This window comes from Schistocerca americana, chromosome 11, assembly GCF_021461395.2.
Source record: "Schistocerca americana isolate TAMUIC-IGC-003095 chromosome 11, iqSchAmer2.1, whole genome shotgun sequence".
NCBI classification, from domain to species: Eukaryota; Metazoa; Arthropoda; class Insecta; order Orthoptera; family Acrididae; genus Schistocerca; species Schistocerca americana.
Window position 1 is genome coordinate 99,094,254 of NC_060129.1, and position 72,089 is coordinate 99,166,342.

The window sequence follows — 72,089 nt, forward strand, 5'->3', positions numbered from 1 at the left end:
CGTTTTGGCGGGTCGAGTAGCTAGGATTCTCAAAGTTACGCCTTTGAGCCCTCCACCAACAATGAAGGGTGAAACGTTGATTATCCCAGCCACTTGTGCTGGCAAACAAACGTCGGATGAAGAACCAAAGGCAGAAGCCAAAGGCAGTTTGTTGGACTGTTAGATCCCGTTCAAAGCCAGATCACGACAGAATTTTCAGTCACCTAGCGCCGAGTTTTTTTATGAAACAAAAAAAAAATTCCGATATTTTGCATTTCTCAATACCAGACGTATTTAGGAATGTTCATAGATTACAAAATCCTAATCGAGCACCGCACTCGTGGTTTGAGCCTCTCATATCTCGCAGTAAACACTCCAGATAAATGATAAACCTACACGCGCCACCTCCATACTGTCACACGTGAGACAAGTGCATGACGCGGTGACGTCACGTGGCCGCAGCGGCCGCCGTCAGGCATATAAGCCGCAGACCACGAGGGGCGGGCACGCTGTCCCTGCCTACACGGAAAGAGTCCAGCGGCTGTCGGGCAGCTTACCGTGCTGAGCTCACTTCGTGACGTCACTCCTCCCTGGCTCTGCGGTGAGTAGAGGCTCTGCACGAGCTGCTCCTCTTGTTTGCGTTCACAGTTTCTCCATGTAGCGAGGCTGTACTCTTCTGTCAGTCGATAATTCCTCTCTCTGATTTGCTCTGTATGGGGCAGCCCTGAAAGGCAGTAATGTAGACAATAGCTTCCGTCAGATTGCTGCCTGCGACAGATTCACAGTCTCAGTGTCCAAGTTTTGCCGATGCCTTATGCTTTCTTGCTTAGCACGCATAGTTCAAAAAATGACTCTGAGCACTATGGGACCCAACATCTGAGGTCATCAGTCCCCTAGAACTACTTAAAGCTAGCTAACCTAAGGACATCACACACATCCATGCCCGAGGCAGGACTCGAACCTGTGACAGTAGCGGTCGCGCGGTTCCAGACTGAAGCGCTAACGCACATAGTATTTCAGCCACTGGTTTACGCTCCCAGAATTGGAAAATATATGTTTTGGCTTGAAGTAGAACACAAGAAAGTAAAGGGTAGTAAATTATAGTAGTCCAGTTTGCAATCTTGTAGCCTGGGCACCTCCTGCGGACCTCCTGTCCCATTTACATACACTGAGTGATCAAAAGTATCCAGACACACCCAAAACATACATTTTTCATATTAAGTGCGTTGTGCTGCCACCTACTGCCACGTATCGCATATCAGTGACCTCAATAGTCATCAGACTTCATGAGAGAGCAGAATGGGACACTGTGCGGAACTTGCGGGCTTCGAACGTGGTCAGGTGATTGGGTGTCACTTGTGTCATACGTCTGTAGCGAGATTTCCACACTCCTACATATCCCTATCCCCACTGCCTCCATTGTGATAGTGAAGCAGAAACGTGAAGGGATACGAACAGCACAAAAGCGTACAGGCTGACATCGTCTGTTGACCAACAGAGACCGACTACAGTTGAAGAGGGTCGTAATGTGTAATAGGCAAAACATCTATCCAAACCATCACACAGGAATTCGAAACTGCATCAGGATCTGATTAAACAGTGGAAAAATGTTGTGTGGAGTGACGAATCACGGTACACAATGTGGCAGGGTATGGGTATGGCGAATACCCAGTGAACGTCATCTGCCTGCGTGTTTAGTGCCAACAGCAAAATTTGGAGGCGGTGGTGTTACGGTGTGGTCGTCTTTTTCATGGAGGGGGCTTGCAAGCCTTGTTGTTTTGCATGGCACTATCACAACACAGGCCTTCATTGATGTTTTAAGCACTTTCGGGCTTCCCACTGTTGAAGAGCAATTCGGGCATGGCGATTCCATCTTTCAGCACGATCGAGCACCTGTTCATAATGCACGGCCTGTAGCGGAGTGTTTACACGGCAAAAACATCCCTGTAATGTACTGGACTGCGCAGAATCCTGACCTGAATCCTATAGAACACATTTGGGATGTTTTGTAACGCCGACTTTGTACCAGGCCTCACCGACCGACATCGATACCTCTCCTCAGTGCAGCACTCCGTGAAGAATGGGCTGCCATACCCCAAGAAACCTCCCAGAACCTGCGAGAGTGGAAGCTGTCAAGAAGGCTAAGGGTGGGCCAACACCATATTGAATTCCAACATTACGGATGGAGGGCGCCACAAACTTGTAAGTTATTTTCAGCCAGCTGTCCCGTTGCTTTTAATCACATAGTGTAGTAACGAACAACTAGCTACTATTTTATGTTCTGCAGCTTACACGCATATTCCAAATGGACTGAATCCAGCAGTACTCACTCCACAAGCCAGCAAAAAGAAATGAAAAGGAACTGCTGAATTATAACAGTACTCAGTATGTCAGTGTATGTACAAACAGACTTGACAGAATTGCAGGTATAGAGGTAGCATCTCATATTATAAACATAATCGTATGTGAAAAATACCTCGTAGATGCATTGAGACAAAATAGGAACATCTTAAAACAAGTCAGTAAAGTGCCTTCAACCCCATTAAGAAAGTGGTATTTCATTCACTTCAAAGCTGAAAATCGGCTTACCAGTTGCTATTCACGGCTCAGAAATTCAGTAGTTCACCTGGAACGTGTGTGTGGCGGAACCCTCTGTAAATACGTGTAGCACTGCATTAAAGGGATAACGGTCTCACGCTAACATAGATGTGTTTTTATCATTTGTGAAGTTATCCACTGACTGAGACATCAGAACAAAGAACTGCTTACTGCAGTACTGGAATTTGTCTCGCAATGAGGTATCACACTGCAGTGGACTATGTGTGAGATAATGAAGGAGAAACTTCTTGACAGGTGGAAGAGCCATTACCTGTGTTTAAGTACCGATGATCTGGCACTAAGATAGGTAAAAGTTTATTGCCTTATCATTTTCACATTTAGCAATCTGGAAATTGTCTGACAAAAACTTTAAAAGAAGAAAGTAATGTTTATTTAGTACAAATAAAGAATATATCTATTTCTGTTGACTTTTTTGATACACATCAGCATTATACTCATGTGGATCGGACGATTTTGTTTTTAACAGGCATATATGAGGGAGCCCCCAATATGAATTTTTAGGATTGGTGATATTGAGATTTCTGGAGGCAACGATACTCTTTCACAGCAGTATAAATTAATTGCGCTTTCTAATTTCTTCATATAATAGAATAAAAATATATTTTACAATAAGTGGTTAAGATAATGTGTATAAAAGGTAGTATTGGTTGTGAAAGGTAAAATTCACGCCTTTACAGAAATCATAGTAGCTGATAATACTAAGAAGGCCAGTAAGAATGAGAATATTAAGCCGAAAAATAGTGTGCCCCACGAAAAACAACACTGCAGCTGCCAGAAACAGTCAGATCACGAATGCTGATGTGAGATTTGAGAAACTTTGAAATGACAATGTATGACACATACACTTAGTAATGAGAGCTGCTACAGGTAAAATGTCACAATGTCAATTACGTAGTTTCCCATTTGCAATAAATTTTTTGTCTTCCTCTTCTTCTTCTTCTTCTTCTTCTTCTTCTTCTTCTTCTCTTTCCTCTTTAGTCCCCACAACGAGCAGCACATCTTCAGTTCTTAACTCTTTCCTCAATGAAGACATCTTCTATAATTTGACCCATGTACTGTAGACATGGTCTTTCTGGCATTCTCCTTCCACAGCACATTATTTTTAGGTGCACATGATTTTTCAACACATAAATAATAATCGTACTATCATTTTTACAGTCGTGTTCCATAAACTTGTCTTCTCTCGCGCTCTTTGAGGTGATCATTATTTGTGACTTTATCAGTCTGTTTGATTTTCAGTATGCACCTGTATGACCACACCTTACACTAATTCAGTGTTGTGATATCCCCAGCCTCTCGAGTCAGGTCTCACAGCCATGCAATGCTGCACCACATACACATGCTATCAGAAACCTTTCTATGATTCTTGGGCACTTAATTCTAGAGGATAATATGTTTTTCTATCTATAGCAGGCTCTTTCGACTTGGAAAATTGTGCTCCCTATTTCTCCTTTGGTTCTTACATGTGTAGTGATCCCACTTCAAAAACAAATCGGTCATCTTGTAGCAGTAGCTTGTCATATACATGTAATCAAACATTTGATTTTCCTCCTTTGTCACAAATACACTCCTGGAAATTGAAATAAGAACACCGTGAATTCATTGTCCCAGGAAGGGGAAACTTTGTTGACACATTCCTGGGGTCAGATACATCACATGATCACACTGACAGAACCACAGGCACATAGACACAGGCAACAGAGCATGCACAATGTCGGCACTAGTACAGTGTATATCCACCTTTCGCAGCAATGCAGGCTGCTATTCTCCCATGGAGACGATCGTAGAGATGCTGGATGTAGTCCTGTGGAACGGCTTGCCATGCCATTTCCACCTGGCGCCTCAGTTGGACCAGCGTTCGTGCTGGACGTGTAGACCGCGTGAGACGACACTTCATCCAGTCCCAAACATGCTCAATGGGGGACAGATCCGGAGATCTTGCTGGCCAGGGTAGTTGACTTACACCTTCTAGAGCACGTTGGGTGGCACGGGATACATGCGGACGTGCATTGTCCTGTTGGAACAGCAAGTTCCCTTGCCGGTCTAGGAATGGTAGAACGATGGGTTCGATGACGGTTTGGATGTACCGTGCACTATTCAGTGTCCCTTCGACGATCACCAGTGGTGTACGGCCAGTGTAGGAGATCGCTCCCCACACCATGATGCCGGGTGTTGGCCCTGTGTTCCTCGGTCGTATGCAGTCCTGATTGTGGCGCTCACCTGCACGGCGCCAAACACGCATACGACCATCATTGGCACCAAGGCAGAAGCGACTCTCATCGCTGAAGACGACACGTCTCCATTCGTCCCTCCATTCACGCCTGTCGCAACACCACTGGAGGCGGGCTGCACGATGTTGGGGCGTGAGCGGAAGACGGCCTAACGGTGTGCGGGACCGTAGCCCAGCTTCATGGAGACGGTTGCGAATGGTCCTCGCCGATACCGCAGGAGCAACAGTGTCCCTAATTTGCTGGGAAGTGGCGGTGCGGTCCCCTACGGCACTGCGTAGGATCCTACGGTCTTGGCGTGCATCCGTGCGTCGCTGCGGTCCGGTCCCAGGTCGACGGGCACGTGCACCTTCCGCCGACCACTGGCGACAACATCGATGTACTGTGGAGACCTCACGCCCCACGTGTTGAGCAATTCGGCGGTACGTCCACCCGGCCTCCCGCATGCCCACTATACGCCCTCGCTCAAAGTCCGTCAACTGCACATACGGTTCACGTCCACGCTGTCGCGGCATGCTACCAGTGTTAGAGACTGCGATGGAGCTCCGTATGCCACGGCAAACTGGCTGACACTGACGGCGGCGGTGCACAAATGCTGCGCAGCTAGCGCCATTCGACGGCCAACACCGCGGTTCCTGGTGTGTCCGCTGTGCCGTGCGTGTGATCATTGCTTGTACAGCCCTCTCGCAGTGTCCGGAGAAAGTATGGTGGGTCTGACACACCGGTGTCAATGTGTTCTTCTTTCCATTTCCAGGAGTGTAGTTAACTTTGATTTACAATCATATATTTAGACGTTATATGCCTTTCCCAATACTTTATCCACTGTATTTAACATGAAATTTCTATCTTGTTTACTTTCAGGTAAGCCGGCCGGGGTGGCCGAGCGGTTCTAGGCGCTTCAGTCTGGAACCGCGCGACCGCTGTGGTCGCAGGTTCGAATCCCGCCTCGGGCGTGGGTGTGTGTGATGTCCTTAGGTTAGTTAGGTTTAAGTAGTTCTTCTAGCGGACTGATGACCTCAGCTGTTAAGTCCCATAGTGCTTAGAGCCATTTGAACCATTTTGAACTTTCAGGTGAAATACCTGTGACCTCAGCATATCTAATCCTTTTCCATGTGTTTCTATACCTATGTCCAGCCGCTCACTAACTGCTGTAAATGCTTCACCTATTTGCAGACTGAGAATAATTTGCTGCGATTTTATATCTACAGTGGCCACACTCCTTTCTGTTATCAGTACCCTGCGTTACACTGTGGCAGTGTGACATCAGTTACAAACATGTAGCACATGTGGTAGCTGAAAGGAAGACAAATTCTCTATGACCCGCTCTGATAAATCACTCTGTGTATAGGTGGCTGTTGTCCTGTTGGAATACGTCAGATGAGTTGAGGAGAAGCTGCGGTCCAACTGCACATACAATCCTGAGGAAATATTTAGCGTCAACGCAGATGGTCGGTCAGCTGTGGGTACTAACTCTAGCAAGGCAATATACTGCAGTAAAGGCTAAGAGCAGGGTAATACAAGTTTCAGTTGTGAAATTGCATGGTTTTCCTAAACGAGGGGAGAAAAGAGAATGGTAACTCGTTGAATAAAATACTACCATAGCTCTTTCTGGCCTTGTTGGTATTTGTAGAAAAAAAATAAAAATAAAAGAGGTCTCTATTTGTGCTTAAACAAAAAAGAACTCTTTAAAGATTGTTGTTCAAAATTTGAAGCTGTTTACCTGCAGCATCAATTTGAGGCAGCAAGGATACCCTATAGTTATAATTCACTTGTGATGGTCAGCATTGACCAACTTTTGCTTGACACATGTCCGTTTATGTCCCGTACAAGTACTGACGGTTCTGTGTAAGGACAATAGGCTGAGCAGCGCACTGTGTTTCAGAATCAGCCACCATGGCAGCCGTGAAGGAAGTTCCAGAGACCACCGCCACGGACCTGGGTGCCCTGCTGGACGCAGGTGACGGCGCTGTGGTGACTTTAGTGGCGGGTCAGACGCGGCTGGCTGCACACAGGGCCGTCCTGGAGAAGAGGAGCACAGTATTCAAGTCAATGTTCGCCAACAACGAGGTAGAGGTCAAGGTGGAAAACATGGAGGGTCCAGTGCTGAGACTACTACTGTCCTACATGCACACACTCCAGGCCCCCCAACATCCCAACATGGCCCCCCAACTGCTGGAAGCTGCCAGTACATACGAGTTGTCAGGTCTGAAGGACACCTGCGAGCAGCAGGTGGTGGCAGAGCTGGCTCTGGAGAACGCGGCAGCTCTGGGTGTGCTCGCACTGAGGCTCTCCTGTCCCAGACTCCTGCAGGCTGTCACTGCGTTTGTAAAGGACCACACCCACCAGGTGGTGCTTACGCAGAGCTGGAAAGATACAAAGCAGAGATACCCACAGGAGCTGCTGGACTTGGTTCCTCTGATTGTAGAGCCACCAGCAGAAAAGAGGTATGCATTAACAAGGCGTTCATCTGTTGTCCAAAATCTGTATATGTATCTCCCTATAAGTGTACAGCGGGTGATCAAAAAGTCGGTATAAATTTGAAAACTGAATGAATCACGGACTAATGTAGATAGAGAAGTCCAAATTGACACACATGTTTGGAATGACATAGGGTTTTATTAGAACCAAAAAAATACAAAAGTTCAAAAAATGTCCGACAGACGGCGCTTCATCTGGTCAGAATAGCAATAATTAGCATAACAAAGTAAGACAAAGCAAAGACGATGTTCTTTACAGAAAGTGCTCAATATGTCCACCATCATTCCTCAACAATAGCTGTAGTCGAGGAATAATGTTGGGAACAGCACTGTAAAGCATGTCCCGAGTTATGGTGAGGCATTGGCATCGGATGTCGTCTTTCACCATCCCTAGAGATGTCGGTCGATCACGATACACTTTGGACTTCAGGTAACCCCAAAGCCAATAATCTGACGGACTGAGGTCTGGGGATCTGGGGGGCCAAGCATGACGAAAGTGGCGGCTGAGCACACGACCATCACAAAACGATGGGCACAAGAGATCTTTCACGCCTAGCAATATGGCGTGGAGCGCCATCCTGCATAAACATCATACGTTCCAGCAGGAGTTTATCAGCCAGGCTGGGGATGAAGCGATTCTGTAACATCGGCGTACCTCACACCCGTCACGGTAGCAGTTACAAAACCAGAATCACGCATTTCCTCGAAGACAAAAGGCCCGATAACGGTAGATGTGGTAAATCCAACCCATACCGTGACTTTCTCGTCGTGCAATGGAGTTTCCACGACAGTTCTAGGATTTTCGGTAGCCCAAATTCTGCTGTTGTGGGCGTTGACAGACCCTCGAAGCGTGAAATGGGCTTCGTCGGTCCACAACACGTTACTCAACCAATCGTCATCTTCCGCCATCTTTTCAGATACCCACACCGCAAATGCCCTCCGCTTCAGTGAATCGCCAGGTAACAGTTCATAATGTTGATGGATTTTGTACGGATAGCATCGGAGGGTACTCCTAAGTGCCAACCGAACAGTAGTGCGACGTGCGACTGCACAAGCGCTGACTTCCCCGTGCATAGACGAACCCGCTACAGTCTCCATTTCATCCTGAACTGTCTCAGCAGCATTACGCCTTGTGCTCGGTCGGCCACTACGGGGTCTATCGTCTAAACAACCTGTGGCTTCGAACTTCGAAATCATTCCCTCTAGAGCTGCATTTGTCAACGGAACTTTACCCGTTCGAATCCCCTTCCTATGGCTGTAGGATCGTAACGCTGAACTAGCACATTCCCCATTCTGATAATTCAGTTTCACTAAAAGCGCCTTTTCAGGTAACGTCAACATGCTGCGACTGCTGGCGCATCTGATTCTCTCTCTCATTACAGTTCCTTTTATACACGATTGTCATGCGCAGTCACTGACGTTTTGCTGTCCAGCGCCATCTGTCGGCCATTTTGTGAACTTTTTTTTTTTTTGTTCTAATAAAACCCCACGTCATTCCAAGCATGTGTGTCAATTTTTACCTCTCTATCTACATTATTCCGTGGTTTATTAAGTTTTCAAATTTATACTGACTTTTTGATCACCCGGTATTGTGATATCCCATCCAAGAGAGTTTCCCCAATGATCTCTATACTCTGAAACTTTCCTTTACTGACAGCTACACGCGCCACGTGCAGGTATCCCTCAGCTGTTTCTTCACCATCTTGAAACAGGTTCATCGAATCTCTAAAGTGATCCACATTTATAAGCAGCTAAGTTAATAAACAAAATCATGTAGGGAAAAATCTTTTTGCAGCTACATAATCTTGTTTTGGCACCTTAGCGATGCATGCTTATTTGCAGATATAATTTCTGGTAAATGCATGTGTAGCTCTCAATAAAGGTCTGATTGACTGTAAACATAGCATGAGTTATTTTCACTGTTAACGCAAAGATGTGCTGCTCGTTGCAGAAAGAGACAGAGCGATGTTTACGATGCATCAAGGGCTGCTGAGTTCTTGCTTCTCATTCTGCACACTGTATTGATCACTGAAAACCTGCATAGAAAAGAATGGCATTTAAAGTTGTTTGGCTTCTCAGCTTCTGCCACGGTGCATAAATAGAAGTTAAAGATGAGGAGGGAGAGTGTCATCCCTTGCCAGTGCCAGGTACATTGGATTGCAAGGACAGCAGCAACGTATTCATAGCTTTGCCTTTCTGGTACTGCAGTGCTACAACTATCGACCACTGTACGCCTACGTTGTAGTAAAGCTTACGATCAAAGTAACAGCTATTCACAAATTGGTACTAGAACTATGTGTGTTGAACACCACTCTTTCACTTTTTTAGTACATATGAGCAATACAACTGCAATGCCAGTATCAAGCTTGGTTTCTTGTTCCAGAACAGTACCAGGGGAATTACTTAAAACTTTTAAGAAGTGTACTAGGTTGTGCAAGCAGTGAAGGAAACAAAAGAAAAATTCGGAGTAAGAATTAAAATTCATGGAGAAAAAATAAATACTTTGAGGTTTGCTGATGACATTGTAATTCTGTCAGAGACAGCAAGGTACCTGGAAGAGCAGTTGGACAGAATGGATAGTGTCTTGAAAGGAAGATATAAGAGGAACGTCAAAAACAAAACGAGGGTAATGTAATGTAGTCGCATTAAATGAGGCGATGCTAAGGGAATTAGATTAAGAAATGAGACACTTAAAGTAAGAGATGAGTTTTGCTATTTGGGGAGCAAAATAACTGATGATGGTCGAAGTAGAGAAGATATGAAATGTAGAGTGGAAATGGCAGGGAAAGCATTTCTGAAGAAGAGAAATTTATTATCATCGAGTATATATTTAAGTGTCAGGTAGTCCTTTCTGAAAGTATTTGTATGGAGTGTAGCCATGTATGGAAGTGCAACGTGGACGAAAAATAGTTTAGACAAGATGATAATAGGAGCTTTCGAAATGTGATGCTACAGAAGAATCCTGAAAATAAGATGGATAGATCACATAACTAATGAGGAGGTACTGAATAGAATTTGAGGAGAAGAGGAATTTGTGGCACGACTAGAAGAAGGGATCAGTTGGTAGGACACGTTCTGAGGCATCAAGAGATTACCAATTTAGTATTGGAGGGCAGTGTGGAGGGTAAAAATGGTCGAGGCAGAACAAGTGATGAATACACTAAGCAGATTCAGAAGGATGTAGGTTGCAGTAGTTACTCAGGGATGAAGAACCTTGCACAGGATGAGGTGGCATGGAGAGCTGCAGTAAACCAGTCTCTGGACTGAAGACCATAACAACAACAACACTAGGTTCCTAGCAGAAGAGCATAGTTCTTATTCAGAGCATATACGGAAAGCATCCAGGAAACAATGTGACTCAAGCACAACATGTGCAGCACTGTACTGCTGCTTACGTCTCACACAATCTCTGGTCACCCGAAAAGAGAACAAACTAGTTCTTGCAACTGCTCCAGACATTTCCAAACAGTCTTGAGCCTTTCCCTCAGTTTTCTCTCTCCTTTCTCGTCAGGTGTGCTGTAGTTCGATACAATCCGTTCTACGCCACACAGAGAGTTGGTTCAGTTAGTCAAAACGCTGTATTATCTTCTTGCAGTACCATGGTCAAACCTCTGCCCATCCAGTTTGCTTGAAGTTATCTGTGGCTTACTAAAGGCTGTCCAATGTATGCTGCGCTATTTCCTTCTATTACGACACACCCTATGATCTTCCCTACGCAGACTATCATAGTTATTGGTCCACTGCTAATAAGATGACCATTGACCGCCACCTTTCTGTGCCATTTCATTCTCTGAAATGTTTAGTGTCTCTGCCTCTTATAGCTAGACCCTGACAAATGAGCTACTAGCTCTTCAGACACCATTAGATGATTACAGTGTGATATAAAGAGTTCCATTGTAAATTCTACCTGATTGTTGTTATAATATATTCAAACTGTCCTGCCCAGTAGTTCCTGTATCACTCCAGTATGACTGCCCCAGTACGTACCTGTAATTTGTTTTATTTCGAACAACCTGTTGTTTGGTAAGCTAAATCTATGGGGCACTCAGAAGATGGAGTATATAAAGTGATTGGCTCACCAGAAAATCAACTGTTGTACCTAACGCACTACTATCATAGGGAGAGTGTTACCACTGTAGACATTCCCCCAACAGTACTACCTGCAGTAATCAGTCTCCTGGCCTCTGTGTGAACACGCCCACCCACACAGTGCCTCTGTGTGCAGTGCGCCGCCGGCCGCTGGCACCGCGCGACCGTTGCGGTCGCAGATTCGAATCCTGCCTCGGGCATGGATGTGTGTGATGTCCTTAGGGTAGATAGATTTAAGCAGTTCTAAGTTCTAGGGGACTGATGACCTCAGATGTCAAGTCACATAGTGCTCAGAGCCATTTGAACCATTTTGCAGTGCGCCGGCCACCACAGTGGGTGCGCCCAGCCCCGGCACCTGCAGTCAGCCCCACAGTGACCACGGCAGGACACCTGCCGCAGCTGTGCCACCCACGGCTGCCCGACACACTCCACCACCACCTGGTCACACAGCAGTCTTTCGCCCACGGTGAGTTGCATCGCTCTGTGTGCACAATCTGCATATTCATAGCACTGGTTCACTAGTTAGGGGGTTAGACTGGCAATGGCAAGGAAAGCGTTTCTGAAGAAGAGAAATTTGTTAACATCCAGCGTAGATTTAAGTGTTAGGAAGCCGTTTCTGAAAGAATTTGTATGGAGTGTAGCCATGTATGGAAGTGAAACATGGACGATAAATAGTCTGAACAAGAAAATAATAGAAGCTTTCAAAACGTGGTGCTAGAGAAGAATGCTGAAGATTAGATGGGTAGATCACATAACTAATTAGAAGGTATTGAATACAACTGGGGAGGAGTTTGTGGCACAACTTGACAAGAAGAAGGGACCGGTTGGTAGAACATTTTCTGAGGCATCAAGGGATCACAAATTTAGCATTGGAGGGTAGTGTGGAGGGTAAAAATCGTAGAGGGAGACCAAGAGATGAATAGACTAAGTAGATTCAAAGGATGTGGGCTGCAGTAGGTACTGGGAGATGAAGAAGCTTGCACAGGATAGAGTAGCATGGAGAGCTGCATCAAACCAGTCTCAGGACTGAAGTCCACAACAACAACAACAGCTAGGCGGTAATAATCAAGTGTTATGGCCAAAAACTCGAATTGCACTACATCACGTCTTCTGATACAGAGGGCCTTGTACTTGTCAGAAAAAGTTACCCTGCTTATAAATTTTCGTGTGCTGAAATTTGATGTTCGAGTAGGTGTGGACCAGCCCGCCTGGTTGGCCCTGCGGTCTAACGCACGGCTTTCCGGGTGGGAAGGAGCGCCCGTTCCCCGGCAGGAATCCGCCCAGCGGATTTGTGTCGAGGTCCGGAGAAACAGCCAGTCTGTGGATGGTTGTTAAGCGGTTTTCCGTCTACCTCGGCGAATGTGGGCTGGTTCCCCTTATTCCGCCTCAGTTACACTATGTCGGCAATTGCTGCGCAAACAAGTTCTCCACATATGCGTACACCACCGTTACTCTACCACGCAAACATAGGGGTTACACTCGTCTGGTGTGAGACGTTCCCTGGGGGGTGCACTGGGGGCCGAACCACACAATAACCCTGGGTTCGGTGTGGGGCGGCGGAGGGGTGAAGTGGACTGCGGAAGTCGTCGTCGGGTTGTGGACCACTGTGGCTGCAGCAGGGACGGAGCCTCTCCGTCGTTTCTATGTGTCCGGTTCACATACAATACAATACAATACAGATGTGGACCAGAGTCATTTTCTAAATCTTTCTCCATGTTCAAAGTGTGCGTTAATTTCAGTGTGAAACAAATGGGCCACTTGATGCTGTTATGTGGGAAACATGGCAGAAAAAAATTTTCAAGGATAGCTTGGTGATTTTCTGTTTTCTACGATCATTTTCTGTTTTCCAAATGAATCCTGAAGTGAATAGCTCATAGAAGTCCCCTTGTGTTAACACCTTACATGGCCTGGTGTCTGGTTGTAACAGATTGATTTTTCACCAGAGGATTGTGGATGTAGAATTGCACATCCGCCACACCTCGGAATGTTTCTCTAGAGGATTGCCTCCTGGTGTCTTCTAACGATGATCGTAGCGGATGATCATCTGCTCGTGGCCTCGCTGAGATGCTGTAGCGCTGTCTGGTTAACACTGCAGGAAAGTGAGGAGCTAGTCATCAGCAAAGCGCACATCAAATGTTTTAAGGGATGCCACAATTTGTTATGGTCTGTAGGTCTTGCCACAGCACCGCGTTCAAGGATAAATTATTTCTACGCTATTTCTTTACAGTCACGCGTGTCATTCACCATTACATTATTCGAATCATACCTAGTCTACAGTAATATCATCGTCCTTGGTGCGCCTAAATCAAAATTAATTCCGTGTGGCGCCGTTTAGCTTGGGCTGTCACATTATCGTTCGATCAAGACACATTTTACAATGTAATGTTCCATAGCAACCGGCTATTGCCATCAGAGTCGCAACCATTTACCTAGTCCTCACCGCTATATTTTCATTAGTAAACATCTAATAATATTTTACAATATTCGTTAGTTTCTACACGTGGCGAACCGCACACGACCAATCAATATGGCTGCCTCAACTAGATTCTCCGCCAGCTGACAACGGAGTTCCTGCCAATACCAACGAGCTTCTGGCTCCAGCGTTTCCGCCAGTCTCAGAAAACGAAATTTCGTACTATTATGTATAGTGAAGTCCTTCTTAACAAGTGATGATGTGGCTCCTCACTGGCTAAGGCACGTCAACAAAACGCCGGGCTGGCACCTCCTCACCTCCTCCTGCACAGGCTGTAGGTCTTGTCACATACTACACCATGTTACTAATATCTGAGACTCGCTTTAACGTAAGTGTTTCTTGATGTCTGAAGGGGTCCTGATGCACCACAGCTCCAGAAAACCCTCATGTTGCGCGAATAAATAATCGTGAATGTAGGTCAGTGACAGTACCCAGAAAGAAATGATAAAGAAATAATAAGAAGGACATGGCACATTCAATGATGTTAAGAAACACACATCAACACAAGCAGAATTGTGAAACGTCTGAAAAAGAAACTATTGAAATTCGACATCATAGTATCTGGCTCCTTAACAGAAAATCTCACGGCTCGCCAGATGAGGGGGAGGCGAGGTGGGGTGTCTGACACATTGACTGCCACAAAGCTGGCAGTGGGGACAGGGTCTGACACACTGACTGCCACAGAGGTGACAACAGGGAGGATGTCTTACACACTGACTGTGAGAAAGCTGATTGCAGGGAGCATGTCTGACACACTGACCGTTATAAAGCTAATAGCAGGGAGGGTGTCTGACACACTGACTGCCACAAAGGTAGCAGTAGGGTGGGTGTCTGACACACTGACTGCGACAAAGGTGACAGCAGGGATGGTGTGTGACACACTGACTGTCACAAAGATAGCAGTAGGGGGGGGGGGGGGTGTCTGACACACTGACTGCCACAAAACTGGCCATGGTCACAGCAGATAGATGACCCTGCTGCACTCACAGTGACCTCGTGACACTCATTGCGTTAAGTAGAACTTACTATGAATATCAACACAAAGTTAATTATGTTCATAGAACAAATGAAATTCTCAAGCAAATTTTTTTATTGCCTAGTTTCTCTGATTTTAACAAGGCCGTCACCGATAAGTGTGGAATTTACAGTGTGAAGCAGTTGGCTGCTTACATAAGAGCTCAGGGAGGGGCATCTGGGATAAGAAAATGGTATTATCTCTCAGCTGGCGTCACTCCATCGCTCTACTGCACTTTTGTAGATAATCTGCCATTTCAAGATGGAGTAGACCAACGAAAACATTCATACTGATTACAACCACAATGGATAACACAGTTGTGTTAAGACAAGCTCTGCAGAAAGTGACAAAGGATGGTCTAGTCTATGGCTCATTGCTCTCATTTCCTCTCCAAAAATATTAGTGTGTAAGTTACATACTTCTAGTGGGTTGACCATATGGAAACAGATGTAGTACAGATTAATAACAGATATCAAGAAAAGTGGTTTGTCATGATTATAAAAATTGACAGTTTATTTACTACTGAACAATTTCAGACAGCAATGGAATCTCGGGGGGGGGGGGGGGGATATATAGCTTCTAACATATGCACAAAATTTAGTAAAGACGGTAATTTAATCTCAACTTCTCATGGTATTTGAGCAACTAAAGTGGAGTCAACCCTGATAATAGTGTAAGGAATAATGGATGCAATGGTGCTGTCGGCAGTGTGGCTAGGCTCTGGGTTGAATGGGACAGGACGACGACAACAATAATTACTCGCGCTCATTCAGGTGTCCAAGTATGCTAGGATGCTACAGATGGTACTACATACCATATACCGTTACATCTAAGCTCACTGGAGCAACGTACTGCCCTTCAAGACAGCGTGCAATATTCAGAAATACGCCGCAACTCGTGTGAAATCTGCGAAACAAAAGGATCACGAAATGCCTGAAACAGATCGCTGAAAGCGCTAGTGTTTTCAGTTCATCAGTTCACAATGGGTTCAATCCAACCACGTCACGACATGGAAGTGGCTCTGAGCACTATGGGAGGTCATCAGTCCCCTAGAACTTAGAACTACTTAAACCTAACTAACCTAAGGGCATCACACACATCCATGCCCGAGGCAGGATTCGAACCTGCGACCGTAGCGGTCGCGCGGTTCCAGATTGCAGCTCCTAGAACCGCTCGGCCACAACGACCGGCCACGAAATGGTAGTCTCAACTACTGTTCGGTGGTTCAAAATTACGGTAATTTTGCTAAAAGCATTTAAGTAAAACCTCCGGAGCAAGTACTCGAATGAATTGGTGAGTAACCAGCTGATGAAAGACTTAGAGCAACGAGCGATGGATGCACGTGGTTGCATTTCGATGAACCTTTCATACGAAACTACGCTCTCTACATAAAATTAAATTAATGAAATCGCAGATTTAATCACGAACAGTCCCTATCGAATTAACGAAGTAAAAGAAATGGATTACTCACTGCTGCATATTGAAATAACTCAAACCAGTACCTGATTCTAGGATGTAACAGTGAGCTGTACCGAGCAGAACTTTATACTCACACGTCATGAGTAAGAGCGCCATGTCTGTTCGAAGTTTTCACTGGTCGCCTCCTAACAGGAGGCGGAGGGGACAACTGGCAAGCTACTTGCGGTGCCAACCGCTGCATAAGGGTGCATAATGGTACAGCATTGGCCTGCCTGGTTTCACTGCTGTTCTACACTGCAGGGGTGCTGTCAGGGAGGCAAAGTTGGGTCATATAATTGTTAGCTCTGGCTTCACGTGGAACTTCCAAAACAAACTCATTCACACATTTAGCCATTCAATAGGGTGCACGGGAAAGGCTATGGATCAATGTATACAGATATATACTGAAGTGACAGAAGTCGTGAGATGTAGATACGTACATACACTACTGGTCATTAAAGCTGCTACACCAAGAAGAAATGCAGATGATAAACGGGTATTCATTGGAGAAATATATTATACTAGAACTGACATGTGATTACAATTTCAGGCAGTTTGGGTACATAGATATTGAGAAATCAGTACCCAGAACAACCACCTCTGGCCGTAATAACGGCCCTAATACGCCTGGACATTGAGTCACACAGGGCTTGAATGGAGTGTATAGGCACAGTTGCCCATGTAGCTTCAACACGATACCACTGTTCATCAAGAACAGTGGTCGGCGTATTGTGACGAGCCAGTTGCTCGGGCACCATTGACCAGGCGTTTTCTATTGGTGATAGATCTGGAGAATGTGCTGGCCAGGGCAGCAGTCGAACATTTTCTATACCCAGAAAGGCCCGTACAGGACCTGCAACATGCGGTCGTGCATTATCCTGCTGAAATGTAGAGTTTTGCAGGGATTGAATGAAGGGTAGAGCCACGGGTCGTAACACACCTGAAATGTAATGTCCACTGTTCAAAGTGCCATCAATGCGAACAAGAGGTGACCGAGACGTGTAACCAATGGCAGCCCATACCATCACGCCAGGTGATACGCCAGTATGGCGCTGACGAATACACGCCTCCAATGTGCGTTCACCGCGATGTCGCCTAACATGGACGCGACCATCATGATGCTGTAAACAGAAAAAATGATGTTTTGCCGTTCGTGCACCCAAGTTCGTCATTGAGTACACCATCGCAGGCGCTCCTGTCTGTGATGCAGCGTCAAGGGTACCTGCAGCCATGGTCTCCGAGCTGATGCTGCTGAAAAAGTAATCGAACTGTTAGTGTGGATGGTTGTTGTCTTGCAAACGTCGCCACCTGTTGAGTCAGGGATCGAGACGTGGCTGCACGATCCGTTACAGCGATGCGGATAAGATGCCTGTCATCTCGACTGCTAGTGATACGAGACTGTTGGGATCCACCACGGCGTTCCGTATTACCCTCCTGAACCCACCGATTCCATATTCTGCTAACAGTCATTTGATCTCGACCAACCCGAGCAGCAATGTCGCGATACGATAAACAGCAATCGCGGTAGGCTACAATCCGACCTTTATCAAAGCCGGAAACGTAATGGAACGCATTTCTCCTCTTTACACGAGGCATCACAACAAAGTTTCGGCCGGCCGAAGTGGCCGTGCGGTTAAAGGCGCTGCAGTCTGGAACCGCAAGACCGCTACGGTCGCAGGTTCGAATCCTGCCTCGGGCATGGATGTTTGTGATGTCCTTAGGTTAGTTAGGTTAAGTAGTTCTAAGTTCTATGGGACTAATGACCTCAGCAGTTGAGTCCCATAGTGCTCAGAGCCATTTGAACCATTTTTTGAACAACGTTTCACCAGGCAACGCCGGTCAACTGCTGTTGGTGTATGAGAAATCGGTTGCAAGCATTCCTCATGTCAGCACGTTGTAGGTGTCGCCACCGGCGCCAACCTTGTGTCAATGCTCTGAAAAGCTAATCATTTGCATATCACAGCGTATTCTTCCTGTCGATTAAATTTCGCGTCTGTAGCACATCATCTTCGTGGTGTAGCAATTTTAATGGCCAGTACTGTATACAGAGATTGCTAGAACCGCATACACGACGTATAAAATGGCATTGCATTGGCTGACCAGTCATTTGCACTCGCGAGGTCCGTGTGAAAAAAGTTTCCCACGTGATTACCGTCGCGCCATGGGAAACAACAGACCTAGAACGCGGAATGCTAGTAGGAGCTAGACGCATGGGACATTCCATTTCGGAAATCGTTAGGTTATTCATTATTCTAAGTTCCACAGTATGAAGAGTGCGCCGAGAATACCAAAATTCGGGCATCGCGCCTCACCACGGACAACACAGTGGCTGACGTCCTTCACTTATCGACCGAGAGCAGCGGCGTTTGCATAGTGTCAGTTTGAGTGCTAACAGGTAACGGATGAGCATGAAACCACCACAGGAATCAATGTGCGCCGGCCGCGGCGACCGTGCGGTTCTAGGCGCTCCAGTCCGGAGCCGCGCTGTTGCTATGGTCGCAGGTTCGAATCCTGCCTCGGGCATGGGTGTATGTGATGTCCTTAGGTTAGTTAGGTTTAAGTAGTTCTAAGTTCTAGGGGACTGATGACCACAGCAGTTGCGTCCCATAGTGCTCAGAGCCATTTTGAATCAATGTGCGGCGTACAACGAACGTATCCGGTAGGACAGTACAGCCAAATTTGGCGTTAACAGGCTACGGCAGCAGACAATCGACACAAGTGCCTTTACTAACAGCGCCTCTCCTGGGCTCGTGACCGTATCGGTTGGATCCTAGAGGACTGGGAAGCCGTGGACTGGTGAAGATGAGGCCCATTTCAATTGGCATGAGCTGATGGTAGCGTTCGAGTGTGGCGCAGGCAACACGGAGCCTTGGACCCTATTTGTCAACAAGGCACTTTGCAAGTTTGTGGGGGCTTCACAATAGTGTGGGCTGTGTTTATATGGAATTGATTGTGTCCTCTACTCCAACTGAGCCGTTCATAGTGTACGTATTCCCAAACAACGATGGTTTGAACAACGTTCTGGACAATTCGAGGTAGCCCAACGTAAATACCATAGAATATTATGGGACATAATCGAGAGGTCAGTTAGTGGACAAAATTCGCAATTATGGACTGCTGTAGAGGCAGCACGCCTCAGTATTTCTGCAGATGACTTCCATCGGCATGTTGATGCTATGACACGTCGAATTGCTGCACTATTCAGGGTAAAAGGAGGTGAAACACGGAATTTAGAAGTGACCCATGACATTTTTACATCACTGTACCATAAATAAATACATTTTAGGACTCATCCATTCTGCAGATCCTCCTTACCTGGGGGCTTCCGGAAATACAGAAGCGTCCGATCTTACCCGTCGGCTTTGACCCATGACGTCACAAATACCGCGGAAACGACTATAAACAATTCCAATATGGCGGATATAAAAACATCGCATACGTATTGTAAACACTGAAATACACAAGTTTCACAAAAAGCCTAATGACTGTAACGGGACAAGCGTGGGAAATTAGGGGTTTTTGGGTGCGGAGAAACTAAATATACAGAAATGTAGCCACCGACCGCCATTCAAAACCACGCAAAACAACGAAATAAATCAACATCACAAAACTGACCAAATACCAAAAAACACATTCCTATCCATAATCGGACACTTCCCTTAACCTATATAGCTCAACAGAACCTACCGATCACATCCCCCAATAGAAAACTAAGAAACGAAAGCTTCCCTTACACCTACATACATCGGCACTTATGCAGTTTAGCAGGTACGGAAGAAATTTTTCATTTTTTTTCAAAATTTGATCATCATGTGTCGTTATGCGGTGGGGGGAGTCTGCAGTGCCCCCCCATCCCCCCACAGGCTTCATTAGTGTCAAATCAATATTTTCGAATCATAGGCGGCCGCTGCCGCGGCCGCATTCCAAAAAAAAACTCCCAACCTAACCTCAAGTGGGCTACGCTACAGATCAATATGTTCATCAAATTGCTTCATATTACGTATACATGTTCATTAGTGTCAAATCAATATTTTCGAATCATAGGCGGCCGCTGCCGCGGCCGCATTCCAAAAAAAAAACTCCCAACCTAACCTCAAGTGGGCTACGCTACAGATCAATATGTTCATCAAATTGCTTCATATTACGTATACATGTTCATTAGTGTCAAATCAATATTTTCGAATCATAGGCGGCCGCTGCCGCGGCCGCATTCCAAAAAAAAACTCCCAACCTAACCTCGTATTCAGGGCTACGCTACAGATCAATGTGTAGGTCCCGGAAATACAGAAGCGTCCGATCTTACCCGTCGGCTTTGACCCATGACAAATAGCTGAAGAAATTTAATCAGCTCTAAAGCTGTCTCCCCCATCATCGCCCTCAACCGAACACTGTTAAGGCGGTCTTTCATATCCATTCCTGAACAAAAAACCACAACCAAATACACTCAATAACAAACTCACCCGACGTACAGCAATGAGCATTAAATTAACCATTAACTCACTAATAGAAATTCCGCTTCAAATCCAACACCTGAGCAACAGAAAACTGACCCCACCACACGAAACAAACGAAACAAACGAAAACCATGAACACACCACCAGAGAGCACGACAAACAAAAACAAGACATCTACAAACACGCCACAATCGCAAATCAAACTCCGCGCCGTAATGACGTCACACACCACAACACGCTTACGTCACGGGTCAAAGCCGACGGGTAAGATCGGACGCTTCTGTTGACCCGGGCTTCCTTGTTGTAAACACATTCGGAAGTTCGGAAATTACGACTCTTATGACACGCGACTGATAGCAGGGTTCGACAAGATTGGATGCAGTTCATAGCTGCGCGAGTGTTCAGACCTTGCTCTACATGATGAACATGTCACGGTCAGCTCATTGGCAACTGCCCAAAACAATTTGTAAAATTTTTTGTGGGGAGCATGGGGGCTATGAAAGTACGCTGTATAGGTTTTTATGTTGGTAACGCCACATAGCGCTCTGTATGAAAGTCACTGGCTGTGGTGTGTGCAGTTTGTGACTGGTTGGCATGGTTGGAATATTCGCCAGTCTAGTGTTGGGAATTTGGATGTGAACAGCGCGTAGCGTTGGGCAGTTGGAGGTGAGCCGCCAGCAGTGGTGGATGTGCGGAAAGAAATGGCAGAGTTTTGAGAGCGGATGATCTGGACGTGTGTCCATCAGAGAGAGTAAATTTGTAAGACTAGATGTCATGAACTGATATATATTATGACTTTTGATCAGAAACAATGTATTTACCTTAATAGTGTTCAAAAGTCATAATATATATATCAGTTCATGACATCTAGTCTTACAAATTTACTCTCTCTGATGGACACACGTTCAGATCATCCGCTCTCAAAACTCCGCCATCTCTCTCTCCACATCCACCACTGCTGGCGGCTCACCTCCAACTGCGCAACGCTACGCGCTGTTCACATCCAACTGCCCAACACTACAATGGCAAATATTCCAACAATCGCAACCAGCCACAGACTGCACACACCACAGTCAGAGCGCTACGTGGCGTTACCAACATAAAAACCTAAACAGCCTACTTACATTGTCACGGTCAGTTAGCTTTCAGTTTTTTTATGGAAGGCAGCAACTTATTCACAAATTTCCGCTTCTCACGTTGCCATTTCGTAAATGCTGATCTGACGCAACTTTTAGATGTAGTGGAGCATATCACTAACAAAACACCAACCCTGCATCACAGTTTCACATAACGCGTTCAGCGGCCAAGGCGACAGCCTAGAGATGACAGGTGGACCTCTGCACGTGTCAGCAGTGCAGCACGTCGCGGAACCAGCTTCCACAAACATCCCGTGAGGTGACAACACAGGTGGGCAGCCTCACATTAGTATTGATGGTCGTGCTGGAGGATGTTAATATTCAACGTCTCACACCAATGAAACACTGTGTTGAAAGTGCGACGTGTCAGTCAGTGTAATCGTCATCTGGCGTTCCTTCCACACAGCCACAGCAGGCGTCTGTCACACAACAGGACAGCACCGTAGATTTCTGTGTAGCTTAACCGGCTTCCACTTGTGTAGAACACCTGTGCAGTGTGCCAGTTACTACCATAGCACAATTATTTTATTACCCCACCCCCATCTCCCCGGGAAATACAGGGGTAATTTGCTACAACTTTTGAGGTCCATCATATGAAATACATCAAGCTCCAAAGAGAAGCGTATGGTCTCCATTCAGGTCGTGTACACAAGACATCCAGTAAACGAGGTGCTGTAAGTGGGGTGTAGCTGCTTACCCCTGGCACAGAGAGACATGTGCAGCAAAAAAATTCACTTTAATCGGCTTATGAAACGCACTCCAGCCAGCATCAGTCACTCACCAAATAAGCGGTGAGGAAGCGATCACTGAAAATTCTTTTATATATATATATATATATATATATATATATATTCCACTGAAATACGAATAAAATAATAACTCTCTCTTAAATAATGCTTGGACTTACTTTTCACCTTTAATGTAATGAAAACTATGTCTCACATTGAATGTAGTCTTTGATATTAATGTAACCACAACGTATACTGAATATGTCAGAGATTAAATGGGGTCATATAATAAAATTCTTTGCATAAGTATCTGTTAAATATACGATAACACTTGTGTGACACACATTGAAATCCCACAGGAACAAATTCTCCATTACACAGTGTGGTCAGAAGCAATCTAAAAAGCTTAGAACGGTGTTGCATGGTAGGTTCTCCTGAGAAATAATTGTCGAGATAAAATTCGACAAGGTTGCACCCCTTTCCGAGTTAATCACCATTGAAAATAGCCAATCAGCCCATTGTGCACGCAAATTCCAGGGCCTCACGAGATGAAATTAGTGTCAGCTGTTCTCGCAGCCTAGATCATCGCTCCCGAGACTGGACAGCCTTCGGCTCTGGGTTCGATCCTATCGTCCGGTATCCAATTTTTGTATCGCTGTCATGTCCGGTTTTAGGACACCGCCTCTGGCGGGCCGCATGGATTGGCTGAAGCAACGACCTCATTGACTAATTTCAGCGCTAATTAACGTGGAAGCAGCCCAACGTAGTGGATTTGTTTTTTGACAATTATTTCTCAGCGCAACCTAACCTGCAACGCCGTTACAAACTTTTCACACCGTCGCTGACTATACTATATATGATACATCGTTATCACCAGTATCAGATCACCCAGGATAACGAAGGTACAACGATTAAGATAAATATATATTATACTCTTACATTAACATGCCACAGTAGGGTATAACTACAATTATGGGATGTTTTAATGCAGATCTGAGCTGCAACTACAGCGTGATTATATCAGGTATATCCCAGACACAGATACATAAGCAGTTGCCATCTGGAGCACAGCACGACTTATACATTTATGATCCATATTTGATGCATTCATTCATAACAAATTTTGTTCTCTGGAAAATGGGCAAAGCTCGAAATTAGTCCGTCAGTAAATAATTAGTAAATGTTGCACAAACAATTAAAAAATTTTTCTTCAATATTTCAGAGCTGCAAGACGCAACATACTGAAGAACTTGATATTTTATAGGATACCTGTTGCAATTTATGACCATCATAGTCTTCATCATCTCAGTGTTGCATATTAGTTGTCCAGTTACCTATCATAGCATCAATCGATCAACCTCTATAGGCAGTAAGTTGACAGCTCAATTTACCAGATTATATTATAATTTTTCCATTGCCCTTTCGGGCCTCTGTCATTTTTTCATTAACACTGAGTATTCTACTGCTCGTGAGCTACTTCATACCAACTATAATTACTCTGAATACATCAATGAAATCGATTTTTTATTTTTCTGGAACAGCACTCTCGGATCAGGTATCAGGTTTTAAAATACTCACATTGCCTTTAGCGGTCTTCGTCATACACTTAATCAACATCGCAACTGGATGATGGTTAGAGTTGACCCACTGAGGGAGAGTTCTCTCTTGCCCACGTCAATTAGCTCTATTGAAACATTTAAATTTCTGTAACAGTGCTTTTAATGATAGTTAAATATCCCACTGGTTTAGCTGCATTACGTCATGAACCCTTACCTTGCTACTCCTCTAACCTCTATGATTTACCTTCCCTGCTGACTTTAAAATCTGCTGTCCTCCAGTTTACTGTCTGTTCTTCTTATAGACGAGTCCCTGACAAATGAGCTATCATTTCTCTGAACACCGCTTGATAAGCATTGCGTTGCATCAAGCACATCTGAATGTCTGAGATAGCTTCGTCAGTGCCCATTAAATTTCTGTAAGACTAGTCAATCTGCGCAAAACTTTCATACTTTTATAATTTTGTATAATGACAGTATTTGAAATAAGAGTAGTCATTGGGATAAGCGAAGTTGTGCAGTTGAGGAGAAAACGTCCTTCATGTGAACCGAATTCATATCTCTGTCTATCCGTTGATAATCGGGACAGTGGTCGGTCAAATATTCACCAAGGAAAACCTCGAAACAGTCACACATTTTGAGAAGTTATTTTATTCAGACAACCAGTTTCGGCACCACAATAATGCAATCTTCAGGACCCTAGGCAATCCACGTACAGACCATCAGACATATCGATACTTGCATACTGGAGCAATCAGTATCTGGATATTGTGAATTGGTCACTGGAGGTGTACTTCAAAGCCTTGACAAAAACTGCGTTACTGAGATGCCGAAACTTGGTGTAAAAATAACTCGTCCAAACACAGGACTGTTTGGCGATTTTGATGGTAAAAAAGAATTTATGATACATCGTTGTATATACATTTCCTTGCACATAATTTTGAACAAAATCCTTTACATAGGATATTACGATATTTGTCGTAAATGTAATCTTTAATTTTAGTTGTACTCTATACTTTATACAGTAGTAGTAATACATAAGTGCACTATAGAATAAGATTCAGGCATATATTTGCGACTATGAAAAATACGCTTGTCATTTCGAAAAGTATATCCGCTTATAAAAGAGAACTTTTACGACAGGCATAGATAATGGGCAACCCTTGTTACCACAATTATTGTCTGTGTCAACGCTATGTACAAATTTTCAAGTTAATAAGTACTTTATATCAAATAAAATAGTATTTGTAATATTGACACGATAGTTAAAAGTCATTTTTACCTTGAAACTTTCCAAAAATGGTAAGTTTACCGCAAATCGGAATGCAGTGTCACAAAGTGGTGTAAAAACTTTTTTCTAATGATACCTCATTCATCCCCGTGTGGTTATTAAACATTGACAGACAAGGGTGTCGACTTCAGAAATAACGGCTATGAGTATTGATGCAGCGGTGTATTTAAACTCTGTAGTATCATACCTCTGTCAGTCCAGTAATACTGTTGACCCTTATATTTACCTTTAGTTTGTGCGTCATTTTCAACAATTTGATGTTAGCTGTGCTAAGATCCACGTAGGGGGAATGTTGGAGGAGCAATGTCCAAACTCATTAATTCACTGGTGAGTCATTCATACAGCATACACACTAGTGTCATAGACAGTGTGTGGGTCCTGTCACCACTATAGGCAGACCACGCCCCCCCCCCCCCCCCAGCAGTAGCACCTGCACTAAACGGCCCCCTGGCCCCCCTGGGAACACACATACCCACGCAGTGCCTCTGTGTGCAGCGTGCCAGCCAGCATATGGGGCGGGACCACCCACCACCCTCGCCGTCAGACCCGCAGCGACCGCGGCCAGACTCTTGCCACAGCTGTACCGCCAAAAGTTGCTCGACACACTCTGCAACCTGACGATGCAGCCGTCTCTCGCTTCTGGTGAGTTGTGTCACTACACGTGCACAAGTTCTGCACGCATACTGCTATTTATTGGAATGTCAATCAAATGTTGTGAAGGCATTACTAATTACGCATATAAAATTTTTTTCGTGATTTTCTTTAGATTTCTATTCTTTTTCCTTTTGTTCATATGGGCATTTCTAATTGTGATTATGTAACATTCTATTGTGGGTTTTAAATGTAAAGATGTAATTGTGAATTATTTCGTTTGCCAATGGATAAGTATGTTTCTTGCTTTGTACCTGTGGTACAGTTTGTAAAGTTCTCTTTTGGAATATTATAATTGGTGAAAAATGCAGTCAATAACATTTATAAAGATTTATGTAATTTATGATAACGATATAAGATGTATAGACAGGGGACAGCGATAGTGATATCAATAGTCGAAAGGTTGTTGTGTAGTAGAGGGGATGGTGGATGGTGTGTCTGTGAAGCGTGCGCGGGAGAATAGTACTGTGTTTTATGAAAAGCATACGTAATTGTGTGGACTCTGATACCGAACTATCAGATTGTTAATTCTCTTTACCACTGCGGTATGTAATGCCATCGCCAGCGAACTTTAAGAGCAAATAAACCGGACTGTGAAAGTGCCGCTAACATTACTTTGTTGTCGCCGACACGAACAGTGCTTTTATGCGAATGAACTTTGCTGGTGTTGGTTTTGGGTGGTGGAACTGTTGTACATCACATTCTATCATGCCATGAAAGTGAAGACTTCAATTAACTGTGGAATATAAATGACTTTTAATGACGTTGTCGAAGTTTGAAACGCGAGAACAGAGTGGACATTGTTTACGGCGTGCTTCACACACAATAACAATTCTATGAACTGTGTATTTGTTGCTAAGACTATATGAATGTGATGAACTGTGTAATTATGGACGATAGCGTCACGTACAGGGCATAAAGTGTAAAAATGAGCGACGTCTACGTCATGCACTTTGAAAGAGAGGACATGTCAACAACGGTCGTATACCGGCGTCTTGTGGTTTGTTAATCACCACGGGGCTAATGATACAACTGTGCCGGAACTTTATTTGCGTTTCGCCGGAGAAGATTAACCAGCGGAACTGCCTGTATCCTGCACTCATCATCGTATCCAGCCGATATCGTGCTGCACAACGCAACGCTTCGAATGCAACAAAAAGTTAAGAGATTTCGCCGAACGCTTTCCCCTGACCTAGAAACTTTCTTTCTCTATTAAAAGTATAAGAATTACAGACTCTATTTAAATAAATTCTTTGTTTAGTTTATGTTTGCTTTCTGCTAACGAAAATAAAATTACAATCAGTGAATTAAAAGTTGCCTGGTAATCATTGTTGAAACACAAGTAAATATAAAATTCTTCCTCTCATTAGAAATAATTCTCGTTGCATGTCAAAATTATTGTAGTTGGATTAAAAACAGCCGACCAGTTGCAAAGGATAAAGTAATCTTTACCTACGTTTCGATAGATTTAAATCTATCTTCTTCAGAAGGCGGCCTGAGGACAATGAACATCGTAATTTATATTAAAAGGTATGAAACATAAGTAAAAAATAGAGTTTAATATATATTAGGAGAATCTTGTATTACAAAATATGAGAAGGATTCCTGGTACTTACAGTATTACATTAACATGGAGTGATATGTCATTATCGTTTTTACAAACATCTGCATAGGTCCATTAGTCCAAATAAAATATAGCCCTGAGAATAGGGTTTGTCAGACATATAAAAATAAGTACATGGAAGTTGGAGAGCGCATAAGCGACTGAGTAAAATCGGCCAGCGTAGTAGCACTGCAGTCAGGGCCGGTGGCGCTCAGGTCGCGAACTATGTGCCGATTGGCGTACTGAAGCAACATGTAAAATATCCATATTAATTGCGTCCTTAGATAGAGTGACAATAAATAAAAGGAAAGCATTTAATACTCCCGTTATGACATTGTGGGAGCCTTAGAAACATTAACGTAGATACATATATCAAAAAGGCAGGTGGCGCTTACGCCATAAGTTACATGCAGTGGCATATACAGCCAGAATATAAAAGTTATACTATCATATTAGTGAAGCCCATAGATCGTATATAAATCAAAACTTTAAGAATAATCAGTGATGGCTCTTAAGACATAAATAACGAAACCTGGTCAACAATCCAGTTAATATACATTCTCAGGGAGCCAAGGTTTTAGAATAAGAGAAAATGACATGAGGGCCGATGTAGTGGCAGCCATACATCGTGAGAATACCACATTACATAAAAGGTAGTGAGCTTAAAGATTTGAAAGTGCATTATAGCTTCCTGAGGGAATAGACCACTGAGGTTATCAACATTAATGTTATATATTAAACAGTACGGGTTTAAAACCTTCGAAGAATTGTCTACAGGCAAGGTTCAACTGATCGTTCAGTATATTACCGTCTTTGAGCTCTAGATGTTTAAAAATAAATAACTCTTCCCACAGATCTAGTCTCCGTCCTTTGACTTGTCTGTGTAGGATCACCGTGTCTTCTAACTGTGTGGGCGTATGGCCTGCTATCAAGAGGTGTTCAGCGAAAGTAGAGTTGTGAATATTCGCTCCTTTTTTACCTAATGGATGTTCCTTATATCGTGTTTTCACGGCTCTGCCTGTTTGACCAATATAGTATGAGGGGCAGTTATTACAGGTTAGTTTGTAAATACCTGAATTAGAAAACCAATCGCTGGCAATCTCTACCGACTGTATAAGATTTCTTTTTAAACTATTATCTGTAGAGAAGGAGACATTACAGTTATATTTTTTATTTAGAAGACGTTTAATCCTATATGATATGTTACCCAAGAAAGGGATGGAAATAAATTTTTTAGTTTCTGTGGTATCTGTGGGGAGGTTATTGCTCAAAGTCGAACAATTTTGAGAAATTTTCTTATTGAGCAGGTAATCGATCATGTTCTGGTTGTACCCATTATTAACAGCGATTGCTTTGATGACATTCAACTCCTTCAGTGGATCCGCAGGTGATAAAGGGGTGGTTACCATTCGGTGAATGGCGGAATGAAAAAACTCCAGTTTATGAGATTTTGGATGAGTTGAGTCAGCAGGAATGACATTATCTGAATACGTTTCTTTGCGGAAGATATTGAAATGGAAGGTGTTATCTTGTATGGAAATTGTTAAATCGAGAAAATTAAGTTCACGTTTATCATTTTGAAGTTCTTTTGTGAAGGAAATTTTTTCATGTAAACCGTTGAAAGCATTGAAGAGCTGCTCTAACTCATGATCAGTGCCATCAAAAGCGATGAAAATGTCGTCAACATAACGTGCATAATAGCGGATATTGTGGCGTAATTCTGAACTTGAATTGAAGAATGTTGTTTCCAAGGCATTGATGAAAACCTCTGCTAGAATACCGGCGAGGGGGCTACCCATTGCTAAACCATCTGGCTGTACATACATTTTCCCGTTAAATGTGAAATAATTGTATTTTAAAATGACCTTAAGCAAACCAATGAGTTCCGCAATCTGGGTTCCACTTAGTTTTTTATGCTTAAGAAGATTCTCTTTTACAAGGTCTATGGTTTCATCAACCGGGACATTACTATAAAGGCTGACGATGTCGAAGGACACCAGTCTAGTGTCAGGCGTACATCTTACAGATTGAATATTGTTAATTAACAATAATAAGAGTATTTTGTCGCGAAATATGGCTTCTCGCGAAAATTATGGTGACCGCCATAATTCCTTGCGTTCTGACCAATAACGTAAAAGCCGCTATTCCCGTATTGGTGCATTTCCTGACGTGAGCGGGAATTATAAATGTCAGCTGTCAAATCACATAGGGACTGTTTACCCAGTAATAAAAGTTTTTGATATTGTATTGCTACGAGTTGTAGTATTAAGAGACGCTGGTTATACTCAAAAGTGGGTAGATGTATGGTGAACCCCCTCCCCCCCTGTTCATGGGGTTATTAACAGTATTGTCTGTGATTCACGAAATTTTGTCTCTTTTTCTAATTCCTTTCAGATATTGTCTTTGATGTCTTTGAAGTTTCAAAGAATATATACATAATTTTGTGAGATCAGGTTAATTTCAGCGCAGTTTCTCGTGATTATTAGAGTTTTCAGTTCATAAACAAAGTGGGATCGTGGCCAATTGAGAAGTATAACAAAGAGTGTGGTTTTCCAACTAGATTTTGGGATGTGTTCACAGTTCAGATTTTGATAATTATTTTTCCTGTGGGTTGAGGTCATCACATAGTTAAACAATTGAATTTAAGTGTTTTTGAAACTATTTCCTTGTTTATTGGTTTATTTAACGTAGATGGTGCTTTCGATGCTGTTCATGTATCTTACAAATTAGTCTTGTTTCAGTGAATTGCCACTCAACAACACCGAGCGAGGTGGCGCAGTGGTTAGCACACTGGACTCGCATTCGGGAGGACGACGGTTCAATCCCGTCTCCGGCCATCCTGATTTAGGTTTTCCGTGATTTCCCTAAATCGTTTCAGGCAAATGCCGAGATGGTTCCTTTGAAAGGGCACGGCCGATTTCCTTCCCAATCCTTCCCTAACCCGAGCTTACGCTCCGTCTCTAATGACCTAGTTGTCGACGGGACGTTAAACACTAACCACCACCACCACCACTCAACAACATTCTGAGTTTAAGGGGACATTGTACGTGAAATTCGTTGAAATTTGATGTTTTCTGTTTTCTACTCCATAATGTACTTTGGACTTTCCAGAACATTTTGATATACAATACGTTAAAAATCAGACAATTGTGAGACCTTCAAATAATATTTTGAATGTTGACGTGTGACTGTCAAATTTTGGGGCTACACATGTACTGCCATATTTGAGGAGTCGTATCTTGAGAACTACACAGTCTAGAAGGCTGTGAATTGCTTTAATTTGTGCCTACTGCTACGTCTCAGAAGTTGGAATTACGAATAAACAAATCAGTCCTTTGTTTCTGATACTAGTTTTCGTTGAAAGTGGTGTGATTACCGGCTATTTTTGTAGTAGGTTAACTTACGTTGCTTTTTATAAGTAAATAAAATGACTAAGCGTAAAAGTAACTTCAAGAAACGTAAGTTTGCGGGTAACAGATATGCGAGACCTGCATTTTCTGCTGAAGTACTTGAAAACACCGATGACAGGCCGCGTCATGCTTTCTATCCACAGCCACCAAATACTTGGTGTAAATACAGGCAAGCTGAGTTTTTTGGTACCCTGCATGAATTTACACATAAACATTCTTTTCCATTGGCAGTAATGGAGGCAATCAGACCTATTTACAGAGATTTGGAAAATCCTGAGCTACTAAAGAAGTGTTGACATGGGAAGACCCAGAATGTGAATGAGTCCTTCAATAATGTTGTGTGGTGCCAGGTGCCTAAAAATGTATTTGTTGTTCTTATGACTCTAAAGTTAGCAGTGTCTCAGGCTGTAATAACTTTTAATGGTGTGAACTATGAAAGACTTAAAGTTCTGGAGAAGTTAGGGGTTAGATTTGGACAGAATACAGCTAAAGGACTGCAGGAACTGGATGAGCTTCGTGTATGTAAAGCAGAGTTAGCTGCTCAGCAAATGACAAAAGAAGCAAGAAAGAGAAGGAGGAGGCAAGCACTGGGCTGTTGTGACACTGAAGAAGACGCAGAATGTGGGACAGGTCAATTCTAGAGCATAAAAGACGCAGAAATGTAAGTGCATATAAGAATTTTTAATAAAAAAAGTTTTAAACCTCAATATCTCTAAACTACATTTTTTGCAATAAATGACCATTTTCTAAAAAAGTACCGATGGTAGAGACATGAAATTTTGACAGCATGGCAAATGTGAGATTCAATATATATGGAAATAGAATAATGAAAATATCCCATGTTGTTTTGTTTTGTGTTCGAAAAAAATAGATAACACGCCCCACAATATAATTTTACTAGTAATTATAGTTCAGTATATCTAGAAAAATGCATTCAATAATTATGGAACATTGTAAATTGATGTTTTAAATAGTTTCCAAAACAATGGCTCACAAAATTCGATAATTTAACATTGGCGGCATAGGACATACAATGTCCCCTTAAGTGAATGGATCTTTGTGAATATAAGTGTATGGATCATGTCAGTTAAAAAAAATATTGAAGAAACATTACGTGGAATTGCCCAACAACGGAATATTAACCCTAAGAGGTGTGGACATGGCTTGTTTTGTGTATGTGTTTAAATATTTTGAATTTTCTTTAATTGACTTTTCGTATGTAGTGACCATTAAAAATCTTAATACAAAGGATGTATATGAGAACCTCAGGTGGTTGTGTTTCCACTGTAGACAGTCCCCCCAGCAGTAGCACCTGCAGTAGGCAGTCCCCTGCCCCCCCTCCCCTGTGAATGTGCCCACCCATGCAGTGCCTTTGTGCGCAGGATATCAAAAGCCACATGGGAAGGGACGACCCCCAGCAATTGCCGTCAGCCCAGCAGCGACCACAGGTGGACTCCTGCTGCAGCTTCACAGCCAAATGTTGCCCGACACAGTCCACCGCCTGATGATGCAGCCGTCTCCCGCTTCTGGTGAGTTATGTCGCTAAACATGTAAAATTTCTGCACTCCTGCTGTTATTTATTGGAATGTCAATCAAATGCTATATTAAAAAAATGAATTTAAATATTTTGAAACTATTTCCTTGTTTGTTGGTGTATTTAACATAGATGCTGCTTAGGATGGTGTTCATGAACCTTACAAATTAGTCTTGATGAGCTTGGGTTTGAAAGCAGGGATTCAGTGCATTGCCATTCAACAACATTCTGAGTTTATGTGAATGAATCATTGTGTATATAACTGTGTGAGAACCTCAGTTGGTTGTGTTACCACTGTAGAGAGTCCCCTAAGCAGTAGCACCTGCAGTAAGCAGTCCCTTGCTAACCCCTTTGAACATGCCCCCCCATGCAGTGCCTTTGTGTGCAGCATGCCAGCAACCGCATGGGGCGAGACGGCCCCCAGCACTTGCTGTCAGTCCAGCAGCGACCACCTCTGGAAGAAACAGCTTCTGAGGAAACAGTAAGCGGAATTAGAAGTAGGAGGCCCAACAACAGAATATTAATGCGAGGGGTGTGGACATGTCTTGTTTCTGTATGTATTTAAATATTTTTAATTTTCTTTAAATGACTTTGTGGATAGTTTTGTATGTAGCGACCATTGTTGTTCTTGTTGTTGTGGTCTTCAGTCCTGAGACTGGTTTGATGCAGCTCTCCATGCTACTCTATCCTGTGCAAGCTTCTTCATCTCCCAGTACCTACTGCAACCTACATCCGTCTGAATTTGCTTAGTGTATTCATCTCTTGGTCTCCCTCTACGATTTTTACCCTCCACACTGCCTTCCAATACTAAATTGGATTTCAAAAGCTTCTATCCTCCTCTTGTCTAAACTATTTATCGTCCATGTTTCACTTCCATACATGGTTACACTCAATACAAATACTTTCAGAAATGACTTCCTGACACTTAAATCTATACTTCATGTTAACAAATTTCTCTTCTTCAGAAACGCTTTCCTTGCCATTGCAGCCAGCCGAAGTGGCCGTGCGGTTAAAGGCGCTGCAGTCTGGAACCGCGAGACCGCTACGGTCGCAGGTTCGAATCCTGCCTCGGGCATGGATGTTTGTGATGTCCTTAGGTTAGTTAGGTTTAACTAGTTCTAAGTTCTAGGGGACTAATGACCTCAGCAGTTGAGTCCCATAGTGCTCAGAGCCATTTTGAACTTTGCCATTGCCAGTCTACATTTTATATCCCCTCTACTTAGACCATCATCAGTTATTTTTCTCCCCAAATAGCAAAATTCCTTTAATACTGTAAGTGTCTCATTTCCTAAACTAATTCCCTCAGTATCACCTGACTTAATTCGACTACATTCCATTATCCTCGTTTTGCTTTTGTTGATGTTCATCTTATACCCTCCTTTCAAGACACTATCCATTCCATTCAACTGCTCTTCCAAATCCTTTGCTGTCTCTGACAGAATTACAATGTCATCGGCGAACCTCAAAATTTTTATTTCTTCTCCATGGATTTTAATACCTACTCCGAATTTTTCTTTTGTTTCCTTCACTGCTTGCTCTATATACAGATTGAATAACATCAGGGAGAGACCACAACCCTGTCTCACTCCCTTCCCAACCACTGCCTCCCTTTCATGTCCCTCGACTCTTATAACTGCCACCATTAGCGACCATTAAAAATCTTAATACGAAGGATGTATGTGAGGACCTCAGGTGGCTGTGTTTCCACTGTAGACAGTCCCCCCAGCAATAGCACCTGCAGTAGGCAGTCCCCCGCCCCCCCCCCCCCCCCCACCGTTAACGTGCCCACCCATGCAGTGCCTTTGTGCGCAGCATGCCTGCAGCCACATGGAGCGAGACGACTCCCAGCACTTGCCGTCAATCCAGCAGCGGCCACAGCTGGACTCCTGCTGCAGCTTCACAGCCAAATGTTGCCCGTCACAGTCCACCACTTGATGCTGCGTCCGTCTCTCACTTCTGGTGAGTTGTGTCGCTACACATGCACAGTTTCTGCACTCCTGCTGTTATTTATTGGACTGTCAATCAAATGTTGTATTAAACAAATTGAATTTAAATATTTTGAAACTATTTCCTTGTTTGTTGGTGTATTTAACACAGATGCTGCTTTCGATGGTGTTCATGTACCTTACAAATTAGTCATGAAGACCGTCTGTTTGAAAGCAGGGTTTCAGTGCATTGCCATTCTACAACATTCTGAGTTTATATGAATGAATCATTATGTATATAACTGTGTGAGAACCTCAGGCGGTTGTGTTATCACTGTAGACAGTCCCCTAAGCAGTAGCATCTGTAGTAAGCAGCCCCCTGGCAAACCCTGTGAACATGCCCACCCATCACACAGGAATTCCAAACTGCATCAGGATCATTAATTGAAACTTCCGGGCTGAATTGCCGTGGTCCATATATAAAACTTCTTACCCTTCCTGACGTTTCGTTGCCGGCTGCGGGCAGCATGTTCTGAGGTGAGCCAGCGACTGGCTGCCAGGCTCTGGTGGTCCCACTTATATAGAGCGCTTAGGAAGGAGAAGAAGTTTTATATATGGACCACGGCAATTCAGCCCGGAAATTTCAATTAATGAAGACGCCGGCCGTGAAAGCTTACATGCTATGATTAGACGCCTCTACGGGGAGGATATGTCGATTATGGTACGACGACTGGAGAGCCTACGTAAGAAGAAAGCTCAACAACTTTGTTCACACACTTTTTTGCTACGTTGTCGTGACACTGAGACAGTTCCGAAGTTTTTGAAGACGAGAAGAATGTTCCATACAGCGCAACCGAACCCTATTTATTTACGCATGGAATTGGCGATGCTGCGGGAGCGGATCGATGAAACACGTCGAGGACTTACGGTAACTAGTAGTCAACTCTTAAATCTTCATTTACGTATTAGCAATACTATGCGGTTGGGTGATTGGAATAAGGTGGATAGATTAACATTTAGATCTATGGAACTTAGCGCAGAAGTGTCTTCTAATAGGCAGAAGAAGTTTGAGCATTTACAAAAACCGGAAACATTGATTACAGACAATTCCCATACAGTTCTCAACTTGTCTGGGAAAGAACTATCTAAGGAGGAAGTCTCTGTTCTTTAGAAAGGAGGAAATTTTGCTATCACTCCATCACAGATTCCCACTGAGGATATTGTTGCCAATATAGAAGCAGGGATTCGCCTGTTATCACCGCATTCTGCCGATGAAATCAAGATGGACACAGCCAGGATATTACGTAAAGCCTAGCCATCCAGCAGTAATTTATCCCTAGGAGAAAGGAAGGCGTTACGGGAGATTAATGCGGACAGGAATATTATTGTACTTACTGCTGATTAGGGTAATGCTACTGTCGTGCTGAAGAGTGAGGATTATCACACAGAAAGATCAGTGACCTCTTGGATCCTACCACCTAAAAAAACTGATAAAGGACCCTACAACGAAAGTGTTAGGTGCTACCCAGCGATTAATAAAAAGCTCTTCCATTCCTACAGAAGATAAAAGATACCTTTGCAAAACTGAAGCTTACCCTCCTAGACTGTATGGGTTACCTAAGATACACAAGCCCAATGTCCCATTGAGACCGATAGTAAGTGCCATTGTGGCTCCTACTCAAGAGCTGGCTAGGTATCTTGCTTCTTCGTTGCAGCCGTATATAGGTAAAACTGACACTCATATTAAAAATTCCATGCATTTTATCGAAAAACTGAGGGAGATCACAGTTAGTCCAAGTGACATCCTTGTCAGTTTCGATGCAGTATCCCTGGTCCCTGTTGACGAAACTGTTTCTTACATAGCGGATATGTTTCCTACTGATATAATAGCTTTGTTTCGACATTGTCTGTCCTCGACTTATTTTTAATATAACAACGAGTTCTATGAACAAATTGATGGGGTGGCCATGGGTAGCCCTCTAAGCCCTGCCATTGCTAATCTATTTATGGAATTTTTCGAACAACAGGTGCTGCAGTCGACCAAAAAAAAAGCTCTTTGAAATGGTATCGATACGTGGATGACACCTTTGTGATATGGAATCATGCTGAAGAGGACCTGAGTGACTTTTTGGTGCACATAAACAGTTTCATCCAAGGATACAATCCACTGTGGAGAAAGAGAGTAATGGACAATTAAATTTTTTGGATGTATTGGTTATTAATCGGGCAGATGGGACTTTAGGGCACAAGGTATATAGGAAAGACACACACACCGATCGTTACCTACATAAGAATTCGAATCTTCATCCTAGGCAGAAGAGAGGAGTCATAAAAACTTTAGTGGGCAGAGCTAATAACATCTGTGAACCAATTTACTTGCAAGATGAATTAAGCCATTTGCAAACAGCTTTCAAGAGAAATGGGTATACTGTCAAGGAGAAAGATCGAGCACTCCACCCTAGAAGAAAAGTGCCCGAAAACACACGACAACAACAACCGTCGGCTGGAAAAGTTTTTCTTCCATTTATTCATAACATCACGGACCGTATTGGTAAAGTTTTGGCCAAGTTTCAAGTGGCGACAATCTTTCGACCTACCAAGAAAATTAGGTGAAAGATGCATGACACCCCTTAGCTACCCTAGGTGTGTATAAAATTCCGTGTAGCTGTGGCATGGTTTATATTGGAACAACTAAAAGGAGTGTTAATACTCGCCTAACGGAACACAAAAGGAACTGTAGATTGGGACACATTGAGAAATCAGCTGTAGCGGAACACGTTTTCAAAGACGGTGATCACGAAATAAAATTTAGTGAGACAAACGTGATAGCTAGGACCTCACATTATTATACTCCCATGTATAGAGAAGCTATAGACATCTACAAGCACGGAAATAATTACAATAGAAAAAAGAAGGATTAAAATTAGACAAGATATGGCGATCGACTTTGTACCAACGAAGTGACAATCGATTACCTGTAATCGAGAGAAATGGCACTAGCCAGAGATAGTTTTAAAGTCGAAAGCCCGTGACGAGTGGTGGCGCCATCTAAGCGCTCTATATAAGTGGGACCACCAGCGCCTAGGAGCCAGTCGCCGACTCACCTCAGAAGATGTTGCCCGCAGCCGGCAACGAAACGTCAGGAAGGAGAAGTTTTATATATGGACCACGGCAATTCAGCCCGGAAGTCTTAATTAATGAAGACGCCGGCCGTGAAAGCTTACATGCTATGCATCAAGATCCACTACAAGTACTATGACAGTTAGGCAGGAGGTGAGAAAACTTGGATTTCATGGTTGAGCAGCTGCTCATAATCCACACATCACACCGGTAAATGTCAAACGACACCTCGCTCGGTGTAAGGAGTGTAAACATTAGACGATTGAACAGTGGGAAAACTTTGTGTGGCGTGACGAGTAACGGTAAACAATGTGGCTATCCGATGGCAGAGTGTGGCTATGGTGAATGCCAGGTGTACGTCATCTACCAATGTGTCTAGTGCCAAAAGTAAAATTCGGAGGCGTTATGGTGAGGTCCTGTTTTTCATGGAGAGGGATTGCACCCCTTGTTGTTTTGGGTAGCACTATCACAGCACAGGTCTACATTGTTGTTTTAAGCACCTTCTTGCTTCGCACTGTTGAGCAATTCGGGGATGGCGATTGTACCTTTTTATCACGATTGAGCCACTGTTCATAATGCACGGCCTGTGGCGGAGTGGTTACACGACAATAGGATTGCTGTAATAGAATGGACTGGACTGAACAGAGTCCTGCCCAGAATCCTGTAGAACACCTTTGGAACGCCAACTTCGTGCCAGGCCTCACCGACCAACATTGATACCTCTCCTCAGTGCAGCGCTCCTTGAAGAGTGGGCTGCCATTCCCCAACAAATCTTCAAGCACCTGACTGAACGTATGCCTGCGAGAGTGGATGCTGTCATCAAGGCTAATGGTGGGCCAACACCGTATTGAATTTCAGCATTACCGATTGAGGGCGCCATGAACTTGTAAGTCATTTCCAGCCAGGTGTCCGGATACTTTTGATCACATAGTGTTTGTGTGTAGAGGGTGCCCAATGTGAAGACCGTGTAAGGTCCATCGCATTAAGGGTACTAATACTGAAAATGTAAATATTGATAACTTATATAATCGGTATTAAAGTCTTAAAAACTGTGAAAATAATGTAGTTTTATGATTGAAACAGAATCGAATCGTTTTGTTTTTACCCCTCAAAAAATATCATTTTCACCCTCAGAGGATAATTACCCCAGGTTGGGAACCACTGTGGTAGAGTGATGGTAGCAACAAACTGGTCTCTCATGGGGAAAAATGCGTTCATCGCGAGGATTCAGAAGTAAATATGTGGCCTTGAAGAATAAAGATGTAGAGTGTTAGTAAAATTTTTTTTATTAAAGGTATTCAGAATTTTCATGTAAGAGATTCACAGGTATTGCTTTTCAATATGCCCTGGAAGATGTGGGAAGTAACTATAGTCAAGACCAAATGTCAGCTTTTCGCAGAAAAGTGAAAGGGCAAAGCAGGTGTCAATTGAACACTTAACGGGTGTGCACGGAATGGAATGGAAGATCAGATGCAAGAAACAGTTACAAATAACAAGGAGTTAGATGATCTTGTTAATAAGCTAAATTTGAATTGGTTTAACGTAACTGGGAGACATGGGATGCGCTAATTCGAACGTTCTTAAGACAGTGCTTGCAACGATAAAGGATCATGAAACCAGAATTTTTGATACCTCGAAGCTGAACGCCTGTGGCATTAATAATACAAAGTATTTAGCAGAAGTTCTTCCACTGCCTAACACATTTGCTAAGAGAACCCAGACAGCAGTACGTTGGTCAGTATGCTGTGGCAACCTCTTCAAGGCTGACTTTAGTGCCACCATGTTGCAACACACAGAAGTACCTCTGGAGCTCAACCAACGGCGCTGAACATCGCAGAAGACAAAAACGCACCACATTTCTGTATGTAAATGTCTCTTCGTGGCACTGGAGTTCCTAGGAAAGGCTAGATATTCCACCAGCTAAATTCTACTCGACAGTGTTACGTGGATACCCATTACACCAAGGAATAGCATAAATAATCCAATGGTGACCACATAAATTAGAGATAGTTCGTGTGATCTAATTACCTACATGATCGCTGCCAGAGAGAAACTGTACAGGATTCTATAAAGTCTACGTCTGGAACGCCCATAATAACGTTTATCACTCAGAACGCTGTATGGAACTGGATGAGGAAAAATAGCTTTGTTCACCAGAGCATTTGACGTGCACATCGAACAGAGGCAAATTCTTCAACAGAATTAGACAAGTCCCCAGTACAGTAAATGACGATTTTAAGGAAAAGAAATGCTGAAGACGCTGATGGTTCAGGAACAAAAAATTCATCTTAGTTACCTGTGAATGTGAACCATTAAACAAAAACGGCAAAGGTAAATGCTCATGCTAACAGGAAATTGTAATTCTGGTGCTGGTCTGACATAGGCTCAGTTCCAACTCAAACACTGAAATCAGTTCCTGTATGCGTATATAATGTTTTAATGAAAGAAACAGAGAGTATTTTTGGGCGAAACTAGGTTTATCAGGTGCAACATATCCATTCGCATACTACAATGCTTGAGTGAGAGATTGCATGGGAGAGTGCTAGTCCAACAGAGTGTACACACAACAGAAATATTTTAGATCTCTTAGCTACGAACAAACCTGACCTAATCAACGTATAAAAATAGAAACTGTGGTTAGTAACCATTATGTCGTCATAGGGACTTTGGTTACTAAAATTAAACCAATCACGAAGGCTAGGAGAATATTGCTGCTAGAAATAGCAGATACACAGTTGCTAGATCCCATTAGACAATGATTTGACATCATTTAGTTACAGTACAGTGGACATAGACGATTTATGGGGAAAGTTTAAACGGATTGCAAATCACACTCTGGAGAAGTATGTGCCATGTAAGTGGATTGAGGATGGTTCAACAACGAAATTCCAAAAATGCTGCGAAGGCAAATGCTGTTGCACTCTCTTTGCAAAAGAGAAATTCGTCCGTCTGTAGAAAGTTGGATGAGCGAAATACACAACAGCTGCCACCGTCATACTTTTGCACTAGATCTTTCCAAAAACCATTGAAAATTCTCGTGCCACGTAAAACTGCCATGAGGGTCTTAGGCTTTTATCCAGTCACTCGTTGACCAATGTAGTGTGGTAATAGGAGATAGCACGCAAAGCCGATGATTTAAATTTCGCACTTAAGAAATCGTTCATGCAGGAGAATCGAAGAAACGTGCGGTCGTCGCAAAGACTCCCATATGGAGGACATAGCAATAAGCATGACTGGTGGAGGGAAACAACTGAAAGACTTTAAAGCAGATGAGTCGGCTGGTCCTGATGGAAATCCACTTAGGTTTAATAAAGAGTACCCCACACCAGGGCTTCCCAACGTGTGGTACGCAGACCTCTTAGGGATTCGCCGGCTCTTTCTAGGGGGTCCACGGCCACCTTTCACCAAATCGTGTAAAATAATGAGTAAAATTAAAATGTGAAAATCAAATTCATCACAATTTTTATTTCTTTGAGAAACATGTGTATAGCACTCGAAAGTTGGCAATAACATTCGATCCATATTAATCAGGCTATAGTGTGTTGAACAAAGGGAGTAAATCCACTAGTAAGTGTCTGGATACAGTGGGAATTCAAATTGGATCGTTAATTTCAAGTTGTTTTCATTCATCTCTAAACCAAAGACTATTGATACTTCTGCGGAGGGGAGGGAAGGGGGGGTCATTGGGAACATGGTACTTGCATTAAGAAGCTTTCAGTTACCATGGGTTTTGCTCTGAAATTTAAAGTTACTGTGCTCTTGACTGACTAAGGGTCCGCCATGGATTTTCGACTGAAGAAGGGGTCCGCCAGCTGAAAAGGTTGGGAGGCCCTGCTCTGCAGCATTGGCACCTTACTTAGCTTTTAGTTATCGCGAATGTCTCACCCAGCAGAAAGTCCCAAGGGACTGGAAAAAGTGCAGTTGACTCCTGTGTATAATTAAGGTAAACGAATGGACTCACATAATTACAGACCATTATCTTTAACATTTGAGTGCTGCAGAACCCCTGAACATATTTTCAGCTCGAACATAACAAATTCCGTTGAGGAGGAAAAGCTTTTGTCCACAAATCAGCACTGTTATATAAAGCATGCGAACCTTGGATGAAGGGCAACAAGTAGATTGTATATTCCTCGATTTCCTTAAAATATTTGACACAGCGGCACGTTGCCGACTATTAAGGCAGGTACAAACATACAGAACAGGTTCCCCTGTATGGGCGTGGTTCAGAGGCTTCTTAAATAACAGAACCCAGTATGTTGTCCTCAACAGCGAATCGGAAAGATGGATGTCGTCAGGAGTGCCCCAGTGAAGTGTGATGGGACTGCTGGTATTTTTTATATACATAAATGCTACGGTGGGCAGGGTAAACAGTAAACTGCAGCTGTTTGCTGCTTATGCTGTCGTGTAGGACACGCTGTCACCGTTCAGTCACTTACAGAAAATTTCTGGTTGGTATAACAAACGACAGCTAGGTCTAAATGTAGAAAAATGTAAGTTTTATGTAGATGATTAGGAGAAACAAGCCTGTAATGTTAGAATAGATTACTAGCAGTGTCTGGTTGCACAATCATGTCGATTACATATCCAGGTGTGACACTGCAAAGCAGTATGAAATTGAATGAGCATGTGTGCATTGTAGTAGGGAAGGTGAATTGTCAGCTATGGCAGAATTTTAGGAAACAGCGGTTCATCTGTAGAGGAGACCACATACAGGACACTCGTGCGACTCATTATTGAGTACTGGTCATGTGTTCGAGATCCGCACCAGGTCAGATTACAGAGAGACATCGAAGGAATTCAGAGGCTGGCAGCTAGATTTGTTACCAGTAGGTGTGAACAAGTGTTACAGATATGCTTCAGGAACTAAAACTGGTATCACTGGAGGGAAGGCGACGTACTGATAAAATAGAGAGAACCGACATTCGAGGCTAACTGCAAATGGAATCTAATGGCGCCAGTATAAATCACCATGAGGATAAGGTTAGACAAATTAGGGCCCGTACAGAGGCATACAGACAATCGTTTTTCCCTCACTCTGTTTGCTAATGGAACAGAGAAAGAAAAGACAACAGTTAATCAGGACAACTTTTGACCAGTCAGGGTATCTCTGCAGCAGTTTCTACGTTTGTTCCAAATGGCTGCTGTTGTATCTACTTGGATTGTTCTGGACTGAAAATAACAGTTTTATTACCTCTGTGGTTTCTAATTTGTATTTCAGTTGTCTTTGCATCTTCCTACAAGCTCTCAGGCTTGGGATTATCCTTTAAACTGCATCAACTGTGAAGACAGATTCTTGCAACATTGACTTAAGTGGAATAATTCCAGGTCTATCCACATATCTAGATATTTGAAAGTAAACATGCAGTATTGAACTTACACCGTTTGTTATTATTTCTTACTAACACCTGATGTCCATCTGGCACATCTTAATTTATCCATATCATTAGATACAGCAAAATTAGTACATTCTTTGAGGCTGGTCTAAAGCTACCCTAAACGATAGTGTAACTTTGTACGAGTGTTAAAACAGAAATTTTACTCGAATATAGCACAGTTTGTACACATTTCCACTTTGCAAAGCACACAGTTAATATAGATGTATAATGTTACAATGCATGTTGCCGTGTGTAGCTTATTTTGTGTCCAGAAGTTTCAAAAAATGGAAAAGTGTTATGAAGTTCACAGAATGAGATTTTCACTCTGCAGCGGAGTGCGCACTGAAATGAAACTTCCTGGCAGATTTAAACTGTGTGCTGGACCGAGACTTGAACTCGGAACCTTTGCCTTTCGCAGGCAAGTGCTCTACCAACTGAGCTACCCAAGCATTACTCACGCCCCGTCCTCACAGCTTTACTTCTGCCAGTACCTCGTCTCCTACCTTCCAAACTTTATAGAAGCTATCTTGTGAACATTGCAGAACTAGCACTCCTGAAAGAAAGGATACTGCGGAGACATGGCTTAGCCACAGCCTCGGGGATGTTTCCAGAATGGCATTTTCACTCTGCAGCAGAGTGTGCGCTGAAATGAAATTTCCTGGTAGATTAAAACTGTGTGCCGGACCGAGACTCGAACTCGTGACCTTTGCCTTTTGCGGGCAAGTGCTCTACCAACTTAGTTACTCAAGCTAGAGCACTCACCCGCGAAAGGCAAATGTCCCAATTTCGAGTCTGGGTCCTGCACACCATTTTAATGTGCCAGGAAGTTTCTGTTATGAAGTTACTTCCAATGAGTATAATAGTGGTATAGGTTACCCTCTGCCATGCACCATATGGTGGCTTGTAGACACAGACAGTGCGTGTGTGTGTGTGTGTGTGTGTGTGTGTGTGCGGGTGGATGGGTGGCTGGGTGGGTGGGTGCATGGGTGACTGGGTGGGTGGTTAGGAGGGAGGGTTGATGTGGAGTCATTGTTATTTCTGAAGTAATTCGACGGACTTGTTATGCCCAAGTCAGTAATTTTCTGTATCTGCAGGCGGTGTGTCAGAAAATTTACGAAAAACAGGACTGAATCGTTTTTCTGTCATTACTTAGATATGTTATTAGTTACCTGTGTTTCCTTCCTGAGTAGAAATTGCTACCCACATAAGGTAGCGTTAGAAGTATGTTTCAGTGTAGGTCAATGATAGGTTACCAACAGCATTCTGAGGACTAAGGAGGTGATTCCGTGGAGTGAATAACGAGAGGGAATGCAGGAGTTTTTATTGGTAAGTTGCTGAAAATTTTGACTATGGGCTACTGACATGTATCTGATGGTGTTGCATTGATTAATCTGTAGCATGCATGGGTGATTTCTAGATTTGTAAGTTACTGCTAGGCAGAAATGTGTTCAGAACTGCTCACAGTTTCACATCTGAGTTCCTTTATCTGGTGTGTGTATGTTCATAGTAGAGAGTATGAATGTCAATGTTTTGTGCAGGACCCTTTCTGGAGAGGAGAAAGGAAGGAGGCTGATAGAGGCAGCTAAGGAGGGGGCGCTAGAGAAGCTGCATGCGTTACTGGCGGCAGGAGCGAACACAGGAGTGAGGGGCAGGGACAGCTGGACGGCCCTGCACTGGGCAGCATACAGGGGGCACCTAAAGGCGGTGAGCTGTCTGGTGGGAGCCGGTGCAGAGGTGGACGTCAGGACCAGCTGGAACTACACACCTCTGCACTGGGCCACTTACCACGGCCACGCAGCTGTGGTGTGGCGGCTGCTGGCAGCCTCCGCCGACCCCAACGCTAGGGGTGAATCAGGGTGGACGCCACTCCACGGGGCTGCAATCAATGGTCACACACAAGCGGCGGCTGCGCTGCTGAAGGTGGGGGCCGACAGGGGAGTCAGGGACGACGGGGGAAGGACCCCCCTGGACCTCGCCAGGCAGAACAATAAGCAGCAGCTGGTGGAGATGCTAATGCAACACTGATATATGGTACTAAGGGACATAAATCTAGGTACATACATTTTTTCAATATTTAAAATAAAGAATACAAGAAAATTTAATCCTTTCTCCATTCCTTTGTACTCCTCATCTTTTGGTGCATCTAATTACTCTGCTAACACCACAAAAACTGCAAAAACAGAATATATCTGAAAAGTAATGTGAGAGGTTTCAATCTGTAAAATATTTCATATGCAATTTCTGTAGAAGTTCAATGACAACTGAAAAATACTCTATTATCAATGAACACCACTTCTGTCTCTCAACCTTTTGTTCCTCATCTCATGGCTTATAAAATATTCAGACAGCTTACAAGAATGTGGTCGACATTTTTCACAGCATCATGTATTTATAAACATGAACATCCAGCCTCCTTTAAGACAAAAACACGGAAATTTCGGGAGTTGTCTAATGCATCACCCAGCATTACTAACATTAACTGTTCGAACAAGTCCCCTAAATTATCTAATTACTGGAAACTATTGGCTAGTAGTGTATGTGGTGCCATGTTACACTAGCATAAGCTGCACCATACTCAAATTACTGTCATATAAGTTATACAGTTAGAATGTGATCTCACACCTCTGTGTGTACAAATACTTTCCATGTTTAATTACAATGTCACACTGGTAGCAGCACTTACATCACGTCGTGCTCCTGTTATCTACATTCGACTTACATTGAAGAGCCTAAGAAGCTGGTACACCTGCCTAATTTGTGTAGGATCCCTGCGAGCATGCAGCAATGCCACAACATGACATGGCACCGGCTCGACTAATGTCTGAAGTAGTGCTGGAGGGAACTGACACAATGAATTCTGCAGGGCTTCTCACAAATCCGTAAGAGTACGGGGGGGGGGGGGGGGGTGGAGATCTCTTCTGAACAGCACGTTGCAAGGCATCCCTGATATGCTCAGTAATGTTAATGCCTGGGCAGCCGAAGTGTTTAAACTCAGAAGAGTGGTTCTGGAGCCACTCTGTAGCAATCCTGGATGTGTGGGGTGTCACATTGTCCTGCTGGAATTGCCTGTCCTAATGAATAATGGATTTGTATGGACGCTGATGATCAGAGAGAATTCTTACATACATGTCATCTGTCAGAGTCATATCAGGGTCCCATAACACTCAAAACTGCACACACTCCACACCATTACACAGCCTCCACCAGCTTTTACAGTTCCCTGCTGACATGTAGGGCCCATGGATTCATGAGGTTGTCTCCCTACCAGCACACATCTATCTGTTCGATAAATTTGAAATGAGACTTGTCCAACCAGGCAACATGTTTCCAGTCATGAACAGTCCAATATCGCTATTGACGCGTCCAGACGAGGTGTTAAGCTTTGTATCACAGCTGCCACAGCCTTTCGTGCCGACTGCATTTGTCTGAATATTTTTGGTGGCTGTGAACTGGAGTGACAGCAGTGACGAGATTGTTGTTTTGCTCTGTGGGTGTAATGAAACACCCACGTTTCATCTCCCTTGTTGCCTCCCCCCTCATGTTGTTGAAGAAACTTGCGAGCACAGTCAAGGCATTGCTCCTTGTGTCTGTCAGTCAGCATCTGGGAGACCCAGCGATAACCCAATGTTTTTGTTAAAGTTCTTTCAATTGTGCCATGGGAAGTTTCAGAAATTTGTTCAGAAAGTTCACGGACAGTGACCTTCCGATCTTTGAGCAGCTCACTGTCGGTCTTCTGCACAATCGCATGCATAACCGGTGGTCTTCCACTCCGTTCTTCATCGTGAACTTCCGTGCGACCCCCAGCAAAAGCCCTGCACCATTTGCGGATGTGCTGAAGAGGCATGCACTCTTAACCATAAACCTCAGTCAACTGCCGATGAATCTCCACGGCAGTAACTTCCTTGGGTGGAGAAACCGGATTACTGCGTGAACCTCGCAGTTGGCGGGAGCGGTGATTTTAAAGCTTCCACCTCTGACGGCTGCCTATCCAACAATGAATGACGTAGCGAATCGTGAACGGGAGGGCTGGAGAGTGGGGGAAACCATTGCGAACGGCACTGTTGTCGGACTTAGCCTAGCACCTTCCCTCGAGGCTGTAACTCATTGGTAACCGTACTTTTGGTACAACCCTCTTAGCTCCAATAACCGATCTGACAACTGCGCTACACACTTATTGTCTTATGTAGGCGTTACCGACAGCAGCGCCGTCTCCTGTCTGTTTACATATCTCTGTATTTGAATACACATAACTATACCAGTTTCTTTGGGGCAAAGGCCTTTCCGCAGTGGATACACCGGTTCTCGTAAGATCACCGAAGTTAAGCGCTGTTGGGTGTGGTCGGCAGTTGGATGGGTGACCATCCAGGTCGCCATGCACTGTTGCCATTTCTAGGGGTGCACTCAGGCTCGTGATGCCAATTGAGGAGCTACTCGACCGAACAGTAGCGGCTTCGGTCAAGAATACCATCATAGCGACCGGGAAGGCGGTGTCCTGACCCCACGTTCCTCCTGTCCCCATCCACCACCGAGGATGACACGGCGGTCGGATGGTCCCGGTAGGCCACTCGTGGCCTGACGAGGGAGTGCTATACCAGTTTCTTTGGCGCTTCAGCGTATTGATTTATGTTTAGTTAAACAGAATCGAAGAAACATGTGAAATCATTCCTTTCCCATGCTTGGAATGCTGCTGTTACAAAACAAACTAGTATCTCTCAGGGGAGCGTGCACCTTCAGTCTCACATCACAAGGCGCTAAAGAAAGTTTTCCCGCTTTCTACATTTCCCACGGCCGTCGGTGCATTTCCCTCACCCAGCGCCTGCAGGAGCCGTCACGCAACCGGCCGCGCAGCAATTCTGGCCGGTCAGGCAGTCTGCCGAACTACGGCTCGCACGAACTGTGTAGATGATGGAGCAGTGTTATAGTCTGTCTGTAAACTGAAGAGCGAGCAGCGATTTTGGTGGGGGGAAGTTGCCTTTCCCGGAAGAACGCTGCCACCGGCCTACAGGGGCACCCAAAATCTGTTGGCCGCTACCTGTCTAACAGTGTAGATCGGCGTGCAATGATATACGTCGTTTCTGTTCGTGGGATCTTAGTTGAAAGTGTCAGTGAATTAACGTTGTGTACTTCGATATCCGGAAGTGATGGATAATCGTCTAGCATGGCAAGAAAATGTGCAAATACGAGGAAGAGGAGGTATTTGGGGAGTAACGAGCGTTCGATCGTCTCTAACGTTATTACAGCGTGTATTAAGGAAGCGACCCAAAAAGAACTATTACCTAATATTACCAGTACCAATCAAAGGGCTGCAATTTATACAAACGTTAACCTCACCTAATAGGACGCATAAGTAAGAAATGGAAAAATAAGCCCCATGGTTTACTGGAATCGCCACGAAGGAAAACTAATGATTTTGGGAGGAAACCCATCGTTATAGACAGTTTCAAGTAAAACCTTTGTTGCCTATGGAACACTACATCTATCTCGGTCACTGTTCACCTGATTCTAAGACATATTGCTTAAAGCAAGTGCGCAATAGCTATTCTAAACACTGCTGAAATTTCCTGTGAAACATGTACACCGATTCTGAACTTCTAAGCAAAAGGCTTGACATACGAGGTGTGTTCAGATATTAATTTTTATTTTTTGGTAAGAACTTCATTTGTTAATCTACAGCAATGTTATCCTCTTCAAAATATTCCACATTACATACTACACCCTTATGCCAGTGCTTTTTCCAATTCCCGAAACACTTTAGGATCTGTTTCTTCGGGATAGTTTATAGGTCTTCTAACTGTTCATTTTTAATCCCATCTATGCTTGTAAAAACGCTGTCTTTTAAGGCCTGCTTTGAACTGTTTATACCACTTGTCTGCCCTTGGTTTACTCATAACAGGCTCACCAAAAGCAATATTTACCATTCGAAAAATTTCATGCACTTTATTCCATTCTTACAACAAAATTTAATACAGGTTCTCTAATTTATTTTTATACAAAACGAATAATCGTTGATGCTACCAAAACACATGTAACCTTTCTGACAGCTGACAACATAATAAATACCCAATATGCATAACATTGAACACACACTTTTGAGGCATGTTTACGAAGACAGTGACAAAACAGTAGTGCAAATCGGACTAATACAACACACAAAATTATAAATTTTGCTTACTTTTTAAGTACTCTGTTTGTAGCAAGAATTGTTAAGTTTCAATGCAGTTCTTCAAAGAAAACTTCTGTCTTTTAGTAGAAACACAAAATAACAACACGCCTTAAATTCTACAAACTGATTGCCTTATATGGGGTTCGTTTTACGAATAGAAATAGAGGAACGAACATTCACATGAACAGGCATTTGGTTCTATGTGTGGGTAGAATCCTGACTTCCGTTCTTATGTTATTATTTACTCTATAATGTTGTGTTTCGCAAGAAGCTATATTTTTTGTATTCCTTATGGTCTTAATGCATTTGTCTAAAAATAAACGTAGCCGAGACGTATCTGTACACGGCTTCGCCACAGATTTGAAGCGCGCGCCGCAGCAGGGCCGGTACTACGTTGTGAAACAGCGTGTAGAAGCACCTCGTGACGTAGCTTGGTAGGCAGAGTGGGGACTCGCTCGCTCGCTCTTCAGTTTACCGACAGACTGTAGGAATCTGTGAAGACGATCACATCATAAAACGCACACGGGGGACACCATTGCTACTTCGCTCTAAAAGAATATTTTACGGAATTATTCCCAACTGCCAAACACGGAATTCCCTTTGATACCAAGTAGTAATGAAAGCCTACCTTACAAACCACGATATAACAGCAATCTAAGGTAAAACTTTCTTCAGAACTTACAAATGTTAGTTGCAGAATTTCTATACTACCAGTATACGATGGAGTATGGACTAGAGACCAATTTTGTTTATTATAAAACAGCTTAAGAGACTGCAAGCAATAATACAGTCAGAAATGAGAGACACCACATGCAAATTATAAGATTCCTGACTTCGTAATATTGCCACACATACATTTTGCCGGCAAACTTGCATCATCCTCCGGCCGATGTGGCCGAGCGATTCTAGGCGCTTCAGTCCGGAACCGCGCTGCTGCTACGGTCGCAGTTTCGAATCCTGCCTCGGACATGAATGTACGTGATGTCCTTAGGTTAAGTTAGGTTTAAGTAGTTCTAAGTACAGGGGACTGATGACCTAAGACATTAAGTCCCATAATGCTCAGAGCCATTTGAACCATTTTGAAATTCATTATAAATGACAAATACCTTTACAGAAAGGCAAAGATGACAGTATAGCACAACAACAATGGTAACATTACTTATTCGGTTACCGAGCGAGGTGGCGCAGTGGTTAGACACTGGACTCGCATTCGGAAGGACGACGGTTCAATCCCGCGTCCGGCCATCCTGATTTAGGTTTTCCGTGATTTCCCTAAATCACTCCAGACAAATGCCGGGATGGTTCCTCTGAAAGGGCACGGCCGACTTCCTTCCCCATCCATCCCTAATCCGATGAGACCGATGACCACGCTGTCTGGTCTCCTTCCCCAAACCAACCAACCAACTTATTCGGTTGTATCATTGTCACTTTTGGACTGTGGTAACATATGTGGAATTTTTCCACAGTTACAACAAAAAGGTTCAAAGTGCATCAAACAGATTGGCTTCTGACAAATTTTACAACAATATTTTGTCAGTCTTTTCTTCACTGTGCAGATATTACACCTTTGCCTCTTGCTTGCAATTGTTTTTTTCTCCTGTTCTGCTTTTGTCTTCTGCTTCATCTTCACACGTTGGCCTAGAATCCTGCCTCGAGCATGGGTGTGTGTGATGTCGTTATGTTTTAGTTCTAAGCCTAGGGGACTGATGACCTCAGACGTTTAGTCCCATAGTGCTTGGAGCCATTTTTTAGCATCTTCCAAACAATTACAGCTGTTCGTTAGGCAGAAGACAGGCCAACTGAATGTAACAACCGAACAGCACATTGTCCACGACACTGGACAGAAAATGAGACACACAACAGGTAGATTCGTACAGATGGCGTGATAATGAAAATTACAAGAAATAAAAATTCCTACTTTGGCCTATAAATCAAATAAGTAATTCTAACTGCTGGCCTAAGTCCAACGAGCAACTTACTGTAACGTTAATTAATTGAAATTTGGACGTCTCTGTCGACGTCAATTACACTGTTTCGTTCATTTTCGTTAAGTGCTGAAGTGAAATAATTTTAAAATTACGAAATATGCAGCATCCAGTCGCAAAATATGTTTTATTTATTCACTTTTTAAAATAAATTTCAACTGATTAACAGCCATCATCGGTGCTACACATACAGGAATAAAAATAATTAATAACAGTGACCAAATGAATAAATGTACATAAAGCAACGTAAACCAATTAAATAAATATAGACGCATTAAACCATTTAAAATGAACATACAAACTCACCTTTCAACCAATATGTGGCCTGAGTAGTAATACTGTCTTAAGCAGAGGTCAAACGTGAAGTGATACATCGAGAATTGACTATGATAACGAGAAACCATAAGGAGGCGCTGCAAAACAAACCCGCCCTCTATGCGAAAAGATACAGCTAAAATATAAATGAGAAGAAGAAGAAACAGGTGTAACATAGAAAGTGAGGTAAAATATAGTGATATAATACAAAAATATTTACATGAAATGGATACAGTGACAAAGATTTTGTCAATCACATAGTACAGCTATATCCGCCAAAAAGCGATTTTACAAATTAGTGAAAAGGAACAAACATAGATGTGAAGCACACCATCGAAAAAATTTTAAAAAATTACTAACAAATTTTTTTAAATTAATTATCATACTTTTACCCAAGAACAAAGATTAATCATAATGTCAAAACGTAAAACGGTGTTAGTATCCATCTAGCGTACAGTTAATGACATTCAGGAAGATCGGATTTTTTTCCGGCAGATGGCGCTACATTGCTCAATGCACATGGAATGTAAACTAAGTTGAGATAACAAAAGTGAATAAATAGAACTTGATATTGCGACTGGTTGCTTCATATTTGGTAATTTTATGGTTTACGGTCGCTGCACGATTTGGGAACCACATGGAGCCCACCATTCATAAAATAATTTTTCTGAATTTTTGTAAAAGGTTAGCTATTCTGTACTGATGCAAGCAACCACACTTCAGATCTCCGACAAGTCAGTACAGCTGCTATCCTTCACGTAGTGTCATCAGTGGCAATCCCAAGCTCTGATGAGAAAATTTCATTTGACAAGTACTTTAATCTCACCAACGGCGACATAATCGCATATACAAACAGTGATCTAATACGGTAAAATGCTTTTTTATTTCGGTCTCTGATGACAATACGAATTCTTTAGACGATGACCGGTTTCAGTCTGTAATGACCATCCTCAGATCTTTTTGGCGTAAAAAAGATCTGAGGATGGTCATTACAGACTGAAGCCGGTCATCGTCTAAAGAATTCATATTGTGGTCAGTGACTGAAATAAAAAAGCAAGTATTTTAATGATGTACTGATGCAGATGACTCAAATTATGTATGTGCCATGTACTGTCGGTGTGTTACAACGACGGCATTTGGTATTTATGACATGAACTGTTTCCCGCCTGAACAAATAGATAAACAAAGCAGAACAGCAAATTTAAACGATTTGGTCACTGAACGATTACTTCTGACATGGCGACCTCACCCATGCAAGGTTTTAGGGGTTTCGAAGACATTGATCACGTGAAATTGAACTCATGCTTTTCTCTCGTGAAAGCCACGAACAAGGCAGTCAGGCAGATGCAGTACATCCTGACCCCAAAAATATTTGATTCGAAGTCATACTAGCGGTTATTAACAAAACGGGTATCGTTTGGGGTATTAAATGAAATTGTTGACTGCATTAAAGTTTGCTTGGTAGGGAGGAAGCACCATGTATTCTTGGACAGCGCGTCATCGACAGAGATGGAAGGATTCCCAGGTGTACCCCATATATGTGATTTGGTACCCTTTCTCTTCATGTTGTGTTAATGACTCGACATACATCATCAATAATAACGTCAGTGTTTTTGCAGACGACACAGTTGTCTGTAATTAAGCGCTATCTAATGAAGTATTGCACAAATAGTCATGCCTTAATAAGATTTAAAGTGGTACACAGATTGGCATTGCTCTACATATTCAGAATTATAATACTGTGTAGTTCACATAACGTGAAAACATGGGATTCCCGTATCAGTGAGTCACGATTGTAATCAATCAACTCTTACAAATATCTGGGTGTGACAGTATCTGGGGATATGAAAGAGAACCATCACATACACTCAGTCGATCGCAAAGAAAGTTGCAGGGTTCTGTTCACTGGTAGCAAATTGTGAAATTTACGAAACACCTGTTTTGTATACTTTTTACTGCAACCTGAAATACTGGAATAGAAAGACGTGTTGTCGGAGCCGATATAATTGTCTTGTTGCACGGCAGCCGTTATGGAGTCAGTTAGATGACGATGATGATGATTGGTTTGTCGGGTGGTCAATATCGTAGTTATCAGCGGCTCTGCAAATTTCTAGTCGTTCCATTTCCAACCTCGCCATTTCCAGGATGATGATGAAGATGATGGGGACAACACAAACATCCAGTCCCCAGATAGAGATAATCCCCGACCTGGCCAGGAATCGAATCTGGGGCCCTGTGATCCAGATGCAGCAACGGCAACCACTAGACCAAGAGCTGTGGAAAAATTAGAGAATTAAGTTTATTTAAACCCTGAGGCGGAATATTTTCTGAGTAGAAATATGAAAGTGGTGGTTTTGTTAAAGAGAACTATCATATAAATAAAAATTTATTCAATGGTGGGCAATTTCATCATTTCAACAACTTTGGAAATTTATGCTTCATGTTGACATATACGCACGATTAGACATTCGTGTCTGTGGTTTTGTGAGCGTTAGTTCGTGTTTGGACGTGGTTCAATTGAAAACTATTTCAAACTGATGAGATAAAAGATAGAAAGGAAAACAAAATAATGCTTGTTGACTTTCACTCCAAACTAACCAGTCTTGTGGCACACATTCATTGTTCAGAACTTTACACTAAAGTAGAGATGTAGGAAATGCACTGGAAGTAATTGGATTGTTTGAAGGGCCGCATTTTACTGCCTCTTCTATTTCATTTAGTTTTTGAATTTAAAATGTTTAAACTTCTAACATCTAAACCGTTATGGGCAATGTTCGATTGTTCGTCTGCAAAAACAAAAGAGCAACGCTTCTCTTTTAATTATTGTCAAATGCGTAACTAGAGCATGATATTGATGTTGCAAAAGAGTTTACAAATGGATAAATAACACTAGAGAAAACTTTCATTAATGAACTTATCTTAAGAAAGCACGATATAAAATGAAGATACATATTTTGTAATAAATGTTTAAAAATTACATCATATACTAATACCTTAAGTATAAACTTGAAATGCAAACGACAAGGGCCTTCAGTACTATAAGCAATGTTTTTAATTCACCTCAGTCTGAGACAAATTAGGCTCGTTCGAGTAGTAGTAACAAGTGGTCATGATGACAGAAACGCGTTCGATCAGACATTCTCCCTGTTGTTGAACTTACAGCAATCATCTTTCGGTCACAGATTGTGCATTGATGTTTGGTCAGTGGATAGGTTGTGGAAACAAAATTGCCCACGCAGCACGTCTCATTGCCTCTAAATTACACTCCTGGAAATGGAAAAAAGAACACATTGACACCGGTGTGTCAGACCCACCATACTTGCTCCGGACACTGCGAGAGGGCTGTACAAGCAATGATCACACGCACGGCACAGCGGACACACCAGGAACCGCGGTGTTGGCCGTCGAATGGCGCTAGCTGCGCAGCATTTGTGCACCGCCGCCGTCAGTGTCAGTCAGTTTGCCGTGGCATACGGAGCTCCATCGCAGTCTTTAACACTGGTAGCATGCCGCGACAGCGTGGACGTGAACCGTATGTGCAGTTGACGGACTTTGAGCGAGGGCGTATAGTGGGCATGCGGGAGGCCGGGTGGACGTACCGCCGAATTGCTCAACACGTGGGGCGTGAGGTCTCCACAGTACATCGATGTTGTCGCCAGTGGTCGGCGGAAGGTGCACGTGCCCGTCGACCTGGGACCGGACCGCAGCGACGCACGGATGCACGCCAAGACCGTAGGATCCTACGCAGCGCCGTAGGGGCCGCACTGCCACTTCCCAGCAAATTAGGGACACTGTTGCTCCTGGGGTATCGGCGAGGACCATTCGCAACCGTCTCCATGAAGCTGGGCTACGGTCCCGCACACCGTTAGGCCGTCTTCCGCTCACGCCCCAACATCGTGCAGCCCGCCTCCAGTGGTGTCGCGACAGGCGTGAATGGAGGGACGAATGGAGACGTGTCGTCTTCAGCGATGAGAGTCGCTTCTGCCTTGGTGCCAATGATGGTCGTATGCGTGTTTGGCGCCGTGCAGGTGAGCGCCACAATCAGGACTGCATACGACCGAGGCACACAGGGCCAACACCCGGCATCATGGTGTGGGGAGCGATCTCCTACACTGGCCGTACACCACTGGTGATCGTCGAGGGGACACTGAATAGTGCACGGTACATCCAAACCGTCATCGAACCCATCGTTCTACCATTCCTAGACCGGCAAGGGAACTTGCTGTTCCAACAGGACAATGCACGTCCGCATGTATCCCGTGCCACCCAACGTGCTCTAGAAGGTGTAAGTCAACTACCCTGGCCAGCAAGATCTCCGGATCTGTCCCCCATTGAGCATGTTTGGGACTGGATGAAGCGTCGTCTCACGCGGTCTGCACGTCCAGCACGAACGCTGGTCCAACTGAGGCGCCAGGTGGAAATGGCATGGCAAGCCGTTCCACAGGACTACATCCAGCATCTCTACGATCGTCTCCATGGGAGAATAGCAGCCTGCATTGCTGCGAAAGGTGGATATACACTGTACTAGTGCCGACATTGTGCATGCTCTGTTGCCTGTGTCTATGTGCCTGTGGTTCTGTCAGTGTGATCATGTGATGTATCTGACCCCAGGAATGTGTCAATAGAGTTTCCCCTTCCTGGGACAATGAATTCATGGTGTTCTTATTTCAATTTCCAGGAGTGTATGTGTGTTTTTCCTGATAGCGCTCTCATAAAATAACTGAAGACAGGTAGTTTCTTTCAGTGGAAGCCTGTCTTTTCCTCACAGTGGATCGTGACTGGCCGAAAGCAAATCCAGCAATTGTGGGTCACTTACTATAGTCGTTGCTATAAGTTACCTACACACAGTAACTTGCCTCATTTTAAGGGGAAAGTGGCATAGGTATCAACATGCGTGCAATACTGTTAACATACGTTGTTAGCATATGTTGTTGAAATTACACTACCGGCCACTAAAATTGCTACACCAAAAAGAAATGCAGATGATAAACGGGTATTCATTGGACAAATATACTAGAACTGACATGTGATTACATGTTCACGCAATTTGGGTGCATAGATCCTGAGAAACCAGTACCCAGAACAACCACCTCTGGCCGTAATAACGGCCTTGATACGCCTGGGCATTGAGTCAAACAGAGCTTGGATGGCGTGTACAGGTACAGATGCCCATGCAGCTTCAACACGATACCATAGTTCATCAAGGTTGCTCGGCCACCATTGACCAGACGTTGTCAGTTGGTGAGAGATCCGGAGAATGTGTTGGCCAGGGCAACAGTCGGACATATTCTGTATCCAGAAAGGCCCCTACAGGACCTGCAATATGCGGTCGTGAATTGACCTGCTGAAATGTAGGGTTTCGCAGGGATCGAATGAAGCGTAGAGCCACGGGTCGTAACAAATCTGAAATGTATAACATCCACTGTTCAAAGTGTCATCCAAGCTAACAAGAGGTGACAGAGTCGTGTAACCAATGGCACCCCATACCATCACGCCGGGTGATACGCCAGTATGGCGATGACGAATACACGCTTCCAACGTGCGTTCACCGCGATGTCGCCAAACACGGATGCGACCATCATGATGCTGTAAACAGAACCTGGATTCATCCGAAAAAATGACGTTTTGCCTTTCCTGCACCCAGGTTCGTCGTTGAGTACACCATCGCAAGCGCTCCTGTCTGTGATGCAGCGTCAAGGGTAACCGCAGCCACGGTCTCAGAGCTGATAGTCCATGCTGCTGCAAACGTCGTCAAACTGTTCGTGCAGATGGTTGTTGTCTTGCAATCATACCCATCTGTTGAGTCAGGGATCGCGACCTGGCTGCACGATCCGTTACAGCCATGCAGATAAGATGCATATCATCTCCACTGCTAGTGATACGAGGCCGTTGGGATCTAGCACGGCGTTCCGTGTTACCCTCCTGAAGCCACCGATTCCATATTCTGCTAACAGTCATTGGACGTCGATCAACGTGAGCAACAATGTCGCGATACGATAAACCGCAATCGCGATGGGCTACAATCCGACCTTTATCAAAGTCGGTAACGTGATGGTACGCATTTCTCCTCCTTACACGAGGCACCACAACAACGTTTCACCAGGCAACGCCGGTCAACTGCTGTTTGTGTATGAGAAATCGGTTGGAAACTTTCCTCATGTCAGCACGTTGTAGGTGTCGCCACCGGCGACTACCTTGTGTGAATACTCTGAAAAGGTAATAATTTGCTTATCACAGCATCTTCTTCCTGTCGGTTAAATTTCGAGTCTGTAGCACGTCATCTTCGTGGTGTAGCAGTTTTAGTGGCCAGTAGTGTATGATTCCTAACATGCACAAGACATCTGGTTGTGCAAATGTGCAATTTTAATATCAGCTGTATAGCAACAGAAGTGCACACTGATGTGAAATATTTGCTAATTGTTTTCTCTGAATTATAATTACTGCGTAACCGATTTATCTGCCATCAGAAGCCTACCTGTAGAATCACAAAATTTTGAAAGGCATGCAGATGAGAACGTACTTCTCAATAGACACTGAGGTATTGTGCTGACCTCTTTAGCTGATGTTACATCATGCATTTATGGAGTCTATACAATAACTGCTTTTCCACATGGAATTCTTTGACGCTAGCCTGGAAGACTTGCCAACGATATTAGCTATACGTTTTTACACTTAACCAACCGTATTTTTTCTTGAAAGTAGATAATTTCCAGCATTTGTAATGTCTGGGAATTTACTGTATTGAAATGTATAAACACTGACAATGTACAGCAGATGGAATTATGTTTTGTGGGGGTCCACAGGCTCGATACTTCTGAAGAACGAAAACATAGTCCAAGCAGGTTGTAATCTTTTCGTTGTCTGTTTCCCTAACTAATTCTGACCGTTGGTCATTTTCAGGTACTTATCAAAAGCCTTTAGCTTCACAACACGAATATGGTGTGAAGCAAGAGGCTTGCAATAAGCGCCTGATAGTGAGCGATGGTCAAAATCACTGCAAGCACAGACAGTAAATACATTACACCCTCCTTGGACCATGTTTTCGTTCTTGAAACATTACGGATAATTAGTAGCAATCAGCAACAAAATTGTAGAATACGTTAGTGAAACCAAGCAGACAATGTTAGCAAATTTGTCAGGATATGCATATAATTAAAAAAAACAGGTTGTTGCTGAGGATGTGTTAATTGTTGGGAATAATTCGGGAGTTGACACTTGTAACGCTGTTGCTCGTGGTATTATGTGATCACTCCGAGAACTGCTGACCACAAATGGGATGTCGTAGCGTTTGATCGACACAGGGAAAGCGAAGGCGTCAACTAGCGCTTCAGGTGGCCAAACAACGAAACATGCTCAACGTGCATTCGAGTAACTCAAAGGTGTCATGACAGCAAGAAGCTGCGCATGCGCAGTACAGGTAGTTCGCAAATGGCCATGACTCCTTTACTCGAAGGAACCTAGTGCAATGTCGGTGTCAGGCTGTCAAATGTGAAAGGTCATCTATTATTCGCCAGCAAGATTTTATGCGTCGGAAAGCTGCGTTCAGCGTCACCTGACGTCATCGGAGCGCGCCTGAAGTGGGGAAGTGGGTTTGAAAGGCGGCGCTAACACTGGCCGAAAAAAGAAAAGCTAGGGAGGAACACGCTTTGAGAATTAACCAAGAAATCGATGGAAATTCCACTAGAGTGCATTTTAAAATTTTCTGTCCGATGATTTGTTGAAAGTAGGTGTTCTTGAATCGGTAATCTTTGTTATTCCGTAGAAAGTTCTCAGAAATTGATCGGAAGGCACCTTTTTCTCTTTTCTTCATTGCACCTTCATCCTTCGTCAAATTCTTTATTTGAGGCGTGAAAGAAATTCTAGCTTTCAATTTGTCTTGTGTGATGAAGGAAGCCGGCCGCTGCGACCGAGCGGTTCTTGGCACTTCAGTCCGGAACTACGCGGCTGCTACGGTTGCAGGTTAGAACCCTGTCTCGGGCACGGAAGTGTGTGATGTCCTTAGGTTAGTTAGATTTGAGTAGTTCTAAGTTCTAGGACACTGATGCTCTCAGATGTTAAGTCCCATAGTGCTCAGAGCCATTTGAGCCATTTGATGAAGGCAAATTTCTTGGAAAGGTGCTTGATGCAGGGTCCAGCCCTTCTTTTCTCCACAGTCTTAACCTTTGCACACAATAGCGGCGTCCACCCCCTGTGCTGGTCGCAAAGTTTCATTTTAAAATAAGCTTGGTAAGCTTTTTACAAAAAAAAAAAAAAAAGTTCAACTGCGTGTGAAATCTTATGGGACTTAACTGCTAAGGTCATCAGTCCCTAAGCTTACACACAACTTTTTAACCTAAATTATCCTAAGGGCAAACACACCCACTCATGCCCGAGGGAGGACTCGAATCTCCGCCGGGACCAGCCGCACATGCCATGACTGCAGCCTCTAAGACCGCTCGGCGAATCCCGCGCGGCAAGCTTTTTACACAAAGCCTGTTTAGCCACTGTATAATTCCCAAAATGTAACAGAAAATATTGAGGTCCTTCACACACTTGCGTGTTGACATATTAGTAACTATCAATAGTAGGAGAAGTTTTCGATTAATACTGTCTTAAATATACAGAATAACCACAATATAGCGCTCAGAATTCAAGCCTATGAGACTATCAACGCTTTCAGGGACACACAACAACAACTAGCATCGACAGGTGTAACAACCTGAAGGTATACAGGGCCGTGCTGAGAAATGTTACTCCTACGATATGCACAGCAAAAAAAAAAATGGTTCAAATGGCTCTGAGCACTATGGGACTTAACTGCTGGGGTCATCAGTCCCCTAGAACTGAGAACTACTGAAACCTATCTAACCTAAGGACATCACACACATCCATGCCCGAAGCAAGATTCGAACCTGCGACCGCAGCGGTCGCGCGGTTCTAGACTGTAGCGCCGAGGACCGCTCGGCAACACTTGCCGGCGATATGCACAGCAATATATCTTTGAAGTCAAATTGCGGCGAAACTGTAAGTGATAGGAAAAAAAACCAGAAAGGATATTTGGAATCAGCGTAATAAGTTGAGGTAGTACCACACATCAGTTTTCAGCTATCTGACACCATGCGGACTAGTGTCTTCCTAACTGTCAATTAGAAGCAGCCTTTCCTTCGTCCCATGACTGTAGGCGCACGCTGTTGTCACAGTCATTTCTTCCAAGTAGCATCGTAAAGAAATAACTACTGCCCAACAGGTTCGCACAATTTCACCTACACGGGTAGACCATGTTTAACAATGGACTTGTTGCTCCTATTTCGCTATCGCATTGTAGGATCTCAAAGGTTGATTAGCTGCTGATGAAGCTAAAATGCTGTTTGACCGAAGGCTCCCTACTTTTTGTGATTTCTGCCGACTGAGTTGGAGGGGATACAATTTGTAATTTACTTCTCACTAGATTTACTGCTCTCGCGTTTCGGTTGGTACGATCTGAGATGTAAACAAAATGAGATTCACGAATAAGCCTCCTGTGGCTGATTACTAATATCGCGGCAGTTTTTAGTCGTTGTACTCTGTTCATCTGCGTTGAAACTCGTGTAGACAAGCGCATTTGTTGTCATTGTTCAACAGCTGAATTACTGAATAATCTGGTGTCGTAAGGACACTGAAAGTAGGATTAGGTACTTCCCTGTTTTCTAGTACGAATTAAACTCTGACACATGCTGAAGCATCTAAAAACTTAAATGGCCTTTCCTAATCACTTTGCTCAACGTTTAACTTGTGGAATTCTTGTATAATATCTCAATGAACAATTTTTATTAAATCAGGTCACAAAATTAAAACTCATCAAATGATGCGATTAGTGAAAAAAAAAAAACGCAGAAAGGTACGTTCCAGAAGGGTGGGGAGGAGAGGGTGGGAAAAGGAGGGATGGGGTCGCAGTTTTGGAAATTCAGCCTAGGGCGCACGATCTCCTCGGTACAGTTTTGCCGTAGAACATGAGATGTGACTCAAAAAGTTGTGCCCGGCTTTTTTGTCTAGAACTTTTTCCAGTTTACATGCAATAGCTGTAACAATTTCACCACTGCTGCCAAACAGTACTATCTAATATTGTGTGGAGCTTCAGTAACCATTACGCACTGTTTATTGTTTGACCCTGAGCTGTGGCCATAATTTCATTTCGTTTCGTATTCATTGCTACAAATAAGTGTAACACGTGTATACGAACGTTACTTTTACGTTCATTCAGGAAACGCTGTTATTTCCGTGTATCATTTGCATCGCAGCACGTGGTCAAACAGTAGCACGAGCTGAAAATGTTGGCAGCACTGTGAGGGATCTCCCCACACAACACACTACTCCCTACGGCTGCAATGCTGCTTATCCCTTTGGGCCATAGGCAAGGAATTGCTACACATCAAGAAAGTTGTGACTCACACTGTTTGGCCATACCGGTAATATGCTACAGCAGAGATGACGAATGGATGTAACAATTTTTCGTGAAGGCGCCATTGTAGCTCTTCAGTCATGTTCCCTCACCATCAGTCACGGTACGATGGACCATAACACCGATAGCAATACAGCAACAACCCCTGTTAGTTTGCGTACATTGGAAATTGTACCAACGAAGATGGCCTACGAAATATTCCGACAAATACTGATCAGAGGTAGGAACCCAACTGTAGCTTCTGGACAGAATTAAGCGATTTAACCTTACCGCTTTTTAACAATTCATCATCAGCACAATTTTCTTTAAATTCAATGGACTCAGTTGAGTGACTTCTGTTTTCTGGATTATCATTGAACACAATGTCATACTATTTACCTTGGGATGGAAGTAGTTATTCCACGTCGTTACCTCATCATGAGGGCATAATAGTCTCAATGATGTAAATTATTATTCTGTTTTATTTCATATTATTCTGTGAAGCTCTGGTGAAGGAAGGGATATCACGGTATACCTTTGCTATAAATCATATTATTCACACCCCAACCTTCTCCTTCAATGTTGCTATACATGATTAAATGTTGAGTTTCATGTGGGTTGGATCACCCGTTGGCTGATAGAGTATCAAAGGTAGATTAGCTGTTGAGTTTCTGGTGCCAACCTAAATGCTTGTTTGACTTCAGCCAAAGATGCACCTGTTTCTGTCAAGACTTCAGGGAAAGCAGGATGACTGTTGGGGGGGAGGGGGGTCGCCAATTTTGGTTACTTGGATTGCAGAGGGTGAGCATAGAGCCAGTGATGGTCTCTGCCATATGAAGACTTGAAGACAATTGGGATGAGGTATTATAATATTTATGCGCCTAATCCATTCTTTTATAGGCGACTGACTGTTAAACTTTCGTTATAATCACCATTTATAGTAATTTTCGGTTTCAGGTGCAAGTGCGGAGACTCCCACCATCTTTTAGTGCCTTAAGCACAACTGATCTTAGATGAGCTATAAATTCAATTTCCTTTCTTATTAGGATAAACATTTCCAGTTCTGATAAATATTTGAGATTCTTACTAGCAAATTGGGCCTCACTCATTGTCTGAAGTAGCTATGTGATCGTAACTTGAATAACTCGGATGATTGACAGAACTCGCATGCAGCTATTTATTAAAACCGTGTTATCGGTGTGAAATATTTAAGGAAGATCAGCATGTGAAATATTTCCTATTTTATGAACTTTTCTACAGTCTGTCATTGTGTGCAGTCTATCCTAATGGCTGCACAACAGGAGAATTGACCGCCAGTCTCATGATTTTAGTAAGCAGAGGTTAATCGTGTGAGATCGTGTGTTATTGTGTAATTCATGCGCAAATACCTAGTCCCTCGTTACCCTACGAGACTGTCCATGCAGTGCTGATGAGAACGAAATTTACTGGAGCGTGAAATCAAAATTCTGTTCGTGTAAACACAAACTAATTTGGACGGGAAAAGGGGCAAGCAGATATGAACATTAATAGTAACACAGACACATTGTACAGCAATAAATCCTACTGATTGCTTTACACGCGCAATCGTGTGGATTTTTGCCCACTGAAGGTAAACAAAGCATGGAACGTATGGACCTTTCTTAAGGAATTTCAGTTGAGGCATCTGCGAGTGACGGCTTGCTATAGTCCAAGAGAGTGTCAATAAAACGTTGATAAGAATGACTGATATCCACCAAACTGTCGGTGGCCGCATAAAACTGCAAGATGTTACAAGCTCTTGTTGACATTCAAACTAGGATTTAACATTTGCTCTTGTGAAGCAATCAATAGGATGTATTACTGTATAATATGTCTGTGTTACTATTAACGGGAGGTTTACTATCTTTGGCCCGAAAAAAGCATGTTCTTTGAGAATTTTTTTCTCTGGGTGTGTTATAGATATCAATGTCAAATTTGGTCAAATTTTTATTGACATTTCCTCTACAAACTGGAACTTTTTTGACCGGAAATGTCGAAGAGCAAACGCAGAAGTGCCATCGGAACGGAAAAAATTTCTGTGTAGACTTTCACGCGCGGTATGTCACAGGTCAGCCGGCTCGTCTGAAATCAAAATTGAGTCGACGTTAGCGAAGCGTATAAGATTCTTTAGGAGTTGTACCTCTCTTAAGTTATTTGGACCATAGGAAACAAAATGGCGGCCATTTGAAAAAAAATAGGTTTTTTCATCGATTTTTCGACTTCGTCGGCCAAGTAAAAATATTTATAGTTGATGATTCGGAATAAAAGTCGTACAACTCCTAGACAATTTAGTTAGCTTCGTCGGAAACAAAGAATAATGCCAATCGGTATACCGCGTGATAAAAAAAAATGTCATTTCGAGGAAAACGCTTTTGAAGTTTTGACTACATATAAATGCAATATTATGCAATGGACGTGTAACCCGCTAATCGGGTCCATACACTAGTCCTTCCTCTTCCTCATAGAGGGCGTTCTGCTCGATCTGGGCCATCCTGCGCTGCTCCAGAGCCGCTCGTATGGCCGGTGACAAGCGGGTTTCGGCCACTCGAATCCGGTGGTCGTCCAAATGCTTGGTGAACTGCGTCGAATAGAGTCCCAGGGTGACGTCCATCGTTGTCATGGTCTTCAGAATTGCTGAATACCCTTCGTTGAAGCTGCACACTGCCAGGAAAGTCGAATCTCCACAGACTTCGCACCAGAATGCAAATTCTTGGGGGCTAACTTCTAATATTGAATTTTGTTTGTTTCCTTCCAAGCACCGGTACAATAACTCGTCCTTCAAGAGGAAAAACTGATGCGTGAAAAAAGCCGATTTCAGTCAGGTGCATCTTTTTGTTCAACCGTGAATAACAAACATTTCCGTTCCGTATTCGGAAAAACCGTTTCAGGGATCGATTCTAAACGCTTTTATGTATCAAAAAATGCATTTTTTGAACCAAAAGATAGTAAACCTCCTCTTAATGTTCATGTCTGCTTGCCCCTTTCCGCCGGCCGAAGTGGCCGTGCGGTTAAAGGCGCTGCAGTCTGGAACCGCAAGACCGCTACGGTCGCCGGTTCGAATCCTGCCTCGGGCATGGATGTTTGTGATGTCCTTAGGTTAGTTAGGTTTAACTAGTTCTAAGTTCTAGGGGACTAATGACCTCAGCAGTTGAGTCCCATAGTGCTCAGAGCCATTTGAACCATTTTTTGCCCCATTCCCCGTCCAAATTACTTCGTATTTACGCGATCAAAATTTTGATTTCATGCCCCAGTAAATTTCGTTCTGAATAGCGTTGCATGGACAGTCTCGTAGGTTAACGGGGGACTAGGTATTCGTGCCTGAATTGCACATCGAAATCCATTTTTGACAGAGATTTGGTTGTCTCGTAGTACAGTGACATATATCCCATCGTATATAAGAGACCAATGGGTTAGGACGTACGCGTCAGTGCAAGCACATACATTTGCTTATGCTCATGTGCTGGAGAGCGGTTACGAAGAATGTCGCCCCATAGAGAAAAGCCTGCTGCGATGATGATTTGTACCACAATCACCACCGTTGTGGCTACCCGTGCATGAGCGTAATGTAGATAGAACAAAAACTTAATGAGTTAAAAAATATAGATGTCTCTGAGCGTGTGATTTAGATGGCGAACTTCCTCGGTTGTGGGAGCCCTCCCTTGCTTTATCCGTTGTGCTAGTCTGAATCTCATTTTGGTGAACAATTAATTACTCCAGGCTGTCCCCTTACATTATTTATCCCGGTACTGAATCGAGAAAGACAGCAAGGGCAGAGAGAGGATCATACCACAAACGAGCAACGATCTGCAAAGACGTTAATTTACGCAAACGAGGTGTTATTGAATTAGTAAACAGCCAACTAAAAGCGAGTAGGGGGTTTCCAAACCGTCTGGTTGCAAATGGAAATTTTATACAAGCGTGCACTCGAGGAAGTAGAATTGTGCGAAATGACTAATCAATAAATGGAAATTATTCCACAGTCACATCAGAGATTTATTGTTACCGCTTTCCGTTATTGTAGCTTCAACATCAGCTGACTGGTTTTTTACCTTTTTGTTTATCATTGTAGACTGAGGCAGAAACAAATCCGATGCTGAATAAAGCTCTCGAGACTAGGCTGAGACGCACTCTCGGTATCGCAGGCCTTAAGCTAGGTAGGTGTACGCCAGACAGGTTGTCACTCTCAGGGTGTCGTGGAAAAAGCGCCGAGAGTCAGCTCACCGGCAGTGTCTGAGAGCGCCACGTAGACGACAACCCCGACTCTCGAGAGCTGCTCATCGCAGCTCGAAGACAAGGAAAACTGTACCGGCTGCGTCGGCAGAGTAGTGAGAGCGGGAGAGTGCTGAGTGTCCCAGGTTTGTTCCACATTTCACAAAAATGGCTCTGAGCACTACGGGACTTAACATCTGAGGTCATCAGTCCCCTAGAACTTAGAACTACTTAAACCTAACTAATCTAAAGACATCACACACACCCATGCCCGAGTCCACGTTTCACAGTTTGTACACTGACACATCTTGTTACCATGTACCTACTCCCCGGTAGTTCCCCCGTTCCGGATCCAATTCACAGGCAATAGCTGTGCGCGGGGGCGGTGATGTTTAGGAACAGGAAGGGGAATCCCAGACGCGAAACTATTACAGTAATTTTCTGCTTCGGCGTGGACGGGTGCTGTCCGCCGTTGACGAGAAGAGAACTGGGGAATTACACAGCGCTCGGTGCACCCATTCTTTTCTTTATTCGTTTGTAGAACAGTAAAAGTAAATTGTCAGCTGCAACCTTATGCTGCTGGAGGTGTAACTATAACATTACTGACTTGGAAACACTAACCTCTAATATGAACTGATGACTGATGGATGTTGCCGTCTTTGGACGTGTTCTGAAATACAAATCGATATGAAATTTATTTTACAGTAGCTGCGTGCTATTTTGCAACAGAGCACCCTGGCGAATCCGAATCTATGAGAAAATAGGGATAGGGAGCCCAGAGAGGCTTGGGTCCCAGGGAGTTTGCCACCACTCTTGTCGGGCCTCGATGAAATGCGGTTTAGGTAAGAAGTGTTTCTGAGTACAGTTCAAGACTGCCGACAATTCTGGAGGTGCCTCCGTTAAAGGTGGATCCAAAAGGATTATTTCACATTGATGGGGCAATGAAAAGTCACAGTTATAGGCCAAACAGCCTCATCACTTGATCCATTGCTGTCAAACGGTTTGAAACACGCAAAATACACCGAAGAGCCAAAGAAACTGGTACACCTGCCTAATATCGTGAGGGACCACCGCGAGCACGCAGAAGTGCCGCAGCAAACTCGACTAATATCTGAAGTAGTGCTGGAGGAAATTGACACCATGAATCCTGCAGGATTCAAATGGCTCTGGGCACTATGGGACTTAACATCTGAGGTCATCAGTCCGCTAGAACTTACAACTACTTAAACCTAACTAACCTAAGGACAACACACACATCCATGTCCGCGGCAGGATTAGAACCTGCGACCGCAGCGGTCACGCGCTTCCACACTGAAGCGCCTAGAACCGCTCGGCCACACCAGCCGGCAATCCTGCGGGGCTGTTCACAAATCCGTAAGAGTAGAAGGGGGTATAGATAGCTTATGAATAGCACGTTGCAACGGAACTGTTTAAACTCAGAAGATTGTTTCTGGAGCGACTCTGTAGCAGTACTGGGCGTGTGGGGTGTCGCACTATGCTACTGGAATTTTCCAAGTCCGTTGATGAATGGATGCAGGTGATCAGAGAGCATGCTTACGTACATGTCACGTATCAAGGTCGTATCTAGACGTATCAGGGGTCCTATATCAGTCCCACTCCATACGCCCCACATCATTACAGATCCTCTACCAGCTTCAAAAGTCCGCTGCTAACATGCAGGGTCCATGGATTCATGAGGTAGTCTCCACACCCATACACGTCCATCCGCTCGATACAATTTGAAACGAGACTCATCAAATAAGGCAATAGGTTTCCAGTCATCGACGGTCCAAGGTGAGTCATGATGGGATCGGGCGAGGGGTAAGGCTTTGTTTCGTGCACTCATCAAAGGTAAGTGAGTGGACCTTCGGTTCCGACAGCCAATATCGACGATGCTTCGTTGATTGGTTCGAACGCTGACACTTTTTTATGGCCCAGCATTGAAATCTGCAGCAATTTCCGTAAGGGCTACACTTCAAATGAAATGATAATTAAAGCAAGATCTTAAGCTGCCGACAGGCGTTCATATACATCAATGGGGACAGTTGAAAATGTGAGCCCCGACCGGGACTCGAAGCCAGGATCTGTTGCTTACATGGCAGACGCTCTATCCATCTGAGCCAACCGAGGGCACAGAGGATAGCGCGACTGCAGGGATTTATCTCTTGCACGCTCCCCTTGAGACCCACCCACATTCCCAACTTAATATAGTAGTTACCCTACCCATTACACTCATTACTCGCGGCAGACAATTTCACCATCCTGTAAGATTTCGGGCAATGCGTGTGCATCCGCACAGAAGAAGAAGGTCAATGGCCGGTTAGCCTTAACTATATGAAAATGGTATCTGTTCTTTCGGTCATCTCCGAAAGAACAGATACCACCTTCATATAGGGTTACACTTGTCTCACATTGATTGATTCTTTTCAGTCATCTTTGGTCCCGTTTTCGCAGGATCATTTTCCAGCTGCAGCGAAGTCGGAGATTTGATGTTTTACCGGATTGCTGATATTCACAGCAGACTCGTGACTTGCACGGGAAAATCCCAACTCCATGGCTACGTCAAAGACACTTTGTCCCATCGCACGTGCACCGCATGTAACACCACGTTCAAACTCACTTCTTGATGACATACCATTGTAGTAGCGGTAACCGATCTAACAACTGCGCCAGACACTTGTCTTCTATAGGCGTTGCCGACCGCAGCGCCGTATTCCGTCTGTTTACGTATACGTATCTCTGTATTTGAATACACATGCCTATACCAGATTCTTTGGCTCTTCAGTGTATAAGATCATGGTTTACACAGCGTGCAAATGAACGCAAAGAACTAAACGAGCCAATTTCGAGGCGTTTGGCAAGAGGACTGAGTACGGAATTGGGTGGCTACACTGTATATTGATTGAAGTGGTTCCCAAAGAGTGGACAGGGTGACGTGGAACAACATCAGCCTACCGTTACCATCTGGCCTGCTGTTCCGGGAGACGTCTGCGTCGCTGTGACGGACTACGGTAGCGCCGCAGTCAGAGTGAAGAAAGGGGCTTCCCCACATCTGCAGTCAGTCTACAGTTGCATCTGCAGTCCCGTGCGCGCCTTACTGTCCGGTCGGCCTCGCGGTTAGCAGCGACATCAAAAGACAGCTGTCGTTCGCTGTGCGAAATGTAAATCGGGAGCGAGAACTTGCGCAGTGATCCGTATGGCTTTCAAACGACGAAACTTCCCTGTACACAGCGGCGTCATCAGCTAACGATCTTACCGGGCTGCTGATTATGTCTGATAAATCGTTATGTAAACAGACAACAGCAAAGGTACTACTACGCTCCCTCAAGTTGCGCCCGATATCACTTCATTTCTCCACAACAATATTCCGTCTTCAGTTAAAAATATATTTCTTTTACTCTTTCCCGTTTCTGACAAATTAATTTGTCATATTTGGAAGCTACGCTGTTTTTTTATTTAAACAGCGCTGTTACCTGTTTCGAATTGGCAGGTTTATCTTCAGACGGCTAGTCCACGTTTTACCTTAGGCGAAAGCTAATATGAAACATGAAATAGCCGTCTGATGACGAACCTGTCGGTTCGAAACAGGTAGAGGAGCTGTTTAAATAAATGTTCAAAAAAGTGTGAAATCTTATGGGACTTAACTGCTAAGGTCATCAGTCCCTAACCTTACACACTACTTAATCTAAATTATCCTAAGGACAATAACACACACCCATGCCAGAGAGAGGACTCGAACCTCCGCCGGGACCAGTTTAAATAAATAAATAGCACATACCCCTAGTGGTCTAGGGGTAGCGTCTTTGATACATAATCAAAACATCTTTGGTCCCGGGTTCGATCCCCGCCACTGCCTAAACTTTGATAAATAATCAGCATTGGCGGCCGAAGACTTCCGGCATAAGAAGTCAGCCTCATCCTGCCAACGGCCTTGTCAAAGAGGGCGGAGGAGCGGATAGAGGTTCAGGGCACTCTCTTGTCCTAGGGGTGGGAAATCGCCCCTAAAGGCGGAAGAATCAGCAATTATCAACGACATCAGGATGCAGAAGGCAATGGAAACCACTTCATTAAAGACACGTAACGTGTATCCACAGGACATGTGGCCTATAATTGAAGAAGTGTCATGATGATCTCTCCATTGGCAAGAGATTCCGGAACAGTCCCCCATTCGGATCTCCGGGAAGGGACTGCCAAGGGGGAGGTTACCATGAGAAAAAGGTTGAATAATCAACAAAGGATAACGTTCTACGAGTCGGGGCGCGTAATGTCAGAAGCTTGAACGTGGTAGGGAAACTAGAAAATCTGAAAAGGAAAATGCAAAGGCTCAATCTAGATTTAGTAGGGCTCAGTGAAGTGCAGTGGAAGGAAGACAAGGATTTTTGGTCAGATGAGTATCGGGTAATATCAACAGCAGCAGAAAATGGTATAACAGGTGTAGGATTCGTTATGAATAGGAAGGTAGGGCAGAGGGTGTGTTACTTTGAACAGTTCAGTGACCGGGTTGTTCTAATCAGAATCGACAGCAGACCAGCAGTTCAGATATACATGCCGACGTCGCAAGCGGAAGATGAACAGACAGAGAAAGTGTATGAGGATATTGAAAGGGTAATGCATTTTGTAAAGGGGGACGAAAATCTAATAGTCATGGGCAACTGGAATGCAGTTGTAGGGGAAGGAGTAGAAGAAAAGGTTACAGGAGAATATGGGCTTGGGACAAGGAATGAAAGAGGAGAAAGACTAATTGAGCTCTGTAACAAGTTTCAGCTAGTAATAGCGAATACCCTGTTCAAGAATCACAAGAGGGGGAGGTATACTTGGAAAAGGCCGGGAGATACGGGAAGATTTCAATTAGATTACATCATGGTCAGACAGAGATTCCGAAATCAAATACTGGATTGTAAGGCGTACCCAGGAGCAGATATAGACTCAGATCACAATAAATTAGTGATGAAGAGTAGGCTGAAGTTCAAGACATTAGTCAGGAAGAATCAATACGCAAAGAAGTGGGATACGGAAGTACTAAGGAATGACGAGATACGTTTGAAGTTCTCTAACGTTATAGATACAGCAATAAGGAATAGCGAAGTAGGCAGTACAGTTGAAGAGGAATGGACATCTCTAAAAAGGTCCATCACAGAAGTTTGGAAGGAAAACATAGGTACAAAGAAGGTAGCTGCGAAGAAACCATGGGTAACAGAAGAAATACTTCAGTTGATTAATGAAAGGAGGAAGTACAAACATTTTCCGGGAAAATCAGGAATACAGAAATACAAGTCGCTGAGGAATGAAATAAATAGGAAGGGCAGGGAAGCTAAGACGAAATGGCTGCAGGAAAAATGTGAAGACATCGAAAAAGATATGATTGTCGGAAGGACAGACTCAGCATACAGAAAAGTCAAAACAACCTTTGGTGACATGAAAATCAACGTTGGTAACATTAACGGGAATTCCACTGTTAAATGTAGAGGAGAGACCAGATAGGTGGAAAGAACACATTGAAAGCCTCTATGAGGGTGAAGATTTGTCTGATATGATAGAAGAAGATACAGGAGTCGATTTAGAAGAGATAGGGGATCCAGTATTAGAATCGGAATTTAAAAGAGCTTCGGAGGACTTACGGTCAAATAAGGCAGAAGGGATAGATAACATTCCATCAGAATTTCTAAAATCATTGGGGGAAGTGGCAACAAAACGACTATTCACGTTGGTGTGTAGAATATATGAGTCTGGCGATGTACCATCCGACTTCCGGAAAAGCATCATCCACACAATTCCGAAGAGCTGACAAGTGCGAGAATTATCGCACAATCAGCTTAACAGCTCATGCATCGAAGCTGCTTACAAGAATAATATACAGAAGAATGGAAAAGAAAATTGAG

At 43.6% G+C, this 72,089-nt stretch overlaps 1 protein-coding gene across 1 annotated transcript; it reads left to right on the top strand.

Annotated features, from left to right (window-relative positions):
* Positions 1 to 489: 489 nt before the first annotated feature.
* On the top strand, positions 490 to 45,319 carry LOC124554008 (poly [ADP-ribose] polymerase tankyrase-1-like). The gene is made up of 7 exons (XM_047128030.1): positions 490 to 580; positions 6,709 to 7,270; positions 11,709 to 11,858; positions 25,999 to 26,145; positions 32,550 to 32,696; positions 34,514 to 34,660; positions 44,663 to 45,319. The coding sequence occupies exons 2-7, from the start codon at positions 6,720 to 6,722 to the stop codon at positions 45,147 to 45,149; spliced, it is 1,629 nt and encodes a 542-aa protein (XP_046983986.1). The 5' UTR covers positions 490 to 580; positions 6,709 to 6,719; the 3' UTR covers positions 45,150 to 45,319.
* Positions 45,320 to 72,089: the final 26,770 nt, after the last annotated feature.

Coding starts and splice junctions, on each gene's coding strand:
- LOC124554008 (XM_047128030.1), top strand. CDS start 6,720: ATGGCAGCCGTGAAGGAAGTTCCAGAGACCACCGCCACGGACCTGGGT. Junction 7,271..11,708: donor GAGCCACCAGCAGAAAAGAG/GTATGCATTAAC, acceptor ACCATTTTGCAG/TGCGCCGGCCACCACAGTGG. Junction 32,697..34,513: donor GCAGCCGTCTCCCGCTTCTG/GTGAGTTATGTC, acceptor CTTTGTGCGCAG/CATGCCTGCAGCCACATGGA.